Source organism: Staurois parvus, unplaced genomic scaffold, assembly GCF_062004578.1.
Source record: "Staurois parvus isolate SC_StPar_1 unplaced genomic scaffold, SC_StPar_1.0 ptg000064l, whole genome shotgun sequence".
Taxonomy (NCBI): domain Eukaryota; kingdom Metazoa; phylum Chordata; class Amphibia; order Anura; family Ranidae; genus Staurois; species Staurois parvus.
In genome coordinates this window covers 3313146-3385234 of record NW_028317860.1, presented here as the reverse complement: position 1 = coordinate 3385234, position 72089 = coordinate 3313146, and positions in this window count along the sequence as shown.

Sequence of the window (72089 nt, the reverse complement as noted above, 5' to 3'; positions counted from 1 at the left end):
AGACCATACGTCTCTGTTTCTTTGTCTGTTACAAAACGAAGAGAGATACACGTGTTTTCAGATGCATCCACCGTGGCTATAGCAGCTGTAGCCAACCTTAGAGTCATAGACACTCAGGGACAAAGCCATGCAGGATTCATCTTGGGAAAGTCCAAACTGGCTCCAAGACCTGCTCACACAGTCCCACGCTTAGAACTTTGTGCTGCTGTCCTAGCTGTGGAGATAGCAGACTTACTCATTGCAGAACTGGACATCGAAATCCATGCAGTGAACTTCTACACAGACAGCAAGATTGTTTTAGGTTATATCCATAACGCTTCAAGAAGATTCTACACATACGTGTCAAACAGAGTGACACGTATCAGAAAGTGTACAAGTCCAGAACAGTGGCATCACATCAGTACAGACAAGAACCCTGCTGATCATGGGACTAGACTGGTACCAGCTGCTGTCCTCAAACAGACTAACTGGTTCACAGGTCCATCCTTCTTGACTGGACCAGAAACTGAAGAGACTGATCAGAAAGGAACTTTTCAGCTTGTAGAACCAGACCAAGACAAAGAGGTAAGACCTCTAGTTGCAGTTTACAAGACTCTAACCACCAGAGAAGGTCTTGGCTCATGTAGGTTCGAAAGGTTTTCCAGCTGGAAGTCACTCATCCGTGCCATAGGGAAACTCATCTGCTTGGCCAGATCCTTCAGCAAAACAGCCAGTGTTGACCAGGGTAACAATGACTATCTTGAGCGAGCCAATGTCACCATTATCAGATGTGTTCAGCAGGAAGCCTTTAAGGAAGAAATTCAATGTCTTCTCAAGAAAGAAGAACTTTCTAAACACAGCCCGCTCAGAAAGTTGAACCCTGTCCTTGATGAAGATGGAGTGATGAGACTTGGAGGTCGTCTACCCGCAGCTGATACGACTATTCTAGAAAAACATCCTATTGTCATACCCAAGAATCATCATGTTGCCGTTCTTCTGACAAGACATCACCATGAGCAAGTTGCACATCAAGGTCGCCACCTCACTGAAGGAGCAGTCCGCTCAGCTGGATTGTGGATCCTAGGAGGTAAAAGACTAGTCTCCAGCGTGATTAACAAATGTGTAACTTGCAAGAAAATCAGAGGAAAACTTGAAGTCCAGAAGATGTCAGACTTACCTCCAGACAGACTGGCTTCAGATCCTCCATTCACAAATGTAGGCCTGGACGTTTTTGGTCCTTGGAACATTTCTTCTCGCAAGACCAGAGGAGGCAGTGCAGAGAGCAAACGCTGGGCTGTTCTTTTCTCGTGTATGAGTACCAGAGCAGTTCACATTGAGGTAATTGAGTCTCTATCTACCTCAAGCTTCATCAATGCCTTGAGAAGATTTTTCTCCATTCGAGGACCAGCAAAACAGATTCGTTCTGATTGTGGCACAAACTTTATTGGAGCCTGCAAGGAATTGAAGATCGTTGCAACAGACTCAGAGACAAGTAACTATCTTCAAAATCAAAGATGCACTTGGATCTTCAATCCTCCTCATGCCTCACATATGGGAGGAGCTTGGGAGAGGATGATTGGAGTAGCTCGCCGCATTCTAGATGCAATGCTTCTAAAGATTGGATCTACTCGTCTCACACACGAAGTCTTAACCACGCTGATGGCTGAAGTCATGGCTATCATGAACGCCAGACCTTTGGTCCCAGTGTCTACTGACCCAGAGATGCCAATCGTCTTGACACCGGCAACGTTGCTGACCCAGAAGATGGAGATGGTGACAGCTCCCAACGGGGACTTTGATCTTAAAGACTTGTACACCAAGCAATGGAAACAAGTTCAAAGCCTTGCCAATATCTTCTGGAAGAGATGGAGACAGGAGTACCTGACGACCCTCCAACCACGCAACAAATGGCAAGCCGACAAGCCCAACTTACAAGTTGGAGATGTTGTTCTACTAAAAGACTCTCAGGCCCACAGGAACGAGTGGCCAATTGGACTCATTGTGGGGACTGATGCTAGTAGTGATAGCAGAGTCAGGAAAGTAGAGGTCAGAGTAGTAAAACAGGGCACCCCTAAGGTGTACCTTAGACCCATCACGGAAGTCGTTTTACTCCTTCCAGGAGTTTAATAGTGGCATATCATTTTTATGCCAGGTGGGGAGTGTGCTGCCTTGTATTACACAAGGCATTCTTTAGCATTCAGCAGTGTCTGTCCCCTTAAGGCCTGAGACTTCCTGTCTGCTAACTTGGGAGGAAGTGACCTCATCTCTTCAGACTGAAGAAATTCTACAATGCAAGTACATGTGGGATGCTGTTCTCTCTTCATATATGGGCTTGATTAGACCCCCAAAGTCTGTAAGTACCCCTCCTATATACTGAAGAATGTTATGTATATAGCTAGGTAGTTAGATATGTACTCATGTCTGTTTTATTATGTTTGTATTTCAGTTTTACCACATTCGCGCATTTATTCACGCGCATTCTCATTATGATCACATGTTATCAGTAAAAGATCATCGGTTATCAATCATCGACTCTTTACTGTGTGGACATCAAAGGTTATACTGCCTGTAATCCTCTGTAACCCTTTCATAACTGCAGAGAAGGCAGGACAAGCATCTTCTCAATGCCTGTATTTCTTTTTTTTATCTGTTTGCATATTATTATTATCATTAATAGTTGTCTCACTTGCCATTTTAATATATCCTGTGCTTTGATACATAAGAAAGGGGTTGTTAGGTGTGTTAGATGCTGGATAAGGCCTAGAATCAATTTTCATATGTAAGCATGTGGCAGCTGGCCTACATGTGCAACCTTGTAAGGCACAACCCAGAACTGTTATTTTGATCCATCCTATGAGCCTACCAAAAGCAAAGCTTGCCCATTCAGCTGCCTGTTGGTCTGCCAAGTTTATCATGTAGATAGTCCAACAGCCAACTGAAGGAGCTTGCATGGCAGACTGACAACGCTGCTTTTAATTTTGAGGCAGTGGCTAAGGGTTTTAATGTCTGCTTTGCTTAAAAAACTGTATACAGTGAGGCATCATGCCACACCAAAAATAGATTTTATATTCATGTACATTTTTGAAAAAATAATTTTTGGGTTTATTTTTGAGCAGATAAAACTGGGATTTTTCCTGTAAATTCAAGTTTTGTAACTCAATCTTTAACAACTTACCCTCAAGAGGATTTACCCCCCTTCCTGACCAGGCCATTTTTTGTGATACGTTATTTTAACTGACAATTGCACGGTCATGCAACACTGTACATAAATTAAATTTGTGTCATTTTTTCCCACAAATAGAGCTTTCTTTTGATGGTATTTGATCACCTGTTTGGTTTTTATTTTTGTGCACTATAAACAAAAAAAGACTGATAATTTTGAAAACATTTTTTACTTTTTGCTATAAAACATATCCAGTAAAATTTAAAAAAAAATCAAATGTCTTCAAAAATTTAGGCCAAAATGTATTGTACTACATGTCTTTGCTAACCCCCCCCCCCCCCACTAAGTGTATAATAATTGGTTTACATGAAAGTTATAGCATCTACATATGGCGTAATATATACTGGAATTTAAATTTTGATTCTTTTTGTATTAGTAATGGCAGAGATCAGTGACTTATAGCAGGACTGTGGGACTGCGGGGGGGCATTCTGATACTATGTGGGTACTGACTAACTTCCACTGACATCCCCAGTGACACTAATACAGTGATCAGTGCTAATAAAAAGCACTGACACTGTACTGATGACACTGGGCAGGAAGGGGTTAACATCTGGAGCAATCAAAGAGTTGCAGAGCAATACAAAGCAGCATGTCCTTGCTGACAGGAGAGAGACCTGTATTGTTTACACACAGGTCTCTCCCCTGTCAGCTCTGCTGACGATCACCGAGTCCTGACCGGGACCTGGTGATTGAAATGTCCAGCAGCCCATAGCGGCGTGGGTAGGGCGGAAATGCAAATCATATATATATACGTGGCTTTACGCAGCCCTGCCACCCTGTAGCAGTACTTCTCCTATAGGGTGGCAGGAAAGTGGCTAAAGTTTTTCTAAAGGTTTAGGTTTTTTCATCTTTAAGCATTCTCTGCATTAAGGTTAAGAAAAAAAAACCTTCTGTGATCAAGATTCTCCCCAATCTCCCTGCTTATATTTACCCAACCCCAACCAAACATCATCCAGTGCTGTGCCCAAGCACATTCTCTCTGCTCTCTCTCCTCTATGCATGCAGCATAGCTTGGGATCAAGCCCGTACAAGTGGCCCCACAGCAAACTGATCTGTGCAAACCATTGCACAAAGTAGGTAAGATTAACATGTTTATTATTTTAAAAAGGCTTAGAATCACTTTAAATCCCATCCATTATTCATTGATCTGCTTAATATTAATCCTATAAACATATAAATGATTACACAAAAAGTGTGGATACATATATTTACATTGTAAGGAACTGTGAGGAAAGTCATGGCTGATGAACCTAAAGTTGAATACAGATTACAGTTCAAGTATTAGTTCAGTCATACACAAAAATACCTTAGAGGCCTTTCAGGCAGCTCAGTGACCTTTTGTGCAAGATGCAACAATCTAGATAGACTGTTTCACACTTCAGAGGATTTAGGCACTGATCCTGAAACTCATTTTCATAATGTAAAATAAAATAGCTGCTTATCTTTATCAATTTAGTGGAATGACTTATGTTACATTAATATTGTTGATAAATCTTTCATGCGAATACATAGAATCACTGTGTGAATAGTTTCCTGCTTTTTATCCAAAATGAGTGTACGTTTATGTAATGCCTGGTGATCCATTAAAATCAATCAATCATCAATTACATGACAAATGAGAGCAACATAATGAATTTGACAGCATATCAGGAATTATTGTCTGTCTGGTCAATTCTCCTGCCTTCTCTTTGGCATTTTATATACAATAATAGAGCTGTAGCTTTGGGAATGTTAATCATTCAATTACAATCTGATAATTGGAGCGTCAGAATATATTATGCTGTTTTTCTATTAAAAACATGAATTATAAAGAAAAAAATATATATTTCAGACTAATAAATGTGTATAAGTAATACATACTAAAACTCATGCATGAAAATAAAAAGAAAATAGACAATTAAAGTGATGGTTAAGACATTTCAGAAACTGTCACAAATAATTACTCATTGTTAATTTAAAGTGTTTGGAGGCAGCTTTCCTAGATGATATTTATACAAAAAAATGCTGACCTTTTTAACAAATAAGTCTGGTTCAGTTTCTTTCTCATATAATGTTCATATGCTGTTAATTTCCAATATACATATTATAACTAGAATATTATCTATTTTCAATCATTTCTTTGGAAAAAAAAAGTAAAAAAAATAATTATTTACGTCATATAAATTTTCTGAAAATGTTAAGAAAATCACATATTTTACTATATTTTATAACACAAAAAATTACTAGCCTTACTACATAATCTATAAAAATATCTTAATCTTAAAATAATGATAACTTATGTAGAAGGTTTTGAGCAAACACATCAAATTCTATGTTGCTAACATGCAATCTAAATTTGGGAAAACAATAATTTGCATTTGAAATGTAAGAGACCGGATCCTAAAGTATTTGCACTTTCAGAGATCCTTTTTTTTAAATTTTATATTAGAAAAAACACCAATGTACTAGCAAAATGGCTATAGTATGTGCACCAAAAAATCCTGCCCTCTCCATGACAGCACATACATTAAAAAGGACAGAATTGTATTTAAAGGTATTCATTCTTCTAGTGCCTATAAAGTCTATACATATGGCTCTTACCATACAAGTTACTAGACTAAGTCATCACCTCTCAGTAAATGCAAAAGAAACTTCCATATCAATACTACTGCCATGTTGGTGGAGCTCCACATCCTTGTACAATCACACACTTATTGAGCATATGTGAATAAGGTGAAAATATTTATATAGTACATACTTTAATGAATCCTACACTGATTAGAATTTACAAAAATAAAAAAAATGCAATAAAGGCATAGGTCAATAACTTTTTAAGACATTTTCGTTAAATCAGCCCTATTTGTCCAACCTTCCAAGACAGTTTCTAACAGTCTCCATTAACTTCCTGGGAGGAAATGTAGTACACCCATTTACTTTTATAATACTCAATGGTTTTATTGTTAAATGTATCTTTTCCACATCATTCTTTTCAACAGTAATAGAGAACTTTTCAGAGATGTATTAAAAACTGTAGCTGAAATATACTGTATTACCAGAAATATTAAATTATACATGAACAGCATAGAAAGGTATATTGGAGCAGGACAAAAGATATCAATGTGTATGTGTGGGAAAAATCTAAAACAGCACTCAGCACAGCTTTCTAATACATGTACATGTCTCCATGTTTTGTCTCTGCATGGCCTGTTTGGTGAGGAACCCGCCTGGAGCAGACACTTGGATATTTTCAATTGCAGAGACGTAGGGCAGACACTATCAATGTTGAGAGGGCTTCCTGGCACTGCCGATCAACATGGGGAAAAAAAAGTGACTGAGTGACAGCGCAAATTAACAGACTTTTTCACTGCAGTGGGCATCTCTCCTCTCCAAGATGGTGCCACCACTCACAGGTCCCTAAATTCTTGCAGCAGTGAGTCCCTGCAGCATTCCTCATAGACTGCTGTGCTTCTTATCCAACACATCCTAGAGGGAATCACCATTTCAGAGCCCACAGAAATATAAACCTCATCAATCTTTGAACTATCAGTCAGGTGAGCAACACATTGAGGATAAAACCCTGGATGATACAAGGGAGTTTTTTTGATACCATTGATACTTACCCTACTACTGAACAATCAATACCCAATACCACCCTTAAGGATATGTTAGTGACTCTGAGGGGCACACTGCACAGGGACATGTTGTCCTTTATCATCAAAGTTCAATCAAATGTGTCTGCAATGGGAGACAGAGTAAGCCACATGGAGAACAAAATGGGGAGTTCACTACTGCACACAAAGAACTTGTTGAGCTTGCCCATAATGATACAGAGGAGGAATTAAAAAGTCTCAAGCTCAAACTTGCAGATCTAGACGAGAGATCCCACAGGAATATTATCAAATTGAGAGGAGTCTCTAAAACTGTCCCATTATGAGATCTGAGAAACTATATACAGCAACTAATTGGCACTCTCCTCCCTTCTACACCTGAAAGAGAATTGGTGGGGGATCGTGCCCATAGGTTGACAAATCCTACACACTTACTGGGTCAAATCTCAAGGGATGTCCTCGCCAAAATCCATTTTTACCACATGCACCTTATGCAATTACCAAACCTTATGCAATTCACCCGATTACATACATACATTACATACGATACATCCCCATTGCCTGAGCTGTATACAGGAATCTGTAAGTGGATTTTTCACAACACATGATTTCTGGCGGTAAGCAGTTGGTTTCCCTCACCAAACTGTTATACAACCATAAAGTACCATATAAGTGGGGAAACCTGACTAAGATGTTGATCATTAAGGATAATTCCAGCAGGGCTGTGTCATCTGTAGAATATAGTATGTGTCTGTTTAAGAAATGGGGCCTACAGCTCCATGCATTTCACTTTTTCTGAATCTCATCCAGTTTGAAGTCCTCCAGTATGACTGGAAATTCTGGGTTGATATGTAGCCACAAAATTTCTATTTTTACAAGACCTTATCTGTCACCTTATTATATCTGTATGCCTCCAAGTGTATGACCTCTTTGGACATCTAAACCCCTAAAAGTTATTGTGGCACTTGCCACTCAATATGTTTTTAATATTGTTTCATGACGGACATAAGTTTAACAGTTCTGTAATTTTGCTTTTACTACTGTTTTGTGTACCACGGTACAATCTTTGGCCCATGTGCCTTACTGTTTTCATCAAGGACTACATTACCATTCAAAGTACAGCTTGTTATCTTGTGAGCTCATATGGACTTTTCAGTTCTCTGGTGATGGTCCGTATATATTCCAAAGTGTTCTCTTTAGTATTCTATGCAATTCATTGCTGTGCACTATTGCATTTTACTAATGTTTTTAAAATAGTGTCTTTAAATGTCCATGGGCTCAACAACCCTCTTATGTAGAAAGCAATGTGGTGGGAGGCTAAGAAACTACATGGAATGTAGTATGTGCTCAAGAGGTGCATTTCCTTGCCCTCAATCTACCTTGCTGCACCAACAGAATGTATCCACATACTTTTTTGCAAGTGCAGAGGAGAAGGGAGTTCTTATTGCCATCAATGGCTTGACTTCTTTTACAGCAGTTTCAGACCCGCAACAGAGATTCTTGATCCTGGTGGCAGACTTGAACAACACCACTGATACAATTGTAAATTTATATGTACCCAATGTTGGCCAACAAGTCTTTTTGCATTGTCTTTTGCATACAGTTAAGCAGATTCAAAAAGCTTTTGTATTTGTTTACAAACCCTGCAGATAAACTATGGGTTAGGGAGGCACAGTGGCTTAGTGGTTAGCACGTCTGTCTTGCAGTAATGGGTCATGGGTTTGATTCCCAACCATGGTGCCTCCTGCATGGAGTTTGCATGTTCTCCCTGTGCTTGTGTGGGTTTCCTCCAGGTGCTCAGGTTTCCTCCCACACTCCAAAGACATGATGGTAGGTTAATTGGATCCTGTCTAAATTGGCCCTAATATGTGTATGTATGAATGTGAGTTAGGGAACTTAGATTGTACACCCCTTGAGGGTTAGGGACTGCTGTGCATGTTCAATACATATATATGTGTAAAGCGCTGTGTAAATTAACAGCGCTATACAAGTACCTGAAATAAATAACTCAGAAAGAGCAGCAGTTTTGGGTGTAATTTACCATTATTGTGTTACAGCCACTGCTCAACCTCTTGACATTCTTAACTTTCCCTCAATCCAAGCATCTTTACTGGCCTAGGAATCATTTATATCTCTGCCTATTCCATTGATGTCCTATATCTTATACCATCATTTGACGTATGTAAATGGACACAAAGAAGCATTTGAATGGTAGTAAACCTTACCGCACATGACATCCTTTTGCAAATCCAACACTTTTATCTCACCTACCCTAGTAGTTGTGGAGGTGACTTCCTGAGTAATGCCTTTAAAAGATGTTTATGTTCTCAGCTCCCAGAGCTGACTGCTATAAATACCTATGCATCACATGGTGAGTGATTATCTGGTGACAAGAGTGGTTGTAGAGACCCTCCAAACTGAAGACACCCTTAATTATTGGGTCAATTGGATGGACCATGGGCCAGAGCTTGCCCAGTTGCCCTGCAGCCATCATGCCCTCGGAACATGCATTTCATGCTGTGGAGGACCTTGAAACAGACAAAAGAGTGCATCTGTCCATGAACACTTGACCAGCTGACATTTGTGAAAATGAAGTCTTGAATAAGCAGCTGCTATCAAGTCCCTGCTAGAGATGCTGCTGATGAAATATTTGGAGGATCTTGCCACCCTCCATTTTTTTGAAGAATGCAAAGCTTCTCCCAAAATCGCTACAGGCCACAAAAAATATCTCACATGTTGCCACTATTAATGAAGCATATGAAATTAAAATTAATCTGCTTTCTGGCTAGCTCCCCCCACACACATCCACACAGTGCCTTTTCAGCAATCCAAAATAATATAGATTTAATACTTCCAACAACAATATATTAGTTACAGTGACAAAGCATAATCCTAAACAAATCCCTTTAATGCCTAATAACTAACTTTGCAGTTTTTTTTTCCAAATCTTTTCAAACCATTGCCTTCAGTCTTTGGCAGAAAGTGGGTAATTGATTGGGTGTAAAACCAGTCAACTTTTTCTGATTTTCATATTTTTTTGTCCACACCGTATGCCATATTTGGCATTGCTATAACAACCAGAAGAAACCTTTCCAAATCTTACAGCACCCTTACATTTTTCCTCAGCAGGATTTTTCCTAGGACCCCAGGCAGAGGATTCTGCGATGAAGGATATTGCAGTGTCCTTCAATAGGCAATCTGGCAGATGCCCCAATTAACAGTTAATTACAAGATTTAAGCCAATCTCCGGAAAAAAATAACCCTCCTCCCACCCTGATCCATACAGCCCCTTTAACTTATGGCTATAGTAAAAAAAATATCTAAATTCCGTTTTTGCTTACCTAAAGCAGAGGACGTGATGCTTCAGTTAGGAGTCTTCTCTTCTGTATATTGTCGGTGGGGTCCTTCATATGTCCACGTCACTGCCTGTGTATGCCACAGGACACTTTTTATTGGCTGACCAGCAGTGGGATCCTCTCAGGATTCAGAAGAGGAATGGGTACATAGTGGAAATATCAGGTATTAGCAACAGAGGGAACCTCTGCAGCACTAGATTAGTGGTTTTCTGCATCCAGCCTTGGCAACGAGGAACATGGAAGGGTTTAGGATTGGTTATAGGGAGGTGGGAAGAACAATTAAAACTGTACTTATATATATTTTTTAAATAGAGGTGCACTAGTCCACCTCCCTAGACCCCTAATCTAAGCAAAATTACAATCCCTCCAATCACCTCCTTATGGTAGTATTACATGATAGTTACTGACTGCTCTGCTATTTAGTCCTTATCCTTAAGCCTAGTACACATGAACAGAATATCATTAAAAAAATTCTGCTTTTAAATGGATCATACAATAGTCTGATCATTAGTACACAGCTTTTGTCTGAAATTTTTTGAAGGGCCAAGCACAAAAATTTGTCTCGTACGATACCAGATCATATGATTTTCATTTGATCAGTACAATTTTCATCTGAAAATACAATACAAACACAGTACATCACTTCCAAATCTTTTTGCTGTCGTACAAGAATTTTTGTATCTTTAATAACCACTTCACAATCAATATAAGCCTAGCATGCAAAAAAAACAGGACGATCATTCGTCCAATATTCTCATTGTGTGCACGGGGCTTTAATGTTGGCTATTACTGTGCAGTAAGTGAATGGGGCTCTACATTTCTTCATTTAATGTTTTCTAAACATTAAAAGTGCACAAAGCACCTTCAGCATCATAGACAATGCAGAACAAACTACTTCTTAAAGTGGTAGTAAAGTCTTTTGTTTAAGTTGTACCTACAAGTAAGCCTTACCCGTAGGTACTGTGACTATCTCCTAAACTTGCACTGTTTAGGAGATATTCACACAGCATAAAGATTGTGATGTCACCGGTGCATGTGCTCTGAAGGAATGGCATAGCCATGCCAGACCTTCACAACCTGTGCCGCAGTTGAGGGCTCCCGCCCACATGCGCAGGAGTTGCATCATTGCAGCTCCGGCCATTCATACAGTTGGTGCCTACAAACCCAGAAGCAAGATCAGGTGAAAATGGCAGTGCTGGGGAGCCATGACAGCACTGTGCTGGAGGGCTCAGCGTAAAGGTAAGTCTGTCATAATGTACTAGTATGCAGTGTATACTAGTACATTATGACCTAAACCTGCAGGGGCCCTTTTTTTTTTCTAGTGGTTTACTACCGCTTTAACATTTACTGGTGCCTGCTTAAAATGGATTCTAAATTTTAACTGTAGTATTACTTACATTGACATACAAGCAATAGAATGCATGTGAAGGATGAGCTATGAGAAAATTAAGATGCATGTTGGATGGAACAATTAAACTTAACAGTGTAATTTAAACTGAAATTTAAAAATGGAATATAAAAGTCTTAAAATCAATGAGGCTTCCAGAGTTAAAATCTTCTTTGCAACTATTCCGAAATTCAACTGTACAGAATTAAAGCGTATGTATACTCAAAACTTTAAGCTTTGGATAGAATGAGGAAAGGTTAGAACCCCTGTCAGGTTTTACTGCCATCCAGGGATCTGTTAGAGAGATTTCTCCTCACTATTGTTCAATTTTTACCTGTCAGGAAATAAGGGAACGTCTGCAACAGAGAAACAGACAACAATAAAGCTGACAGTGGTTTTAACATTCCCCAACGTAACTTAAAAAAAAAAACATTTTACTTCTATCTGTGTTGCTGTTACAAGGATTTCTTTTCACTTCCTGTCCTGAAGATAATTTTTTACCAGACAAGAAATGATGGAATTATGCAGCCGGGTTTGCTGGCGAAACTGACCTGGCGGCCATGATATGTACACAAGTCACAGCTCTGGACTCAGCTTTAAGCTACCATGGGAAACAGCTCAGGACCATTGCATATACATAGATATTGTAGGCACCTTATTAATTCCCATTCAAGGAGTTATATGCACTTGTCTTTTAATGGTTTTGCTTTAACTATGCACTAATTATACTGCCTATGAGTATTTGAGGGGATGTTGGTCTATAAATATTGCATGGTTTCTGAATGTGCACCCATTGTGGGACTAAATGTGAGCTTTTATGGATCTTCTAGGGAGCTTTTATGTTCCATCAATAGACAATTCATAAGATAGTGTCACTTGGACAGCATTGACTTTGACTCAGGTTGTGCATGGTTTGCTCCTTGTTGTACCGTGACACTATTATATATATAATCCTACTGCCTATGAGTATTTGAGGAGATGTTGGTCTATAAACATTGCATGGTTTCTGAATGTGCACCCATTGTGGGACTGAATGTGCACTTGGTGGGACTTTCTCCTGCTGTGGTCTATTTAATGGTCCCTGTCTGGGATGTTTGCTAGTAACAACCAATATGTGAGGGAGGTTGTACACTATATTTCCAAAAGTATTGGGACACCCCACCAAATCATTGGATTCAGGTGTTCCAATCACCTCCATGGCCACAGTTGTAAAAAATCAAGCACCTAGGCATGCAGACTGCTTCTACAAACATTTGTGAAAGAATGAGTCACTCTCAGGAGCTCAGTGAATTCAAGCTTGGTACCGTGATAGGTTGCCACCTGTGAAATAAGTCCATCCATGAAATTTCCTTGCTACTAAATATTCCACGGTTATGGTGTTAGTGGTATTATAACAAAGTGGAAGCAAATAGGAACAACAGCAACTCAGCCACGAAGTAGTAGGCCACATTAAATGACAGAACGGGGCCAGTGCATGATGAAGCTCACAGTGTGCAGAAGTCGCCAACTGTCTGCACAGTGAATAGCTAAAGACCTCCAAACTTCATGTGGCCTTCAGATTAGCACAACAACAGTGCATAGAAAGCTTCATGAAATGTGTTTCCATGGCTGAGCAGCTGCATTCAAGCATTACATTGCTAAGTGCAATGCAAAGCGTCAGATGCAGTGGCGTAAAGCACCCCACCACTAGACTATAGAGCGGTGGAGACATGTTCTCTGGAGTAATGAATCATGCTTCTCTGTCTGGCAAGCTGATTAATGTGTCTGGGTTTGGTGGTTGCCAGGAGAACGGTACTTGCCAGACTGCATTGTTCCAAGTGTAAAGTTTGGTAGAGGGGGGATTATGGTGTGGGTTTGTTTTTTAGGGGTTGGGCTTGGCCCCTTAGTTCCAGTAAAGGAAACAATTAAGAAGTCAACATACCAAGGAATTTTGGACAATTTCAGGCTCCCAATTTTGTGGGAACAGTTTGGGGATGGCCCCTTCCTGTTCCAAAATGACTGCGCACCAGTGCACAAAGCAAGGTCAATAAAGACATGGATGAGTAAGCTTGGGGTGGAGGAACTTGACTGGCCCGCACAGAGACCTGACCTCAACCCGATAGAACAGGGAGAGCCAGGCCTTCTCTTCTGACATCAGTGCCTGACCTCACAAATAAGTTTCTGGAAGAATGGTCAAACATTCCCATAGACAGACTCCTAAACATTTTGGACAGCCTTCCCAGAAGAGATGAAGCTGTTATAGCTGCACAGGGTGGGCCAACTCAATACTGAACCCTACAGACTAAGACTGGGATGTCAATAAATTTGCTAAGCGTGCAAAGGCAGGAGTCCCTCCCTGTTACTTTTGGCAGTATAGTGTATATGTACACTATATGGACTTGCACCTGTGTACTTACACTATACGGAGAAATCTGATGCTTTGGGAGCATCTTATGGGATGCATCTAAGTATTAGACCACTGGATCTTCTAGGGAGCTTTTATGTTCCATCAATATACAATTCATAACATAGTGTCACTTGGATAGCATTGATTTTGAGTCAGGTTGTGCATGGTTTGCTCCTTGTTGTACCGTGACACTATTATATATATAATCCTACTGCCTATGAGTATTTGAGGGGATGTTGATCTATAAACATTGCATGGTTTCTGAATGTGCACCCATTATTTATATAGGCATATGTATTTACATTTGCAGTTACTTATAGTATAATGAGCTGGAATGGGCAGTGTTATTTTGTTTTTAATGTTTTTATATTTATGTTTATGTGTATTTTGATTATAATGCAATAAAGTTGCTTTGTATGATGTGGAGGCTGACTATACATTAGGGGACCCGAGTCTTGTGCGGGGAGGTTTTGTTAAGTTTTATTTTTCGTTCTTTAAATCTGTTGAACAGAACCTCTGAAAACAGTAAAACCTGACAGGAAATTTAATTTTACATCACTCTATCCACAGCTAAAAAAATTTTTAGTTGTACAGTATACACTCTTTAGGTTCTGTGTCACCCCAGCATGGGTAAAATTGATAGATACACATACTGTATATCAGTGTTTCTCAACCTTTTTTCAGTCGGGGTACCCTTTAAAATTCTGTACAGTCTCGAGGCACTCCATTCTAAAATGTAAAAAACTAAACTAATAGTTTTTCAGAAGGCAGCAACATCCACACATGTAGGACACCCAATGTTAGGGGTGACTGGTTCTTCCAAAGCAAATACACCTTTGCAGACTGATGCTGACTAGTATTTCAATTTTTCTTTCCCTCACTTACTCCAAATGTGACCCCAGTGCTAGTGGAGAGGGGTAGAGAAGAGGCAAACAAGGATGCTGTGCAGGCATCTGCCATTCTCCTTATCAACCAATGACATAATTTATTGTAAGGACACCTGTGACTAGAAAGTTGTAATGGTGCACCATGAAAACCTGTGACTTTGCGTAACTAATAAGCAGGCTTGTTCCGCCCACTGCCTTGTATACAATTTTTTGGCAATTTTTAGGCATTTTGCCAAGGTGGCCCTGAAAAAACTTGAAGGCACCCCAGGGCGCCTGGGCACCCTGGTTGAAAAAGGCTGCTCTATATCATGAACACGCAAAATATTTTATTTTGAACTATTTGATGAGAGACATTCGTATGCAGTATATGTCAACAATATCCATCCCCAAATTAAGGATAGTAACATTTAATCCACTACAAACACACAAAAAACATAGCTGCCACTTATTCTTATAAAAATAAGTAAAGAGAATCCATCCTTTTTTTTAACTTTGTAGCTACAGAACTCATTGAGTCTCTTTCTCAGATAAAATAGCCATTCCCAAACATATGCATGATGCATATTTGTTCTGGCACCAGTTCTGACTCCCATTTTGTTTAATATTTGCATACTGGACATATGGCTTCTTATTTATCACATTGTTTTTCTTGAAACTATAAGTAATCCAGCACTTTCAAAAAGTCACACTCCCAACAAAACATGTGCTGTGTGCAAAAAAATGCAATGTAACTGCTCAAATTCAATAAAAGTCCAATATCTAAATCTTCTCTTATGTGATAAATTATGTGATAAATTATTCCCTCTCCCCTTATAAAAACATTAAACTCTCATCAGGAATTTTGGGATTTACATTATATTTTTTGCACAAAGCACATGTTTTTGGGGGTGTGTTACTTTTTGAAAGCACTGGATTACTTATAATTTCATGGCTTCTGTCCAGGGGGACAAGAATTACCAGCAGCTGGGGGATTGGAAATAAAGATGGTTCTACCAGAGTGCTGAGAAATCTATACTATTGTTTTCCTTTCTAGTCCATCTGAGGGTCACCTTACAAGCTAACATCTGACCATAAAGTCTTTGTACAACAATTTACCAAACTGTGTAATATGAGCACCTAACTAATCTAACCAATCAATTTGTATCCAGTCAGGCAGGCCCTTGCATACATCATTTTTGGCTTTTAAAAGAGATAACAGGTGTACTATGTAAATTATGCTAGATATTGTTATATGAAGTGTTGTAATAACCTCTATCTATATCTACACTTTGTCAGTTGCTTTTGTGAAACAGATTCATATATTTCTTTTGGTTATCTTGACATGGCAGTGGGTAACAGGCCAACAGCCTAATGATTACAGTAGTATGGCTAAACATAATTTTCTTCCTTTTTGTGTGCCTGTTAATATATTTTGAGATTTAAATCAAATGGCGGAGATCTTAGCTTTGCAGCCCAAAAAAATTTGAAAACAGTAACAGATAAGGGTATATTAAATGACAAAGATAAAAAATCCAGCTCTCTCTCAGTCTATCAGGTTAAAGCATATATAAACTCACATTTTGTAAAACAGCCAATTCAGTTTAAAATGGAATTGAAAAGCAATACATTTGTGTGTTATAATTATATAAAAAAACATTATAAATACCACTTTCCCTTTTTTTATAAGTGATGACATACCCTCTGTTCTCAGCTGGATAAGGAGCTAGTGAAAGAGAAACAGCATTGCCCTGATCTTCCCAGTGAATGATTGTGTGGTGGGCATGTAAACAAGCCTGATCTTTGGATTAGCACCTACCACGGCCACCCTTTGCTCTCCTGCCTAGTGTGGTCAGTTTTTACAGGATATTTTACAGCAAACAGCCTGCACATATTGGGAATATGAAATGTTGGGTAGACATATTCTTTAAGCATTCAAGTAATTTCTACTGGATATTTTTATACTAAATATATTATGATCTGTAACAGGCCAAAAGTCTATCAGCTGCAGTAATGTTAAGCAACAAACAACTTTTTCCCTATCTGTGCAATGATGTACAGAATATATATGTACACATGCATTTATGCATTTTTTTCTCTTCTGTTAAAGTGGGCTCTAATGCAGTTATCCTTAAGATATACAGCAACTGCACAAGTTAGGAAATGGAAGATAAAACACTTGCATGCATACATGAGGACAGGATAGAAGGTTTTTTCTATATGACATTTATTGCTGTTTTTATGATATAGTCTGGTGTTTTGGCTAGTGAGGCACAGAATAGACACAAGATGTTGCAGACAGTAAGCTCTTTACTACAGAACATGCGTTATAATCCATGGTCATATTTCTTGTCAATTTGGCTGAGACTGGCAGTGTTCTTTCCTGGCAATCTGGTTATTGTAATAACATCTTGATCTAGTCTGACAGTGTTGGATACAGAATATCAGTATTGGAATAAAACAAGTGTCAGTATACATGATGCAAGCATGCATATATGATGGCTTATCAGCCTGCGCTGCAATTTGACAAGTGGACTGACACTAGATTATAAAATCTGGGGAAAAAAAAAAAAAAAAAAAATATATATATATATATATATATATATATATATATTCAAAACTAGTTTAAAGGCACTCTATTTTTTATATTGTTGATTTTCCTCCTCTGCAAGACCCATGAGTGCCTCTAAACTAGTTTTGGATTTATATGGATTTCTTTGTGGGTGAGCACCTGGGCATTTGTCTCAAACATTGAATGCTGTGGCTACCTTTGGAACTATATATATTTATTGTACAGGGCACCAGGGTTGGGCCCTGGATGGAAACAGTATGTGTTTCTATTTTTTGGGTCGTGGTTCCTTTAACCACTGCAAGTCTGGACATTTTTGTCCCCTTCCTGCCCAATTGCATGGTCATGCAATACTGTACCCATATGAATTTTTTAGCATTTTTTGAGATAAATAAAACTTTATTTTGGTGGCATTTATTCACCACTGGGATTTTTATTTGCTATATAAATGAAAAAGTCCAAACATTTTGAAAAAAAAAGTGATTTTCTTATAAAATTTTGCAAATAAATAATCTTTCTTCATAAATCTTTGCCAAAACGTATTCATCTATCTTTTTAGGAAAAAAAATAACCCAAATTAGTTTATAACCAAAATCTATTAATAATTTTTCAAACTTTTTTTGACATTTTTATTTTAGTTTTTTATATTATTATTTATGTTTTTTTTTTTTAACATACTGTCACTCTAGCAGTACAGTGTCACCATAGTGACACTGTACTACTTGTGGGGTGAAGATTTTTTAATTTTTTTTTACACTGATAGCTTTTACAGCCATTTCTCCTGCTCTCTAGCTGCATTCTTGCAGCCATTGAGAAATACTGTGCAAGCTGTGATTGGTCACAGCTTGTCACATGGTACAAGGCTGTTGTAAATAGCCTTGTACCATGTGACCTCTGTGATCATTCACAGCTTTCACTAGTAGTAAGCAATGATGTCAGAAGTGACATCTTGCTTACTAATATTCATGTGATCACTGATTGGCCAACCAGTGATCACATGATCGGGACCTCACACAGAGGTCCCAAACAGCGATTGGTGTCATGCTGTGTCCTCTAGACACAGCGGGCACCGGATTGTGGTGCCGCGCACTCCAAGGGAGTGCGCACAGGCAGGAAAGCGGGCAGGGCGTTTATAAACAGCCACCCACTCCTGAAATGCTTCCATCTGGCCGTTTATATACATGGGCCGGACGTGAAGTGGTAAAGAGGGAAAACATTTTGTAGAGTACTTAGGGATTCTCACCTTTACACGGTGAAGGATTCCTGGGTTCTTCATTGAGAAATGGGAAGACTGATTTGCAGTCTTCCCTGGATTATTAAGTGCTGTGTGGATCCCGAAATTCGTAGGCTCTGAGAGATCTAGGTACTTTGGGTCTGAAAGAGTTAACTCACATGTGAGAGAAGACTGAAAAGGGCAGGAAGCAGCCAGAAGGTGTCCACGAGGTGTTGAGTGGAAAATGAGAAGGCTGTGAGCTGTCTTGCTACTGGGACTCCGCTGGGTTCTTGTGACTTTTCTGGACCACTGGAGCTGGCAGGGACTTGAAACTCTGTTGTGGGACAAATGTATTCTGGAGATGAGACAAAGTTTTGTTTCTGTGTACCAGAGTAATTGACTATTTTATTTATTTCATGCTGCAAAGAAGCTGGTTTTGCTTTTTTATTTAAAATAAAGACTATTTGTTTTGCCCATACACAGCTGACTATTGATTCAGACCCTTGAATATCACAATTTATACAGTGCCTTGAAAAAGTATTCATAACCCTTGAAATTTTCCACATTTTGTCATGTTACAACCAAAAACGTAAATGTATTTTATTGGGATTTTATGCGATAGACCAACACAAAGTGGCACATAATTTTGAAGGAAAATGATAAATGGTTTTCAAAATTTTTTACAAATAAATATCTGAAAAGTGTGGCGTGCAGTTGTATTCAGCCCCCTTTACTCTGATACTACTAACTAAAATCTAGTGGAACCAATTATCTTCAGAAGTTCCCTCGTTAGTAAATAGAGTCCACCTGTGTGTAATATAATCTCAATATAAATACAGCTGTTCTGTGAAGTCCTCAGATGTTTGTTAGAGAACATTAGTGAACAAACAGCATCACGAAGGCCAGTAAACATACCAAACAGGTCAGGGATAAAGTTGTGGAGAGGTTTGAAGCAGGGTTAGGTTATAAAAAAAATACCAAGCTTTGAACATCTTATGGAGCACTGTTCAATCCATCATCTGAAAATGGAACGAGTATGGCACAACTGCAAACCTACCAAGACATGTCTGTCCACCTAAACTGACAGGACGAGCAAGCATTAATCAGAGAAGCAGCCAAGAGGCTCATTGTAACTCTGAAGGAGCTGCAGAGATCCACAGTTCAGGTGGGAGAATCTGTCCATAGTACGACTATTAGTCGTGCACTCCACAAATCTGGCCTTTATGGAAGAGTGGCAAGAAGAAAGCCATTATTGAAAGAAAGCCATAAGAAGTCCTGTTTGCAGTTTTGTGAGAAGTCATGTGGGGGACACAACAAACATGTGGAAGAAGGTGCTCTGGTCAGATGAGACCAAAATTTAAGTTTTTGGCCTAAAAGCAAAATGCTATGTGTGGCGGAAAACTAACACTGCTCATCACCCTGAACACACCATCCCCACCATGAAACAGGGAAGCTGCTCAGAGTTGATGGGAAGACGGATATACAGGACAATCTTAGGAGAAAACCTGTTAGAGTCTGCAAAAGACTTGAGACGGGTGGAGGTTTACCTTTAAGCAGGACAAGGACTCTAAACATACAGCCAGAGCTACAATGGAATAATTTAGATCAAATGTGTTAGAATGACTCAGTCAAAGTCCAGACCTAAATCCAATTAAGAATCTGTGGCAAGACTTGAAAATTGCTGTTCCCAGACGCTCTCCATCCAATCTGACAGAGCTTGAGCTATTTTGCAAAGAAGAATGGGAAAAAAATTCACACTCTAGATGTGCAAAGCTGGTAGAGACATACCCAAAAAAGACTTGTAATTGCAGCAAAAGGTGGTTCTACAAAGTATTGACTCAGGGGGACTGAATACATTTGCACTCCACCATTTATCATTTTCTTTCCACTTCACAATTATGTGCCACTTTGTGTTGGTCTATGACATAAAATCCCAATAAAATACATTTATGTTTTTGGTTGTAACATGAGAAAATGTGGAAAATGTCAAGGGGTATGAATACTACAGTATTTCAAGGCACTGAATGTACATACTGTATACACTGCATAACAATTGAGTGGCTTGTGTTGCAGTCCACCGCAAGGTAGATTGATGCATTGCCATGCAATATAACGTGCTGTGTTACAAAAAAGAATACATGTACTTTTAGTGTGTTTTGGTTTGTTAGGCAGCCAATTTAAGTTTAATGGAAAACAGGTTAATTCACTGCATAAAGCACATTACTGAGCATGCGCTAATGAAGCACAACTGTGTTAACAGGTCCCTTAACCACTTCAGTACTGCACTATAGCTGAAAGATGGCTACAGTACAGTTGCCTAGCTCTGGGATAGCGTCCATGATCGTCCTTCCAGAACCCCACCCCTGAGCAACCCCAAAGCATGCATCAGGCACACTCTGTCACTGCTGTGTCCTTGGGACACAGCCGATCACAGATCGATGTAAAGGACCAATCACAGTGGCCCTTTACCATGTGATCAGCTGTGTACAATGACAGCTGATTACATGTAAACAGGCTTGTTAGTAATCGGCAGTCCTTTCCTCACACGTTGTCTCTGTGTGAGGAAAGGAGAGCTGATAACTGGCAAGGCTGCCAGTACATGGTTTACACTGATAATCAGGGCACTGATCATCAGTGCCCTGATTACCAGTACAGCCAAATCAGTGCCAATCAGTGCCGCCTCATAAGTTCCCATCATTGCCGCCTCATCAGTACAGCCTCATCAGTGCCTATCAGTGTAGCCTCCACAGTGTAGCCTCCACAGTGCAGCATCATCCGTGCCCATCAGTGCCACCTCATCAGTGCCCATCATTGTTGCTTCATAGTTACATAGTTAGTATGGCTTAAAAAAGGCAAAAGTCCATCCAATTCAACCATTTAAAAAAAAAAGTTATAATCCTATACCCACAGTTGATCCAGAGGAAGGCAAAAAAAAAACCCCAGCAAAGCATGATCCAATTTGCTTCTACAGGGGAAAAAAATTCCTTCCTGACCCCCCAAGAGGCAATCGGATAATACCTGGATCAACTTTACCTATAAATGTTAGTATCCAGTTATAATCTGTGTATCCAAGAAAGAATCTAGGCCTTTATTAAAGCAATCCACTGAGCTGGCCAGAACCAACTCTTGAGGGAGTCTATTCCACATTTTCACAGCTCTCACTTTGAAGAAACTTTCTGTGTTTGGAGATTAAATTTCTGCGCTCCTAACTAAGTCCCTATACACTAATCAAGGAGGTACAGCTTCCAACATCCAATCATATACCAAATGATACACAAGAAAAAAAACCCAGAATAATGATGTAGCGCTAATACTATTAAAATCCCACCAAATAATACAGTGACAATAGTGATAATACTGACGTGAATTAGATCAACATATGCATGAAATATAAATTTGCACAGAAATAAAAGCATATAGGTGAAAATGCAAAAAATGTGTCTAAAATCACTCACACCTAGTGATGAAACGACAATGCACAAAAAGTCCAAACTGGGACTAAACACAAAAGTGCTCCAACCCCCCGACAGAAAACAATAGTGCTCTATGCACAAATCCCAAATACCACATAAATGACAACCGTTGTGTCACTAATAAACACGATGCATCCAACCGTGCATAAATAATACAATGAAAAAATGTGCTCAAAACATATAAACATAAAACATGAGATCCAAAAAAAAAAATATATATAGCATTTCAGCCATTTTGGATATTTTCGTACACCTGTCATCACCTTTTGGGTTAACCTTCACAAGGAATACAATACTTGATTTATTTAGGTGTTTATTCACCTCACGGGACTCATTTTGTGTTTAAAAATTATATATATATTTTTTTTGTTGTTTCATCACTATTAGATCCGATTTAGGATCATTTGGGGCACTATTGTTATTTGTTGGTCCCTATTTGGACCTGTTATGTGACACTTTGTTACACGTGTACTGTGTGATTTTAGACACATTTTTTGCATTTTCACCTATACTTTCTTTTATTTATTTGCAGATCTTTTAGCCAGTTATCTATCCATTTACATACAGATTTTTCAAAGCCTGTAGACTTTACCTTACACTTTAGCCATGTATGGGGAACTGTGTCAAACGCTTTTGCAAAATCCAAGAATATCACGTCCACAACCACCCCCCTGTCCAAGGTTTTGATCACCTCCTCATAAAAAGGAATCAGATTTGTTTGACAACTTCTGTCTTTCATGAATCCATGCTGTCCGATACTTAGCATTTTTTTTCCAGCAAGAACTCATCTGTGTGGTCTTTTATTAAACTCTCCAGTATCTTCCCAACTATACAGTAGAAGTTAAACTAACAGGTCTATAACTACTTGATAAAGATTTTTACCTCTTTTTACATATTGCCACCACATTGGCCTTACATCAATCCAGTAGTACTATGCCAGTCATTAAAGAGTCCCTAAACATTAGAAACAATGGCTTTGAAAAAGACAGAGCTCAATTCTTTAAGGACCCATGGGTGTATGCCATCCGGGGGTCCTTTATTCACCTTTATTCTGTCATTCATTTGTGGCTTGAGAAAATGGAGAATGAATGCAACCATTCATGTCTACTGCAACAAATTACCAACAATGTCCTTTCTTGCCTCTGAACAGTGGTCAGGATGTATAGAAGGGCTAATCAAGGAGGCTTTCTTATGAGCCAGATCTCTCCCTGTAAAAGGCAGGGTTCCCAGCATCTGTTTGTCAGTGTGTGTTGGAGAAGACAGGTAGTAGGGAAAGATTAGAGAGTGTTTATGTATTTGGTATTAGTAGGTCCAACACAAAAGGTTGGCTGCTATATGCCCTTGAAGAGGAGAAGGAGCATTAGCTCTAACAGAGAGTGACTGCTATGCACCCTTAAAGAGAACTAAATGCTTTTTGCTGCTGACTTTTCTCACTGAGGTGCTGCTCCCACCAAGCTGTTTGCTGCAGAGTTATGTGTTTCTTCAATGAGGTGGTAACCAGGGGCGGACTGACAACTCATGGGGCCCCTGGGCAATAGGGGATCATGGGGCCTCTGTGTCCTTGCCCAAACTCAAAAACACCTATGAAAAAGGTACCAGGGGCATCTCATGGGGCCCCCTACTGACCCCGGGCCCTTGGGTTTCCAAATGGTCAGTCCACCCCTGGTGGCAACCATGTGGCTAGTAAATACACCACAGCTGATATGCAGCTGGCAGAGGCTGCATACCAGAGTGTGATACTGCAAAAAAAGAAACTCACAAACTATACTATTAAATTATTTTGCCACTGCCCAATTGTTATGAAGCTGAGAGGTGCAGCTTTATTTTTTAATATTGGGCAACACAGTGGCTCAGTGGTTAGAACTTTCTCCTAACAGCACTAGGATCATCGGTTTGATTCCTAACCATGGCACTTCCTACAGGAAATGTTCTTTTGTACCTGTGTGGGCTTCATCCCACACTCCAAAGACATGCTGGCAGGTAAATTGGCCCTAATATGTGTGTGCATGAATGTGCGTTAGGGACCTTAGATGGCAAGCTCCTCAAAGGCAGGGACTGATGTGAATGCACAATATATATGTAAAGCGTTGCATAAATTGACGGTCCTACATAAGTACCTGAAATAATAGTACACTTTTCTTATAGGTTTTAGATCTATGGCTGCTAATAGCAGCTTTCAATTCAGGACTATAATCGCTGGATGGAAAATCAGATATTACTGCTAAAACTTTAAAAACAGCTTTTATTTCAAGCCTAAATGAATCAGATTGGGTGCTGATGCTTTATTTAAGCAGTTCATAAAAATCATACTGTTCTGTAGCACCACATACAGCTTATAGGCATCACCCATTTATGTCAGAAAGGAATGCTTTTTTTCCCTTAGGGTTAGTTCACATTAGAGGCAGTCCAGTGAGGTTTTTTCTGCATAAAAAATGCATGCACAGTGTTTTCCATGCATTTCAATGGCCCTAGTTCACACCAGTGCAGTCAGTTCCAGTCAGTTTTCAGTGCAGAAAAGTAGAACATGCTGCATTTTTTCTGTACACAACTGTACTGGAACAAAGCAAACTGCATCAAAACTGCACCAGAACGTAGTGTGGTGTGAACTGTAAGCAAAAACATATCCGGAATGCATTCAGAGTGTGTTTTTGTCGTGTGAACTGGTCCTAAATGTCACATAAAAAGGAGGGACCTCTTTTTTGCATTGGCACATGTTTCCCATGGCAATGTCTACCTCTTCATGCCAACTATTTGAAAATCTCCTTTTTACTAGTCATGGAAATTACCATAATTGATTTACAACATTTGATTCCCCTAGGCTTCAGGGTTCAGATTAAACATTGCAATTTTCTGACTTTGAGATGAGTTCAATGAAGTACCCCCAGACCGAAATCAAGAGCATTTGTTCATCCCTAGTTGACAGTCTGCTCTACTAACAATTTGTAAAGTGGAATGGCAGCTTGGTCGTAGAGTATCAAATTTGCAGAAGTCCACAAAATGTTTTTATAACGTTTTATTACAATTCAACCTCTTCGTGCTGAGCGAACACAAATGTGTGGCCTCACGGTGTCTGGGCCTAGGCGCCGAGTGGCCACACATTTGCGTTCTATTAAAAAAAACATATGTACTGAGAGCGCACACCCTGTGCGCTACCAGCACACATATCCGGTACTCATGGAAAGGTCCCGAACTCCTCTTTTGATCAGGACCTTTCCAGATCATGTGACCGCTGTGATGGTGTGTCACAGCGGTCACAGGATCCTAAACCCCGCCCTGTCTCCCAGCTTCTGAAACCATTAAAGGGCCGGGAGGCACCGGCGCCAAGGGGTTAAAAAACAAAAAGTCACTGGTAGCATAGTGGCTAGTGTGAGTCTCACATGCCGAGTTCTGTTGGTGTTTTTATTCTCAGAATAACAAAAATCAACAGTTTATCCTGAGTGAGCCTTTTCTGCCATTGTAAAATGTACAACCTGGCAGTCTGCTCTGGTAGCAGTTGGCAAATGATCTTTATATTATTATCAATCTATTAAAGCGGAGCCTTAGTCAGAAAATTAAATCCTGCTAGTTCACAACAGGCTAGCCCTTTTGCAGGTATAACTATGTAAAACATTAAAAATCAGTGCCTATACTGTTTAAAATCCAGTAATATACTGTCTCTCTGCACATGCTCAGTTGCTCTCTATTTTTCAGCACCGTGCTGAAAATGTAGAGGCCGATCTGCTGAGAGCCTAAAGATTTATTGCTGCTAAGGGACTCTGAGCTTCAGCAAAATGGCAGCCTCCAGCAAGAAGAAACAGGAACAATGCAATTTACAGCACACATTAATTTTGCAAGCACAGTTATTAATGTGGAATGTATGTTTCTTGCTAAATAACATTCTTTTTTATCAAGTTGTTATGGGTAAAGTTCTGCTTTAAAGATAGAAATTGAAGAGTATGAACTGGAGGGAGCTCTCAAATATTCTTTCTTTCTCTTAACAACTGTTAATAAAAGATATAAGCCACACGATAAGTGTATTGTTCTCATGGAGTAACTTCAGTAGCAAAAGTTTTGACAATACTACTGCCAAATCAAAAGTGTCATTGCTGTTATGTAAAACATGCTCTGGTCCATAGGGAGTACACTGGTGTAGAAGCTCAACTAATTTATAAGTCATGAAACGTCTCCCTGTTTAAAACCACTTGCCTACCGGGCACTTATACCTCCTTCCTGCCCAGGCCAATTTTCAGCTTTCAGTGCTGTCACACTTTGAATGACAATGGTGCTGTTATGAAATTTTTATTTTTTTTTTCACACAAATAGAGCTTTCTTTTGGTAGTATTTAATCACCGCTGGGTGTTTTATTTTTTTCTTTGTTTCTATTATGAAATTTTGCAAACAGGTAATTTTTCTCCTTCACTGATGTGCAGCACTGATGGGCATTGTTAGGCTGCACTGATGGGCGGCACTGATGAGGTAGCACAAATATGCAGCACTTATAGGCAGCACTAATGAGATGGCACTGATGATGCTGCACTGATAAGCAACAATGATGGGCACTGATAGGTGGCACTTATGGGCTCTGATAGCTGGCACTGATGGGCAGCACTGGATGGCACTGATGTTGGGCATTGACTGATGGCACTGCTGGGCACTGATTGGCAGCACTGCTGGGCACTGATGGGTGGCACTGCTGGGCAGCTCTGATGGGTGACACTGATGGCAGGCACTGCTGGGCACAGGTGGGTGGCACTGCTGGGCACAGGTGGGTGGCACTGCTAGGTGCTGATGGGCAGAGGTGGGTGGCACTGCTTGGCACTGATGGGCACAGGTGGGTGGCACTGTTTGGCACTTTTGGGTGGCACTGCAGGACACAGGTGGGTGGCACTGGTGGGCACCAATCATCAGGGCGCTGATCATCAGTGCCCTGATGATCAGTGCCGATCTGTTTTCTGAGAATTGCCAGTTCTTGGCAGTACTTTCCTCACGCTGTGACAACTGAATTTACCCGGTTTCATTAGACACAGCTGATCACGTGGTAAAAGGCCGCTGTGATTGGCCTTTTACCACATCACACGATCAGCTGTGTCCGTAGGACACAGCGATCATGGAGATCGCTGGGTGTGCACCGCTGGGGGATCGCAGAAGGGCGTGTTCTGGGAGGACATCATATGATGCCCTTCCAAAACTGGACAACCGTGCTGCAGCCGTCATTCGGCTATAGCATGGTTGGCAAGTGGTTAATAGTATTACCAATATTGTCATCAGTAACAAATATAGCTCTTTGGCACAAAGATTTCATAACTTCAAGTCACGCAAAACCAGGCCTCACCTGTCACAACCCTGGCAAACAGATGACACCAGAAGTCTCAAGAGACACAGCCGTGCTCTTGAGTGAGCATGGCGTAAATCTAAATCCCTGCAAGACTTTACCCTCTACAAATCCACCCTTCTCAAATACAACTCCAGCCTCCAAGCTCCTAAAGAAACCTACTTCAACACTCTCATCAAAACCCTCTCATCCAATCCTCATCAACTCTTTTCTACCCTTAATTCCTTACTCCACCCCCCACTGCCTTTACCCACCAATTTACTGCACAGGAGATTGCCAGTCATTTCAAGAACAAGACCGACTCAATTTGTGATGAAATATCCATTGTTAAGCTGCCTCCTCCAACCAACATAGCAGGCCCAACACCACACTCAACACTCCCCTCCTTTGACCCTGTTACCACCGAGGAAGTTTACTGAACTCCTTTCCAAGGCTAACTTCACCACCTGTCCCCTGGACCCTGTCCCCTCATGATTATTGCAGCCTCCTTCCTACTCTATCCTAAACTAACCCACATTTTCAACCTCTCACTCTCCATGGTCACCTTTCCCTCCCCGCTCAAACATGCACTGGTTACCCCCATACTTAAAAAACCCTCACCGGACCCCACCTGTTTGAATAACTTAAGACCCATCTCTCTGCTCCCGTTTGCCTCCAAGCTTCTCGAGAGCCTTGTTCACAACCACATGAACTGCTACCTCACCGACAACAACCTTTTTGATCCCCTACAGTCTGGCTTCTACCCACAATATTCTACTAAAACTCACCAATGACCTACTAACTGGTAAAACCAATGGCCATTACTCCATACTCCTAGACCTTTCTGCTGCCTTTGACACAGTCGGCCACCTAATCCTCCTCGGTAAAATCCACTCCATTGGTCTCCTTGACACTGCTCTCTCCTGGTTCTCCTCTCACCTTTCTTGGCACACTTTCAGTGTCACATAAAACAACACCTCCTCTGCTCCTCTCCCTCTTTCAGTTGGGGTACCCCAAGACTCTGTCCTTGGGCCCCTCCTTTTCTCTGTCTACACCTCCTCCCTGGGGCAATTGATAACCTCCCATGATTCCAATGCCACCTCTATGCTGATGACACCCAGATCTATCTCTCCGCTCCCCAGGTCCCCCCCTCAATCTCCTCACGTATCACAAATCTACTAAGCAACATATCAGCATAGATGTCACACCACTACTTTAAACTCAATCTTTCCCAAACCGAGCTTGTAATATTTCCTCCTCCCCTATCCCCCACTCATGACTTTATCATTAAGACCATTAATCCTTCCCTTCATGCCAGGGTGCTAGATGTAATCCTGGACTCTGCCCTCTCCTTTGGGCCCCACATTCAATCACTGGCTAAATCCTGCCGCCTCAACCTCTGGAAAATTTCCAAAATCTGCCCCTTTCTGACCAATGACACCACAAAACAACTTATCTACGCCTTGGTTTTATCCTGCCTTGATTACTGCAACGCCCTTCTCACTGATCTACCGTTACACAGGTTATCCCCCGCAGCTATCACCTTTTGTATCACCTCCCCCTTCCTTTAGATTGTAAGCTCCACAAGCAGGGCCCTCACATTCCTTCTGTACTGAAATGTATTGTAATTGTACTGTCTCCCTTACATTGTAAAGCGCTGCGCAAACTGTTGGCGCTATATAAATCCTGTATAATAATAAGAATCCCCCCTTCAGTCTATTATGAATGCTGCCGCTAGACTCATACACCTTACCAACCGATTAGTGACTGCTGCCCCTCTCTGCCAATCCCTCCATTGGCTTCCACTAACCCAGTGTTTCTCAACTCCAGTCCTCATGGACCCCCAACAGGTCATGTTTTCAGGATTTCCATTATTTTGCACAGGTGATTTGATCAGTTTCACTGCCTTAGTAATTACCACAGATGTTTCATCTGAGGGAAATCCTGAAAACATGACCTGTTGGGGGTCCATGAGGACTGGAGTTGAGAAACACTGCACTAACCCAATGTATAAAATTAAAAATACTAACCACAGCTTACAAAGCCATCCACAACACTGCCCCTAGTTACATCACCAACCTCATCCACAGATATTGTCCAAATCGCCCGCTCCACTCCTCCCAAGACATCTTGCTCTATAGCTTCCTAATCACCTCCTCCCATGCTCACCTCCAGGACTTCTCCAGAGGCTCTCCCATCCTCTGGAACTCCAACCACAGTATGACCGGGCAGCCCAAACCTGATCTCCCTTTTGGAAATCTTTGAAAACTCACTTATTCAGGGAAGCCTACCCCACCTCCACCTAAGAACTATACTTGAGCCACCTCCATCAGAACATCTCCTAAAGCTATCACCTTTTGTACCAACTCCCCCTTCCTTTAGATAGTAAGCTCCACGAACAGGGTCCTCATATTCCTTCTGTACTGAAATGTATTGTAATCGTACTGTCTCCCTTATATTGTAAAGTGCTGCGCAAGCTGTTGGCGCTATATAAATCCTGTATAATAATAATAATTACTTAATCTGATGAATTAGGCAAGTATAAATATACTGCTGCCTTGTCATTGTATTTGTTGCTGGAAACATTTTCCAATTTACTGATAAATATACTATGCATGCAGTAACTGTATTCCAACATAGACTTATAGAAGCCTGCAATTCTCTTTCTCTAGTTACCAAAAAATTGAGAAAAGCTGAGAAAACCTAAAGTAGGCAAGCAAATGGAATAATTGGATTACTCTGGGATAGGAAAGTTTCCTACTATTAGAAAAAAGGACTACATTTTGCAAATGATTCCAGAAGCACTCCTGTATAGCCAGTTGATACCCCCTAGCCTTGAACAGACAGGATTTAGAATTATATATAGACCTTTGTCTAGTTTACCCCTTATAAGTAGAAACCACTAGATTAGTGTATGGGAAAAATTTTTTTGCTATTACCCTAAATTACATGTATTTTATTAAACCTAATGGGTTAGAATGAGGTGTTTGTGTGGTAAATTAGCAACTTCTAACATAATATCACAGATCCTTTCACCTTCTTATGCATTAATTTTGACAAACAATATGAATGAGCAAGTTGACCTTTTGTTAATAAGAATCTTTATTTGTTCCTAATTTTAATTTACCAGATGCTCTTTGATTAAGGACAAGGTGCGAGTTGATGAGTGATGTTTGATTGTCAGAATATCCCGTGAATATTATATTATTCTGATCTTTTGAGGATTCAACTTTCATGAGTACATTTGGCTTGTAGAACTTGTCAGCCATGTACCTCCTGCTGACTTTATGACAGCCTTTATTCACCTTGCCTTAACTCATGCATGTACAAAGGAGATGAAGGAACTGATTTAAATATCAAAAGGCTCAGTGCTTTCAAGGCTAGCAATTAGGGAGTAATCAAATATTATTTGATACTACTGACCATAGATTACATCTGTTGGAACTTTCCAAGACCATAGATAATACTTTGGTTAACATGAAAATGTTTGCTCTATTTTTTTTTTTAATAAACAATAATGTTAAATGTTCTGATGATATATTTAAAAAATATTGTTAAATAATTTTTAAGGCTATGAAGAACTCATAGAGTATGTTAATATTTTAAAGCACAGATTTATTTTGCTGCATAAACTTTTCAGCATCGTAGTTTTAATGGCATTTGTAATACTGTTATTTATCATTATTTAATTACAATAGTGGCATAGATTTATAGTATAATGTTAAAATTTAAGCAAACATGTCAGGTTTAAAGAGGCCCTGATGCAATTTTTTAAGTGTTTTACCTAGAAAAGAAGGTGAATAAACACTCACCTTTCTCAGAGTCCATGCCTCCAAACACCGCTCTGGACTGCTAGACTGGTCTTTCAAAATTTACTGGGAAAACAAAATGGTATTTGGCAGACCAAAATTTTCAACACACTCTTCACTGCTATAGCCCACCAAAGGCACCCCCCCCCCCCGTCTGTCCCTATCATATATTCTACTGTCCAATCTATGGACCCTGTACTCTCGTGGTGGGTTTTGGCAGTGGGAACACAGAGGGAGAGCAGCAAACATCCATTTCCTAGTTTCCCCACCAGCATGGAAGCAACAAGTATTGTCCAGATTCATCTGTCACTTTCCCTGGCTGCTTTAGCTGGAATGGGGCACAATTAGCTTTACTGGAGGGCAGAGAAGAACCTGAATTATGGTATGTTATGAACTAGGGGTTAAAATAATAAAGTAACATATAAAAAAGTTTAAAAATACAAAAAATATTTAAAGTCCACCATCCCTCGGTATACACATATACGAACATAAACACATATGGCTCTTACTCCTACATTTGAAAAAAAAAAAAAAAAGTTCTATAAATGTTGCCTCTAACTTGGTAAGGCATGCTGGGTATCAATCTACTTCATTGTTTATATTTTCCAAAATAACTGGGTAATATATTGTGTTTGTGTGCACTAAAATGAACATTAGTGTATTTTTTACTGAAAATATTTTTGAAAATTTGCTAATATCATGTGGCATAAAAATTGAAACTGCCACATATTTATTTTCCAGGGCCTTTGCTCTCAGAAAATATATACTGTTTGAAGGGTTTAACTTACCCTCAAGCCTAAAATGGGAATGTGTGCATAAAAACAGAAAGATGGGATTTTTTTTCTGAAAATGTTTGGAACAAAAAAATATTAGTATGGAAAGAATCCTTGAATTATGACTTAATTCCTTGGGAGTAAGTGATTGTTTTTACATTATATTCCATAGTAAGGATATTTTTCCATGAGCATAAGGTACTCCTATTATCCTGTACACTGACACATAATCTAGTTTAAAAGCAACAGTATTTTTTCTTTTTACCTTAGATTATGAGTGAGCACAGACTTTGCTCAGTTGACCAACAGAGAATTAGATAGCCCATAAATGGTGATACTTTAATACCATTCGCAATAAATATGCAGAGAACCAGTTAGCTGTGGGATGGCAGTAAGCATGAGAAATTTTTGTTTTTGCTCAGACAGATTTTTCAATATGGGGTGGTGTAGGGTAGGGCCATGGAGGCTCCCATGGTTTTTCCCCAAATAGGCCACTAAATGTCACCATAGTTAGAGTTAGGAACACTGTAGTTAAGTGTCTGCAGTGTAGGTGCCTAAGTAGCCTGAGTAGGTAGCCACAAGAGGTCCTAAGAGTAGTGACTAGGATGTGCTGTATTACACAGAGTAAGATAGTGCCAGCCCTACCTCTGCAATTGTGAGGCATCTTGGTTAAGTGGAGTCTGTATAACTGCAGCCAACTGACCCAGACAATAGTCTGCTTGGGTCAGTTGGTCATGTGCAAGAGCTGAGGCAGCAAACATCTAATGTTTAAGGATGTAGCTTCTGAAAGCTTCTCTGTATGGGGGAAGGTATAAAGGTATGGATTGCTCATTGACTTGCTGTTATCTGTATGCAACTGAAGAGATGTGCCATCATTGTTGGGATGACTGAAGGTGTGTAAATATGTATATCAACTGTATTCCAATAAAAGTGTCATTGTGTGCACTCTTCCTTCTACTAACCTTAAAATGTAAACCTCTCCTGGCAAAAAACTTGTGCTGGGTGAGGTTGCTATTGGTGTCCATTGCTGTTAGTCCTGAGGAATGTATCGGGAAAGATACTGCTGGTGCTGAGTAGGCCAGGCCAGAGGGTTTCCTGGTGAATGTCTCTGTTATAGCAGCTATTGAAGGAACCTGTGCCCATAGGACCATAGGATACACCAGAGCTGCTGATTAGGGGTCAGCACTGGCCCGCCTGTATGGGCCCCAGACCACATCAGTTCAGTGTGGAGGGAGGGGGGGGGGCTGGACATCTGACAAGTAAAGAGAAGGGGGTCATGGACGGGAGGAAGTGATTGGAGCAGTGGGGGGCAATCCCAGAAACTGATCCCTTGTGTGTGTCCCCCAAAGCACTGCTGGCTTCTTCTCCTCTCCCTCCTGTCGACTGTCAGCTGCTGTGCACACATAAGTAGATCATTTTAGAATGGAGAGGGGAAGACTAGTAAACATATAATGTTTATAGGAAACAGGGACAGAACGCTATCACCCTACAACATTAAGTGCCTTAACAAGGACAATCATGGCAGAATCCCCAGCTAATATCCTAATGAAGGCTGAAGATTGTACTTCTGAAATTACATTATTACTGTATGTTACAGCTTATATGAGACTTCAGTGATTGGATTGGGTGTTTACTCAGGAATGTTTCCTGGAGAAAAAAAGTCTCTTATTGAATATTGAACTAGTGTTAAAGTGCTAAAAGGTAATGTTTTTTCTGCATTTTCTTGGACTTTATTAGCAAGCTTATTTGTTCAAATCTCTATGAAGGCCCAATGTTAGCTGCAATGGTTGGTGGTTCAATCTAATTTCATTAGATTTTGTAAAAGAAAAGTTTACGATAAAGACAGTTAATAATTAATTCTGTGTGATTAATTTTCAGATTTTATTAGAGTATTATTTCATATCATGACAATACCTTAAAACAAAGAATGACTTGTAAATACAAACACAGTATTGTTGATAAGTACATGATATTAGATAAAGGAAAGGGATAAAGTGTCTTTCCAATACTATTAATATAACTGCTAGAGAAGAGGGGTGGTAGGTGTAATGCTATTGGCACAGTGATAAAGTTTTAATAGGGGCAGGGGGAAGACATAAGACAGGAAAAAAAGGGGGAGGGGAAATAGAGGGGATGTGTAAGGGGGTGTAGTGTTTCCTACCCACCTTTGTCATGGAAAATATTTTTCTGAACTCTTGAGACTGTCAGAATACTGTCCAAAATGTCCAAGTGAAAGTATATTAGTCCTTTTGATCATATTCTGCAGCAACCAGGTATTCAAAGTACATGATGGAGTCCAATTCCACAACCTATATTGCTAGAGAAGAGATTGATGTAGAGGAAATGGTACAGACCCAGGCAGCGAACAGTTGTATTATATGGGATGTAAGAGAGGATATCTCTTTCAGTGAATTAGGATCTCCCCATGGTAGGGCTTGTAGATCAGTAGGGTTGAGACTTTGTTCAATGGCCACCAAAAGTTTATCCTTCTGATGGTGCATCCAGTTTTTTATTCTAAGTACTAATTCCTAGAAATAAAAAATTATATTGGGGCACCAGCCCCTCCTCAGATTTTGGGGAGAGAGAGTATTTTATAGCCTAGGGCGATCAAACCCTTAAATGAGTTTCATATAGGTTTGTTAATTTTTGAAGGAACATATATGGAACAGTAAAGGGGAGAGTTTGAAATGGGTACATGGGCGATGTCTTTATGAAAATCTGTTATGGTTCTCTGGGGTAAAGGTTGGTATTCTGGGAGAATAGCTGAAATAGATCAGGGGGTTATATGGCTCCTGAAGTATTTTAACTATGGAGGACACACTTTAAAAGGTAAGTTCAACTTAAGTAGTTGAGTAGGGAGGGACATTCTTAGGATTTCTAATTCTGAGTAAATAACTTTGAAACTACTTGGGTCACTAAAGCGTTTAAATTCACTAGCTATAGAGGGCATTAAAATATGAGCATTAGATATAGTAGAAGGTCATCTGCAAATACTGGCATTTTCAAGGCTGTAGGACTTATCTGTAGACTAAAAATGTCAAGAATTTGACATAGTGCTTTTGTGAGATGTTCCATAGTTTACACATACAAAAGGGAAGATGGGCTAGCCCTGTCTAGTCCCATTGTAGACATTGAACCTGGAGGGTAAGACCTTTTCTGCACCCACAAAGTCAAGGCACACAGGGAATCTGTCAGTTTAGGCCTGATGCATCAATAAAAGAGTTTTAAATGTATTATTTCTTGCTTCCTAACCCTGGATGAAACTTACTTTGTCCATATGAATCAGCCAGGGAAGAAAAGGTTGGATCCAATTCACAATCATTGTTGAATACAGTCTGAAGTTAAGTCCTATTAATGATATGGATTGGTAGTGATAACAGAGCATGTGGCCTTTGTCTGGTTTAAGGATAAGGTGTATATGTGCCTTCAGAGAATGCATAAGAAAGGGCCCTGCCTACCTGTACAGCAGAACAACACAACATTAGGAGTAACAGCCATAACAGTTTACCAATTCTTATGTGTGGTGGCTGCATTCGGGTTTTTTTTAGGCTTTCTTTTCTTTATTTTCATCTGGTGATCATGGCAGTGAGTCTGTTGTCTTTGAACAGAACATGTTGTCCTGCAGATTTAGCAGTTAGAGAGCCGAGACAAACCATTTAACACTGACGGGTTCCAATTCAAGTGCAGAGCTACAAATCAAAATCTTAAAATAAATACCAAACACAAACCAATAAATGTCATCCAATTGTGCTAAATTAATAGCACAATGTATTGTGCGAATTTCTATATTCTCAAATGTCCATACACTTTTGTGCTCCTTTTGAAAACCTATAAATAACATGCAATAGAAAAAAATGTCCTTTGTGCAGGAAATTAAATATTCTTCCATGATGATATATATTATGCACCACAAATCACTAAATCCTCCACCTTATGGTCTCGCAAAAGGTGAAGTGCTTTGTGCTCCTTTTGAAAAGGTATAAATAATATCAAGCATACTAATAATAATAATGATAATATATATAATGCACCATAAATCACTGTCCTGCACCATGTAGTCACTCTCAACCCAGTTGTGCTCTCACCTTGATATGTTGGCCTGTATATCATAGAGGTCAAACCAAGCCTTTCTTCATTATGAGCTGAATTTTGTCCTCCCCCTCTCCTCTTCTGTATTGCCTCTCCAGATTGTGTCACTCAAGGAAAGGCATAAATAACACTGATAGCGCTTTCCATACAAAACTGATAATATTTGTCAAAAGTTTAAAAGATCACACTCATATGTTAGTGTGCACCAAACCCCAATGCACACTTTTGAAAACTGAGCATCAATCCATTGAGTAAAAGCATTAAAACTAACACAACCGATTTCTGCTGGTGTTACTTCCTGGTGCAACTTGATGACTGACTGGGGTGCTAACTATGATATGCTTTTATTTAGGTATGTGTTTAGCACTACTCCCAAAAAAGTCACAAGATTACTGTCCAGGTCTTCCCCACAAGCTTTGCCCCACAACCAAGCACACAGGCTCATTCACATGTTTCTTCATTGACCAGTCTAGGGGTGTTGTTTTCATTTTTGGAGCTACAATATGTACAACTTAAGGACTTAGGTATTATTCAGAACAAGCTATATTAACATCTGTGCTTGTAAAAAAAACTTCAGCTTATAGGTAGTTGTAGTAGTTAACTGTAAATCTCTTTTGTAAAGCCACAAGAGCAGAGTCCCTTAAAGTAGAAAATTAGATAGACAAAGCTCTTCAGGACACCAGCTGGTGTCCCCTTTAACTAGACCCACAGCTGACTTTCTAAGACCAGATGGGTAGTAGCAGCACAAAAGTCTCTAAGATCCTTCAGGAGTGTCTGTACTCACAAGGCCCAAGGACAGATGGTTGTCTTCTTCTGTGATACCAGACCAGAGCTTCAGTAGACAGACCCCCACTCAGATTTTCCTTGGTCTCAGCATTCAGGCCCTAAGGTTACCCACCCGAGGCCTCACAACAGCAGGTATGTGGCAGCGTTGCCTGGGAGGGCAGTGTGCCCCTCTCCAGGCTGGACTAATCCTATCCAGGAAAATATCCAGAACTCAGTGTGCTCATTGAATAAATACAGTCCCCCAGCATGCCATCAGAGCAAGGGCGGACTGACAACTCATGGGGCCCCCGGGCAATAGGGGATCATGGGGCCCCTGTGTCCTTGCCCAAACTCAAAAAAGCTTATGAAAAAGGTACCAGGGGCATCAGCATGCCATCAGAGCAAGGGCGGACTGACAACTCATGGGGCCCCCGGGCAATAGGGGATCATGGGGCCCCTGTGTCCTTGCCCAAACTCAAAAAAGCCTATGAAAAAGGTACCAGGGGCATCTCATGGGGCTCCCTACTGACCCTGGGCCCTCGGGCAGTGCCCGAGTTTCCAAATGGTCAGTCCACCCCTGCATCAGAGCCTGCCTCACTGGGATAGGCCAGAGATGTATCAATATTCATGCTGTCATACGTATTGCTCCACACCTAGCATCCAGAAACTTCTCACGCTCTCTAGATGAGTAAGGAGCTATCAGACTGGCAGCAGCTGAACACAGTGATCAGACCTGATCAGAAGAATGCAGTTTCACTGAGCAACATGTGAATATATATATAAAAAAAAAATGTGCGCGATCATAAAAATATGAAAAACCCCCTATTTGAGCTGCTGCAATGACACTTATAAGTGATCCCACACTCAAATCATATAAATAAATAAAACAACAGTGTTGCGATAACTCATAAATATAATAACATATATATTAAACATATATAATATAATAAATAGCCAAAAAAGGCCTCACTTAGTGTAACGTCTGTGCCTGTACACAGGAGTTACATCATCCCTATCTGACGTAGGGGATAAACCAGGGTGTGCACTGCTCTGTGCATGCACACAAATTCTCTTCTGCTACAAGCTATATTTTCTAGCAATTAAAAAAAAACAAAAACTGAGTTTCTTATTATCTCTTATCATATATGACAGCAGCAGTTAGTGCCTACATACAGTATATACATACATAGGATTTTCCAAAGTGTTAATATAAATAATTCCAATTTTTGCGACTGTGACAATTATTAGATCTTTTTTTATTATGTTGCTGAAGGATATAGCAGGAGACAAAACATTTTTTTCATCTGTCTCCAACAGAAAAAGAAAGAAAAGTTGAAAAAAAAGCATGGCTGTCTTTTATTGGTTAAAAGTAAAACGTTTGATTCGAATTAGACTTTCTAAGCATCCTTTTCTAATTTACACGTTATAATTTGTTTGCAACTATTTACGGTTTTAAAATGCTGGTTGGGAGAGTAGGAATATTTCACAGATTTTTAAGGGCTTACAAAATTGAAGTGCAATGTCAAAGCACAATCCCTTAATCAAATGGAAATTGCCACAAGGCCTGTTACAGGGTCAAAATAAAATCCCATTTATTTTTGCCTTATGTAAAATAATAGAAATTACATTTGCTGTTGTACAACAACTTGCTATCTTTTTCTTTTCCATTGTAATAACATTTATTGGAAGGTGTGCATTGAATCAACAGCACATTTTCGTATGCCTTTACCTTCATCGTTATCTTCTTTGGGTCTTTCTGTTTTAACCTCATGAGTTTCAGACTTTGTATAAAATAATAACAAATAAGATTATAAAGGGAGGCAGGAAGAAGCTACAGCATTCATCAAATGCCATTAACAGAAAATATTTTTGTTTGCCTGACATTCAGGCATTTTCCTAACTTAGATGCATGAACACATTTCAGTGAGGACCAATTACACACTACACTATTTTTGACACTGATACCTGCAATTCATTATTTATGGTGAGTAAAACTGCATGGATTTTAGAGGTGGGAGCTGAAGAACAAAACCTTTACAAGCTGGTGAAAGTATTTTATAAAAAAAAAAGGAATCAATTTTATAGCTGTTAATGCTCTCACACTTTCCATATTAAGAATGCATTTTTCAGTTTGTCATTCCTTCATCTGCATGATGCGGTGGGAAATTTAGAACCATTACAGTGAGTAGCTGTCAAGCACACTAACCAGGAGTGGAGCTTACATGCATTCATGGGTTGTCCTAAGTGTTTTACTAAATTATTTTATTTTATTTTAACAAAGTGAATGCATAGAAGTAAAATAACATTTTCTACAGAACTGTCCATTGCTTTTTTGCCTCTTCTTGCATGTCTTGAAATAAAGGTAAGCATCAGTGAAGACAAATGGGGTTGATTTACTAAGGCAAATAGACTGTGCATTTTGCCAGTGCAGTTGCACTCATTTTCCCCTGAGCTTAGTATTTGCCTATAATAAATTTACCCCAATGAATCAGTAAATCTCAATAATTTGAGGTTCTGTCCTCTTTGTATTACTGTTGTTATCACAGCCATGATATAGAAGTTTAAATTCCCAGCTTCCCCAGTTGCATTTGTTATTCTAATGAATAACAATGATGGATTCACATGAGTTGGTCTACTTTTGGCTGACTTTACATAGTCTATGTTTGCTAGCATCATTATTAACATACACTAAACCTTTTTTGTTTCAAGCAGATGTTTGGAGATCTAAGCCAAAATCTGAGAAATTATTTACCTCGTCTGCCAAACAATATAGAAACATAGAAAATTGATGGTAGAAAAAAGATCAAGTGGTCCATCGAGTCTGCCTTTTTAATTTTTTTTATACATTTATTATTATTTTTTATACACTTTTTATATTTTTTTCTTTTGTCGGAGTATAGATCTATGTTTGTCCTAAGCATGTTTAAAACCACTTACTGTTGACTGACTCACTACCCTTGCTAGACGTCTAACCCTTTCAGTAAAATAGTACTTTCTAAGATTAATTTTGAACTTTCCTCAAGTTAGCTTGAGGTCATGTCCCTATGTTCTTGGTTTTGGTTTCATATTGAAAATACAACCCTCTTGACCCTCAATCATGTCTCCCTTTTTCCTATTTTTCTCCAGACTGTCCATATTAAGTTCCTGAAGTTGCTCTTGATATGTTTTATCCCTCAGACCTTTCACCATTTTTGTTGCCCTTCTCTGGACTCGTTCTATCTTATCAATATATTTTTATAAGTGAGGTCTCCAGAACTGGACACTGTATTCTAAATGAGGTCTAACTAAAGATATATATAGCAGAATCAGGACCTCCTACTGGTGACCCCTCTAGCGATGGATGCATCCTAGAACTCTATTCACTTTTCCCACACTGTTTGCACATTTTGCAATCATCTGAAATAAGTACCTCCAAATCTTTTTCCTCTGCAATGCTGTCCAACACTGTACCCCCAACAAATAGTACAAAAACAACATCCACAAGCAGAAAAGTAGATATTTTTTAATATAATGCCATTACCCACTCTGACATTGTAATAATAGATATAACAAACCAGTGGAGTACAGGTAACATAATACTTAAATTGCTTCAAAAACAAGTTAGTTAAATGCTTGAGGCACAAATGAAGGAGGATTTGGTTCCCACAAGGAAGTTGTGTGCAAAGGAAAAATCAGTGATTTATATTGTTGGGTGTAGTGCCTGTCATGTTCAATACATGGGATGCACTACGTGTTAGAATATCAGAGCACTACAATGATACCAATAACTTACATGCCAAAAATATTTCAAATGTTTCGAAGCATTTCAGGGAGGCACGTCAAAGTAATCTTGATTCTTTTTTTCTTTTTTGGTCTTGAACAGATTACAAAGCCAGAAAGAGGGGGTGATACTCAATGTGTTTAACTCTAGCTTGGGGTATGGTGGATCCATACACTTAACACTAGGGTTCCCTTTGATTTAAATAACAGGATGGGCGTTAATTTTTTTCTGAAATGAATATCATGTATATTTTGAGATGAATTATGTGCCTTCTTAATAATTGAGCTTCTTATATTTTCCTTTTTTGATAGTGGTAGGTGTAAGGAAGTATCAGTTGTTCTAATTTAAAATATCTGCCTACACTTTAACTTTGAATATTTGCTTCCTGTATTAGTAAGATCGATTCCTATTCCTGTTTGGTTTTCTTTGGTTCCATTTCCATCTGGTACTAATTAAACAGTGAATGTTTGTCATTAAGATGATATCGCCCCCTATATTGGACTTTGGACTTGGACTTTATTTGTTTCATGTATGCTTTGAGAAAGGCTTTGGCTGAAATGCGTCAGTTTTATGGATCATATTATGTCCGTGATGTACTAATAAAGACTGTTTATGAAGAAGTGATCATGTTGCCAGTGATGTCTTTATAAAACAACAAACAACTGTATGCTGTGGCCAAACTGTAAAGAACCTTGCAGGTGAAAGCTAAAAGTTTGAACCTAGTTTGCTCAGTAATTGACAGCAAGTGAAAGGATTAATAAAGAGAAGTAGTATTTGAGGAGCTAGAAGAGAGTTGGAGGAAACAAGCAACAGAGCTAAAAGTATAACTAAAGACAACACATTTTTTTTTGATAGAATGAAGAGGGTTTGAAACACTTACCAGCTTTTTATTGCTGTCTATGATCCTGTTAAGGAGATTCACCCCTCTATTTGTCCTGTTTACTGTTTTCACTAAGAGTGAAAGTTAAAGAACATCCCAGATTTTTGGTTGTCACCAGAGCAGGGATACAGGAGAAATCTTCTAGTGGGAACACTAGTTCTGGTGACCCTTGTGACACACCAGGATTCCATCATTTTGGAGGGATTTCCTCTCACATTTTGTTTTGACTAGGAATTGAAGGAAGATCCTCTCGTATATTATACAGATGGCAAAAAATTGGATTATAACCCTGTTTTACTTTATTCAGAATTAAAGAAAATGCCTTTAGTTCTACTAAGGATGAACTGAAATAAAACCAGAAAAAACAAAAAAGGCCCCATCACTTCTGCAAAATAATGGCACACACAGTGGGCTGAACGAAAAAACACTGAAGAGCTCGAGAGGAGTAACTAGTTAGCACAGAGATCACCTGCTGAGCTATTGTGTTCTGAGAGGGGGATTGCCCTCCCTCCTGAACACACTGGTCAGTGCTCGCAGCCATTGGCTGCCAGCACTAATTGGGTGTCATTTGGATGCTGGTTTTCCAGCATGCCCATTTGATAGAAACCAGCCATTTGGCCGGCTTCTGTCGAACAGGCTGGTGTACTCATGGGCCAAATGTTTTAAAATATAGATCCATTTATCCAACCTGTTTAGAAATTGAACCTGTGTAATAATACAACAACATGAATAAACTGGGTTGCCTGAGGAAATCTTACAAATATCATATCATTTCTGATAAATGAAGATGAAGCGTTTTTCAAAATGTGAATTTAATTTACAAGAATAGTCAATAGATCTCCTTCTATGTTATGACATCAAAAATTGCTGTAAAATTTAACTGGGTATGACAAATGTAAATGAACATCCTTTATGTACATGAATATCAAATTCCAGGATTTCAGCCTATATTGGGTGAGATTAGTGTTTACAAATGTGCTGATCGAAAAAAAAAATGAATGGATTCCCCAATCCACACAGGCAAGGTAGATGGAGGAGGCCTCCCTACTGTGCTATTGTATTCTGAGAGGGAGGACTCCTCCTCTGTCAGAATACACAGATCAAATTAGTATTTTCCAAGATTGCCATATGGGAATAGCCATGGATGAATTGAAATTCAGCTGATTGAATTTTGATCCTTCTATAGCCAGTAGAGATGAGCGAATCAAACTTGGCGAAGTGGAATTCGTTTTGAATATTAGGAAAAATTCGATTCGCACCGAATCCGAATATTAGCAAACTTCGGATGCGCGAATCGAATTTTTCCCGATCGGCCGATTTTCATCCCTTCTACAGCCGGCAAAAATTGTCCCTGCAGAGAGCTCCGCTATTTCTGACAGTTCTCTGACAGTTCCTTCACATTTACAGCGGTTGAAACATTGTATCTATTTGTTTCCATTTAGGATACAGATGTTTTTATTCGGAAACAAATAGATACAATGTTTCAACCGCTGTAAATGTGAAGGAACTGTCAGAGAACTGTCAGAAATAGCGGAGCTCTCTGCAGATACACTTTTTGCTGTACTGGAATTCTTCTTCTTTTCATTCTTCTTCTTCTTCTTTTCATTCTTCTTCTTCTTCTTTTCATTCTTCTTTTCATTCTTCTTCTTCTTCTTTTCATTCTTCTTCTTCTTCTTTTCATTCTTCTTCTTTTCATTCTTCTTTTCATTCTTCTTCTTCTTCTTTTCATTCTTCTTCTTCTTCTTTTCATTCTTCTTCTCATTCTTCTTTTCATTCTTCTTTTCATTCTTCTTCTTCTTCTTTTCATTCTTCTTTTCATTCTTCTTCTTCTCATTCTTCTTTTCATTCTTCTTCTCATTCTTCTTCTCCTTCTTCTTCTTCTTGCCCCGTGACTGCCCAAATGAGTGAAGTGTGCGGTGATTCTAAGATCAACGGCACTCATCTGCATGTCATACTGACTGACAGTATTATTTCTCTTCCCCAGCAGACTCCAAGGGCATTTAAATTAAAGGTACAGTGTTCTGCACTAATATAAAGGCTCTCTGAAGCCTAGAAACCCTTTTAATAAGTTAAATTCGCAGCGAATAAATTCGCATCGAATCGAATTTCTTCCGCAAATTCGGCGAATCAGCCGAATCGAATTTTTGAATAATTCGCTCATCTCTAATAGCCAGCTTAAAGAGGTCATAAAGGCTTTTTTTTTCTAAAATAGCAAACTTGTTATACTTACTTGCTTCAGGCAATGGTTTTATGTAGAGCAGTCCCAAACCTCCTCTTCTGGAGTCCCTAGTCAGTGCTCTTAGCTTGTCCTCTTCTTTGTGTGCCCCATAGTAAGCCACTTTTTATAGGGGCAAATATGTCGGGTTGTGGTGCAGTGTGGCGCAGCTCTGTTCCCAACTCTCTGCTCATAGGATTTGATTGACAGTAGCAGGAGCCAATAGCTCCCACTGCTGCCACTATGAGCAGAGAGAGGAGAAAGCCTCTGCAGACGGGCATAGTGCTGGATTGAGACCAGAATCAGGTAAATATACAGTTGATTGAGGGGGCGATGCACATACAGGGACATTTTTTACCTTAACCCTTTGAGGACCGTAAGATTTTGGAACACCAAAAGAATCAATTTTTTTGTTTTTAAAGTTCGTACACTTCAGTTGCTGTAACTAAGCCATTTCATGAAATAATTGGCAAAAAGCTAGATCCATTTGTTGTTTGTTGATAAGAACTAATATTTTGACTCAAACCAAAAAAAGTTCTTAATCAGATGATACATGCAATTAAAAACATGGGACAAATACGTCCCTTGGTCCTCAAAGGGAATGTGGAGGAGTGGCTGACCAGAACCGAGATGGCAGCACTTTAAAAGAGCTCTGCATCCCCTGCACAGTTTAGCAGTGGCCATAGGGGCACAGCATCCCTGCAAATGAAAACTCTCAGCCATGGGATAAAAAGCTGATCATGCCCAAGCAATAAAACCCATCTTCTGGTCCTCCAAAACTCACTGATTTGTTCGACTCTCAACAGAGCAAGACCAGCAGCAGCAACATGGTGACAGCTCATCTGTTTCTGTTTCCCAACACACAGTTCCCGCTGACGATTTGAGCTTGGATTCTTTATGCATTAAGGTGAAAAATGTCTAGCAGTTAGAACCACTTTAAGGATGGGTGCATGGTGGGCACATACTTGATGCAAAATTAAACGGCACTTGAGGTTGGCTCAAACTGAATCATGATATATATAGTACATTTATCATATTAAATAAGTCATATAACAAGTTTATGATGCTGTTATTTTTTCTGGGGACAATTAGTCCAAAATTTTTCAATGTCTACATTTTATAAATGCACATAACTTATAGGAAGCACCAGAAGTAACATTTCCTTTGACAGTTCAATAGAACCATTTATACAAAATACTGGAAAAGTTATAGAAGGACACTATAGAAAATGTAAATAACTAGTTTTACTGACACATTTCTTTTAATTGCTAGTCAGTAGCTTAACCAAAACGTAATTAAACAATTTTCTCTTTATACATAATATCATTAGCTCCATAAGCTGTAGAACTATAAGCAAAACTTTTTTTTCAATTGCGGATAGAGCAAGGGAGGGTTACAACTAGAGATGAGCGAATTATTCAAAAATTCGATTCGGCTGATTCGCCGAATTTGCGGGAGAAATTCTATTCAATGCAAATTTATTCGCCGCGAATTTAACTTATTAAAAGGGTTTCTAGGCTTCAGAGAGCCTTTATATTAGTGCAGAACACTGTACCTTTAATTTAAATGCCCTTGGAGTCTGCTGGGGAAGAGAAATAATACTGTCAGTCAGTATGACATGCAGATGAGTGCCGTCGATCTTAGAATCACCGCACACTTCACTCATTTGGGCAGTCACGGGGCACGACGAAGAAGAAGAAGAATGAAAAGAAGAAGAAGAAGAATGAAAAGAAGAAGAAAAAGAATGAAAAGAAGAATGAAAAGAAGAAGAAGAAGAATGAAAAGAAGAAGAAGAAGAATGAAAAGAAGAATGAAAAGAAGAATGAGAAGAATGAAAAGAAGAATGAAAAGAAGAAGAAGAAGAAGAATGAAAAGAAGAAGAATGAAAAGAAGAAGAAGAAGAATAAAAAGAAGAATGAGAAGAAGAATGAAAAGAAGAATGAAAAGAAGAATGAGAAGAAGAATGAAAAGAAGAATGAGAAGAAGAATGAGAAGAATGAAAAGAAGAATGAAAAGAAGAAGAAGAAGAATGAAAAGAAGAAGAAGAAGAATGAAAAGAAGAAGAAGAAGAAGAAGAAGAAGAAGAATGAAAAGAAGAAGAATGAAAAGAAGAAGAAGAAGAAGAAGAAGAAGAAGAATGAAAAGAAGAATGAAAAGAAGAAGAAGAAGAAGAATGAAAAGAAGAATGAAAAGAAGAGGAAGAAGAAGAATGAAAAGAAGAATGAAAAGAAGAAGAAGAAGAATGAAAAGAAGAAGAAGAATGAAAAGAAGAAGAAGAAGAATGAAAAGAAGAAGAAGAAGAATGAAAAGAAGAAGAAGAATGAAAAGAAGAATGAAAAGAAGAAGAAGAATGAAAAGAAGAAGAAGAATGAAAAGAAGAAGAAGAATGAAAAGAAGAATGAAAAGAAGAAGAAGCAGAATGAAAAGAAGAATGAAAAGAAGAAGAAGAATGAAAAGAAGAAGAATGAAAAGAAGAAGAATGAAAAGAAGAAGAATGAAAAGAAGAAGAATGAAAAGAAGAAGAAGAAGAATGAAAAGAAGAAGAAGAAGAATGAAAAGAAGAATGAGAAGAAGAATGAAAAGAAGAATGAAAAGAAGAAGAAGAAGAATGAAAAGAAGAAGAATGAAAAGAAGAAGAATGAAAAGAAGAAGAAGAAGAATGAAAAGAAGAAGAAGAAGAATGAAAAGAAGAAGAAGAAGAAGAATGAAAAGAAGAATGAAAAGAAGAAGAAGAAGAATGAAAAGAAGAAGAAGAAGAATGAAAAGAAGAATGAAAAGAAGAAGAAGAATGAAAAGAAGAATGAAAAGAAGAAGAAGAAGAATGAAAAGAAGAAGAAGAATAATGAAAAGAAGAATGAAAAGAAGAAGAAGAAGAAGAATGAAAAGAAGAATGAAAAGAAGAAGAAGAAGAATGAAAAGAAGAAGAATGAAAAGAAGAAGAAGAAGAATGAAAAGAAGAAGAAGAAGAATGAAAGAAGAAGAAGAATGAAAAGAAGAATGAAAAGAAGAAGAAGAAGAATGAAAAGAAGAAGAAGAATGAAAAGAAGAATGAAAAGAAGAAGAAGAAGAATGAAAAGAAGAAGAAGAATGAAAAGAAGAAGAATTAAAGTACAGCAAAAAGTGTATCTGCAGAGAGCTCCGCTATTTCTGACAGTTCTCTGACAGTTCCTTCACATTTACAGCGGTTGAAACATTGTATCTATTTATTTCCGTATAAAAACATCTGTATCCTAAATGGAAACAAATAGATACAATGTTTCAACCGCTGTAAATGAACTGTCAGAACTGTCAGAAATAGCGGAGCTCTCTGCAGTGACACTTTTGCCGGCTGATCGGGAAAAATTCGATTCGTGCACCCGAAGTTTGCTAAAATTCGGATTCGATGCGAATCAAATTTTTCCTGATATTCGAAACGAATTCCACTTCGCCAGGTTCGATTCGCTCATCTCTAGTTACAACCCCTGATAGATTTTTTTTTTCTCCATCTGTGTGCCATTGTAGAGATTTCCCTTCACTTCCTATTCCATAGTCAAACATGAAGTGAGAGGAAATCTCTGCATATTGGGAAGATTCCTCAGGGACCCCCAGATCACCAAAACTAGTGAACTCATCAAAAGATTTCCCCTCTATTACTTTTCTGGGGACAACCCAAAGTTATATATTTATATTGTAAATTGCAAACTGTTGGCGCTATATAAATCTTGTATGATAGTAATAATTAGGGATTTTTTTTAACTTTCACTTTCAATGATAACGGTAAACAGGACAAATAGAGAGGGTGAATTCCTTTCACAGGGGACACAGGCAGCAATAAAACCTGACAGGTGTTCTAATCCCTCTGCACTCTATCCAAAATGAAAAAAAGTCTTTACTTATACTTTAATGGGCAACTGTGCCTATTTATTAACTATTTCTATATACATCCTCATCCTCATACAGCTGTTTACTTACTGTGGCCCTTTGAAGTTTTTTCAGTTTGTCCATCAAAGATCTCTGACTATTCTGGTCCACTGGGTCCCTATTTCTTGGATTCTAGCCTCATTAAATGGCCCCTTTTAACAGAGATGCAGAGCACAGATGAGGCCAACACTGAAAAGATTCACATTGGACAGACTGGAAACACCTGAGGAGCCCACAGTGCTTTAACCAAGGTAAGGGGGAAGGTTAGTACAGTTTAGCTTATGAGTATAGTGGTGGTTATATTTTAAGGTACTCTGGTTCCTTAAGAAGTACTTCAATACTATCACTGCATCTCCACATGCACCCATATGCAATAAAGCTAACCCTCTATGACTACGTGCCTCTGCTCGAAACACGTCAGGGAGAGGCTACAGCGGTGTGACGTCACGCCGACCAGCGCCACGAGGGCCCCGGCAGCCATTTGCATACTCATATGGGTCAGTATTTTTCATTGCTCCTGCCTGTATCTATTTGGAATAAACACTCCTTGTCATAAGGATATCACACTATCTGGCCTCCTTTGTTCTTTGAGCTCCGGTGGGAGCCATTTACACCTACAGAGCGGCTATTTCCAAATGTGGCAGCACTACCAAGCAGTGAGGGGTATTTGACCAGATCTGACCAGACCCACATAAGGATCCTTGATGTTCTGAGGTTATCTACTCTAAATGTGCATTGTGATTGCGTATCTGGTGAGTGCGCAATCTTTACACATCTATCACCTCACCCATGGATCCAGCTATTGGATTTTTGAAGATCATCTGGGATCTTTTTGTACACACGCTATAGACTGTATTTGGTTTAGTGCCCAAACACCTACTAGTCACCAATTGGTGACATTTCTATTTGCACCTTGTTATTGATCTTTCATTTTATTGTATTTTTATTGTTTTTATATGAGGATGTTTGAATACAATATGTTCATACGATTTAACGGATCATTGTAGCGCTGCACCTTGCTTTATTCTGACTATTTTGGAGGTTCATATGGTGCCTTTTTTGTATTCAGCTGCTGTTTTCTTCCTTTAAATCATTTATAATTTACTCTAGCGCTCACTCATCCTGTGATTTACTATATTGATATATACTTTAATTGTACTGACATTAAAATAAAAATTGTTTCCCTAAGTCTAATTAAGGTATAAGGTAAGTGTAATGCACATCATTGCTTGCACTTTGCCAAGTTTCTAGGATTTAGTCTTCCCACCGTATTACTGGAGTTCTATTGTAAAAATGAAGTGTCACAGGGCAAATCACCGATATCAAAAGACTGACAGAAAAAAGCATTCATGAACTTATGGACCACATTCTAGTTCTGGGGCAGTGACTTTGCTCAGTCCGAATCTTAATGGGTTCAGCATGACTGCTCTGCAACAAGTAGACTCGATGGACCACTCAGTCTTTTTCTGCCGTCACTTTACTATTAGTATATAGCTTTGAAATGGGGAATAACTACTTCCACCAGAGATTCCAACACAGGTTTAAGATCACACAATTATTCAATCTTAATTTACCCATCAATTAAATTGTAATTATTTAATTCCATCATGGACAATGTTAAATTAGTTGTCTTTGTGGTGTATTTTTACTGATGGACTTTTAGGTCATTAGAATATTGCCTGTCAGTTGTGCTATAACAGCTTTCTGCGGTACAGCTTCCTAACATACTGTATATCAAAGCACAGCATTTGTGTAAAGAAGCAAAGCTATCTGTGACTGACTTGGTGCGATGCTTACACTAACCTATTTCTTTTGCCAGGATCTATAATTGTTATAGTGGCAGGGACAGAAGTACTTTGTAGTGTGACTACACAGACAGTCACTTAATTAAGATAAGTTTATGAATCCTTGACCTCCAATGTATTTCTGTGCTGTTGTGTCTCCAGAATTTATAACAGTTACCTCCGTACTTATGACTTCTCAATTTCCATCCCTTTTTAAACTGATTGCTTGCTACATTGTGATATCACTTTCTACCTAACCATTTCATTTATGTAGTGTTACAGAAAGGGAACAAATAATAATACTGTTCCTGTCCCAGCTTAATGAGTTTTCTTTAAAATAACTCAGGCAGTTCACTGGGGTTCGTTCTTCCATGGGATTGCAAAAACTATAAAATTCCCCAGTGGTTTTGAGTCATAACTCGTCTCTGGAGGCACATAATTCTTCATGATCTCTTTCATTGTTAGGAAATTCCCTTTGTAAAATTCTGTAAAGCATGTTCTATATCCTTGTCTTATGCATTATGTATTCTAACATCAGTAAGAAGATTGTTCCGCTGTACTAGTAATTCATATATTTTAGTATTATTTTAACGCAAAACTAATGCCACCAACTCATGTGTGCTGAGAAGGGAGATTTAGTTAGTGCCTGGAAAGCCCAAAGGAATACAGTAACTGTTTATTCCAGATTGACATACCACATCTTGCTGTAATTTGCATTAAATGATTAAATCTGACTCCTTTCACCTTCACCTGCCTTCATCACTTAGTATGCATTTCTTACTGAATTTATAAGACTAATTTGTCAAGAGTAATTTTAATATAATGATATCCTTAAACTTTATAACTCAGAATACATTGAAATTAGGATGGATGACAGATGGGAAGAAGAACACACCTATATGTGCAATTTGAAGTGAAGAACAAAAGGGAATAATGAAGAAAACAATTCTCAGGCTTACAATGAATAATGATTGTCTCATTAAGAAAAATGTGCTAAATTGATGTTGGCAATACAGACACAGAGGCACACATCTGATCATTTTGCAATTAGAAAATTGTCGCTTTTAAAAGTGCTAACAAGCTCACGTGTGTAGTCATGAATAGTTTACCATCATTTATTTCTCATGGCAATGGCAAATTGGCATAAGATGTGAATTACTTAATAATACTCGTCCTTTAGTTTTATATTAAAGTCCTTGAGACAGTGTGCTATAAATACAATTGTCTTTAAAGTGAGCCATGCTTGAACGCAGGGACTCCTGCCCACACAATGTAATTAGACACAGATTTCTTTCTTTCTGTCATAATAGTTACTGCATCTCCAGCACAAGTATGGAAGTTGGTGTCATGAAATACTCCTATGGAAAATATAATCTTTGCTGCACCCATGTGACATGTTACAACATTGATGTATTTAAATATTCATACTGTAATATTGTTTTACGTTTCTAATTTAGGATTAATACTGGCATATGATAAGACGTTTGGTCATGAGGTTCTGTTTCCATAGGCTTTGAGCTTGTATATGCCAAAGATAATCAGAATAGCTTGTTTGAAGAGCAGTATCTCCAGGGTTAATAGAAAACGCTTGCCCTACATAGATTTCTTTTTCCTGGTAAAGACACTAGCCAAGAGAGTCCTATTTTGAGCAAGTGGTCTTTAGGTTAAAAGAATAAATCATGCCAAAACTGGGTTACAACCTCTTTCAGTTTATATTGCTATCTGTAACCCTGCTGGGGAGCTCTACCCTCACCATATATCCAGAGGACGATTGTCATAAAAAAAGAAAATACGATAATCAAAAAAGTTATGGTTGATACTGAAATAGGGGGAGAGGGTAAGTCCTCTAGTAGGGATACTTGTTTTGTTGCCAACTGCCTGACGTGGGATTTTCTTAAGATTTTGGAGATATTTCACTTACTTACTTTTGTTTCTCAGAGGACAGGAAGCACAGTTGTGAAATCTCACCAGTGAGGACCTAGTCAGCAATAAAAAGGGTTCTAACTCTTCCACACTCTATTCAAAACTAAAAAGAATGTGTAGCACTCACCTCCGAAGGAGCCACTGGAATTAATGGGCACTTCTTTCCTTACTTCAGTGATGAACCATATATACAGTCATGGCCGAAATTGTTGGCACCCTTGATATTTCTCCAGGAAATCATGTATTTCTCACGAAACGTATTGCATTAACACATGTTTTGCTATACACATGTTTATTCCCTTTGTGTGTATTGGGACAAAACAAAAAAAGGGAGGAAAGAAAGCAAATTCGACATAATGTCACACAAACCTCCAAAAATGGGCTGGACAAAAGTATTGGCACCCTTTCACAACTGCGGATAAATAAGAATGTTACAAGCATGTGATGCTCCTGTAAACTCACCTGGGGCAAGTAACAGGTGTGGGCAATATAGAAATCACACCTGAAAGCAGATAAAAAGGAGAGACGTTCACTTAACCTTTGCATTGTGTGTCTGTCTGTGCCACACTAAGCATGGACAACAGAAAGAGGAGACGAGAACTGTCTGAGGACCTGAGAACCAAAATTGTGGCAAAATATCAACAATCTCAAGGTTACAAGTCCATCTCCAGAGAACTAGATTTGCCTTTGTCCACAGTGCGCAACATTATCAAGAAGTTTGCAACCCATGGCACTGTAGCTAATCTCCCTGGTCGTGGACGGATGAGGAAAATTGATGAAAGATTGCAACGCAGAATAGTCCGGATGGTGGATAAGCAGCCCCAAACATGTTCCAAAGACATTCAAGCTGTCCTGCAGGCTCAGGGAGCATCAGTGTCAGCGCGAACTATCCGTCGACATTTAAATGAAATGAAACGCTATGGCAGGAGACCCAGGAGGACCCCACTGCTGACACAGAGACATAAAAAAGCAAGACTACAGTTTGCCAAAATGTACTTGAGTAAGCCAAAAGCCTTCTGGGAAAACGTCTTGTGGACAGATGAGACCAAGATAGAGCTTTTCGGTAAAGCACATCATTCTACTGTTTACCGAAAACGGAATGAGGCCTACAAAGAACAAAACACAGTACCTACGGTAAAATATGGTGGAGGTTCAATGATGTTTTGGGGTTGTTTTGCTGCCTCTGGCACTGGGTGCCTTGACTGTGTGCAAGGCATCATGAAATCTGAGGATTACCAAAGGATTTTGGGTCGCACTGTAGGGCCCAGTGTCAGAAAGCTGGGTTTGCGTCCAAGATCCTGGGTCTTCCAGCAGGACAATGACCCCAAACATACGTCAAAAAGCACTCAGAAATGGATGGCAAAGAAGCGCTGGAGAGTTCTGAAGTGGCCAGCAATGAGCCCAGATCTAAATCCCATTGAACACCTGTGGAGAGATCTTAAAATTGCTGTTGGGAAAAGGTGTCCTTCCAATAAGAGAGACCTGGAGCTGTTTGCAAAGGAAGAGTGGTCCAAAATTCCGGGTGAGAGGTGTCAGAAGCTTATTGATGGTTATAGGAAGCGACTGATTTCAGTTATGTTTTCCAAAGGGTGTGCAACCAAATATTAAGTTAAGGGTGCCAATACTTTTGTCCAGCCCATTTTTGGGGTTTTGTGTGACATTATGTCATATTTGCTTTTCTGCCTCTGTTTTATATTTGTTCCAATACATACAAAGGGAATAAACATGTGTATAGCAAAACATGTGTTAATGCAATACCTTTTTTGTGTGAAATACTTGATTTTCAGGAAAAATATCAAGGGTGCCAACAATTTCGGCCATGACTGTATATTGGATCCACAGCACACCAGTACACCTTGTGGGAAGTTTTATAACAGATTTAATAAGACAGGTAAAACGCTGCAAATAGACTGCAAATTAACTTGGAAAATAGCTGTTAAATGCACTGAATACACAAACCTTCTAGAATTGGCACAATGACATCAATAAACACAATATTCATGTATATACCGATATAGCTATAGATCAGTATTAACCCCCTGTACTACAGCAGTAGTATGTCCCCAGCTAAACTGACATCTCTTTAGGCTCAGTTCCAAATTCACTTGTATACTGTAGGACAGTAACACTGTGTGAGTCTATGTGTTGCACAGGCCTGTGTTAGTGAATCGGTGGAACGCTCTTAAGGGCGGACATGTCACTTGTTATCAGTTGCTCACCACATCCAAGAAGAACAGTCTCCAGGGATTAACTCCTTGAAGGCCTGATGAATGGGGCTTCTCTCTCTCTCTGACTAGTGTTTCCTGTTGTCAGGTGCCTCACCGGGGATGGTCACACACCTCCTCTGCGATTTCCAACACTCTAACCTCTCTCTGCGGTGGGAGATGTCCTTGCGGTTGGTAACTGCCATCGCTGGTGACTGGTACAAATGATCACAGTTGCCACTGATTTCAGCTGCTGTAGATAACCGTTGTTCTTAGCAACTGCTGCTGATCTGGAAACAGTGTCAGTGTACTTCAACAGAAGGGGCTGCAGACCAGCTCCCACATGTCCTCTGCCAAGGCACATGTCCCTCACCCACCCCCTTCCTCCTTGCAAAGCATCCTGGTCCTGTAGTCCTGTGCAGTATAAAGTTACATTGTCTGACTCTGTGATGAAACTGCAATTCCCACAAACACTCCAGTACTGCTGAGAGCTGAGCCAATCAAACCCTTTCTGACAACATGAAGTCTTAAAAGGGAAACAGTTCTTTAAAAGGGAAACAGCAACAGCCCCGCTACAAATGTTTTAGATGTAACAAATGTGAGCACAGAGTTCTCCTCACATAGTGAGCTATATTGCTATATTGGTATCTGTTAGCAAGTGTCTCAGTGAGACAGAGTGACCTGAAAATAGGTAAGTACATACATCTTTCTTTCCAAGTTAGTTAGAATAGGTTTTAGGAGGGTCAATTTTAAGGCAATGGTGTATAGGTAGAATTCCACTTTAAAGTGATTGTAAAAGTTCTTCTTTTTTTTTTAAATTATACTTACCTGCTCTGTGCCTCTGTGCAATGGTATTGCACAAACCAACCCCAGTCCTTCTCTTCTGGGGTCCCCTGCCATTGCTCTGAGCTCCTCCTCTTCTTCTTGTGCAACCAAAGGAATCCATTTCCTATGGTTGCAAAAACTCTGACTTACTCCTGAGCCATGATGTGTGTATCTCTTGACAAATACAGTAAGGCTAAGCCCACCCCTTGCTCCCTCCTCACTGAATTTGATTGAAAGTAAGGCAGAGAATGCATTAAGGTAAAAAAAACTACTTTACAACTACTTTAACATGACCAGAACTTCTTTCTACCAATGCTATGTGGTACAAAGTAGAGCCACAAATTGAAGACTTTGAGAGTGGGGCTTAAGGTATTTAGGCAGGTGGCTATCACTCAAGAGGAATGGAACTAAAACTAAAGTATGATTGCCCCTAGTTGTTAACCCCTTTCCAGCTAATGTCATTAGTACAGTGACAGTATATAGTATCAGCATTGATCACTATATTAAAGTCACTGGAGATGTCAGTTTCATCTCACCCAGTGTCAATTAATGCCAGATTGCCCATTGCACGATCACAGTCCCACTATAAGTCGCTGATCACCCCCATTCCTAGTATAAAAAAATATAAATGACAGTATATATACCATTGTTTGTAAATGCTATAATTTTCACACAAACCAATTAAAGTGGTAGTAGTAATAAAGGTGAAAAAATAATCAAAAAAAAAAAGTCCTGCAAGGTAAAGGCATTATGTGCTAGTGTGCTTATGAAAGACTTACCTTGAAATGAAGCCATCCAGTGGTGTGCTGTCACCACTGCAGAGGCTTCCATCTTCACCTGGTCTTCCTTCTGGGTTTGTGGGCTGCGGCCGCTTGAATGGCCAAGCCGTGATGATGTTACTCCTGCGCATGTGCGCAGGAGCCGTGGTAGTGGCACAGAGCTCTCAAGGAATGGCACGGGTATGCCTTTCCTTCAGAGCACATGCGCCAGTGACGTCACTGACTGTTGCTCCATTGATATCTCCTAAATGGTGCATGTTTAGGAGATATTCATTTAACCTACAGGTAAGCTTTAATACCAAATACATGTAGCAGAATACATTTTGGCCTAAATTTATGAAAAAATTAGATTTTTTTATCAGATGTTTTTAATTGAAAATATGTTTATTTTTCATTGATATAATATAAAATAAAAATTCCAGTAGTGATCAAAAACCACCAAAAGAAATCTCTATTTGTGTGAAAAAATTATATAAATTTCATGTGATTGCATGATGTGGTACAGTGTTGCATGACCACGCAAATTCCAGTTAAAGTGCAGAGTTGATTAGCAAAAAAGGCCCTGGTCATGAAGGGGGTAATATCTTCCAGAGCTGAAGTAGATATGATAGCATACTTTTTAGATTGCTCTTAACCCTTATGCTATTAAAAAACATTTTTAACTAGTAGCCGACCGCAGATAGCCGGCTGCACTGCGGCCGGCCAGTTCTGGGTGGACGTCATATGACGTCCCCCCAGAACGCGCTCTCCTGCGTGCCCCAGGGGGCGCGCACCCAGCGATCTCCTACGGACACAGCTGATCACGTGATGTGGTAAAAGGCCAATCACAGCGGCCTTTTACCACCTGATCAGCGGTGTCCAATGACACGCTGATCAGAGGAAAATGCAAGTGCCGGTTCTCGGTTGCACTTTCCTCACGCTGTCAGATCTTGAGGAAAGCACTGCCGAGAACCGGCAGTTGTCAGAGCGGGGATCGGCACCGATCATCAGGGCACTGATGATCAGTGCCCTGATGATCGGTGCCCAGCAGTGCCACCCGCAACGCAAGTTCCGCCCACCTGTGCCCAGCAGTGCGCCCACTAACTCCGCCCACCTGTGCCCAGCAAATCACCCACCTGTGCCCAGCAGTGCACCCACCTGTGCCCAGCAGTGCATCCACCTGTGCCACTCTGCAGTGTCACACACCTGTGCCCAGAAGTGCCACCTACCTGTGCCCAGCAGTGCCACCCACCTGTGCCCACCCACCAGTGCCACTAACCTGTGCCCACCAGTGCCACCCACCTGTGCCCACCCACCAGTGCTGCCCACCAGTGCCACCCACCAGTGCAGCCTAGCAGTGCTGCCAGTCAGTGCCACCAGTCAGTGCCCAGCGGTTTTGCCAGTCAGTGCCGCCAGTCAGTGCCCAGTAGTGATGCCAGTCAGTGCCATCTATCAGTACCCATAATCAGTGTCACCTATCAGTGCCACCTATCAGTGCTGCATATTAGTGCCGCCTATCCGTGACACCTCATTAGTGCTGTCTATCAGTGCCGCCTATCCGTGCCACCTCATTAGTACTGCCTATCAGTGCCCTTTAGTGCTGCCTATCAGTGCCCATCAGTGCCGCCTATCAGTGCCCATCAGTGCTGCCTCATCAACGCACATCAGTGAAGGCGAAAAATTACCTGTTTGAAAAATTTTATAATAGAAACAAAGAAACTTTTTTTTTTTCAAATTTTTTGCACCTTTTTTATTTATAGCGCAAAAAGTAAAGCGCCCAGTGGCGATTAAATACCATCAAAAGAAAGCTCTATTTGTGAGAAAAAAATTATCAAAATTTCATATGGGTACAATGTTGCATGACCGTGCAATTGTCAATCAAAGTGCGGCAGCGCTGAAAGCTGAAAATTGGCCTGGTAAATAAGGGGGTATAAGTGCCTGGTAGGCAAGTGGTTAATGTAAGTTTGGGGCATAATTTACTGTTGTCTTAACCGGAATTTATATAAATCAGAAGCTGCTTTCTTTTATAATGCACGACTTATATTTTCTGTTTCTTACACTATACAAGCTCTATGTTTTGTGTCTCTTTGTGTCTTGGCTCTACAGCTGTATATTTTTTCTGAGCTAACACTCTGCATGCCAATGTCACTAGTGGAATTTTCAGGGAGTGTATTACAATCTGCTGAATAAAGTATTGCTACCAAATGACATGAAGAAGCATACATTAAAGTTCCATACAGCATGTGCAAGTGGTGTATTGGTATTGCGTAACTGCAATTTGTTTGAATTATTATGCTTTTTGTGGATGGTTCAAGAGTACATTTTGATATCCTTTTGTGTCAGTTTTATGGTTGACATTTCTCAGTTATTCCTACCAACACTTTCTAGGCTGCATCATTACTGCCTGTCTATATTATGAGAACTTTGGATGTTTAAAGTGATCTTCTGACAGTGCATATAACATTTTATTTCTAAAAAGAGCAGAAAAAAGATGAAAAAAACAATCCTCAAAGACATGCAATGAAAAAGCTGAAACATATTCCACAATATGTAGAATAACATGTTTTCTATTCAATATACTGTATATATATATAAAAATATTTGATTGGATTATATTAAGTGTATGACAAACTATATTTTCAGTAGCAAGAGCAGATTTTTGAGTTTCAATATTACATTTTGTTAAACAGAATGTTTTCTTGTTTCTTTCTGCAGTATACAGATGTACACAGATGTTGTACATATTTTTGCATCTATTAGGGAGCACTAGTGGGTAAACTAATGCATCTCACCAGATAAAAAGTTGTATCAGCGCCAAATAGATGGACAGAGCGAACACTCATGCTGTTCACAGTCCATGACAGAATATTAACGAACATTGTACGTCTGTAAGTCAAATACCAAAATAAATAAAAAATAAATATGTAGTTTTGTGCTCTAAAAAATAAGTTGTTTCTCCCTGTAGTACAGAAATATACAAAATGTTGTGGGAATTTTATATATTTAAAATGACAGTAATATGCAATTCCTACTTTGATTTCAGACAAAGGATATACTGGGCAAAAAGCCCAGTAGTGGGTCCAAGTACATGACAAGTGTAGGAATAAGACATTTTAATTTTCAGCAGCATTAACATACTACATTGCTTGAAGCATTATCCATACTGCATGCAGCATATCAAAAAAGCATTTACTGAAGACATATATGTCATGGTATATGGGTTTCTCAAGTAGAGCTAAATATGTATTCATACTTTGTCTGTTTGTTTTAATTTCTAACTACATCATTACAGCAAGCAGAACAGACAATTGAAACATAAAAAATCTAAATGTATTAGCAGAATTGCTCCTTCTTTGCTGTATTGTGCAAAGGTAGGAGGAAGTTAAAAAAAAATTATATATACACTACACAAGAGGACTTTGGACCACTGAGCAACAGACCAGGTCTGTTTTTTTTAGCCAAGGTAAGACACTTCTGATGTTGTTTGTTGTTCAGGAGTGGCTTGACAAGAGGAATACGACATTTGAAGCCCATGTCCAGTATCCGTTCGTGTGTGGTGACTCTTGATGCACTGACTCCAGCCTCATTCCACTGCTTGTGAAAGTCCCCAACACTTTTGAATGGCCTTTTCCTGACAATCCTCTCCAGGCTGCGGTCATCCCTGCTGCTTGTTCACCTTTTTCTTCCACACTTTTCCCTTCCACATAACTTTCTATTATTGTGCTTTGATACAGCACTTTGGGAACATCCAACTTCTTTTGCAATTACCTTTTGAGGCTTTCCCTCCTTATGGAGGGTGTCAATGATGGTTTTCTGCACAACTGTCAGGTCAGCAGTCTTTCCCATGATTGTGATTCCTACTGAACCAGACTGAGAGACCATTTAAAGGCTCAGGAACCCTTTGCAGGTGTTAAGGCCTAATTAGCTGATTAGAGTGGGACACTTTGAGCCGAGAATATTGCACCTTTTCACAATATTCAAATTTTCTGAGATTGTGGATTTGGGGTTTTCATGAGCTGTAAGCCATAATCATCACAATTATGACAAATCATGGCTTGAAGTATCTTGCTTTGCATGTAATGAGTCTATCTGTAAGGGACCGCCTGGCGGTGCCACTAGCACTCCACTGAATAGGCGTCCCCAGCGCACGGAATCTAAGTCCCAGTGTGCTTGTTCACCAGGGCCCCTGATGGTGGGGATGGACTTGGAGCCCCCCGAGACCAGGTCGTGGCTACTGGGTGCGTCTGTCAGTGGTAGTGGTATGCGCCAAGGGCTCCCACGGGGAAGAGTCTGATATGAGGAGGTCAGAAGACCCCACTGCAAGGGATGGATGGATGAGCAAGGTCAGACGGGCCGGGTCGGTAACAGAGAGGACGGCAAGGTACAAGGCAGCAGGCATAGAATGGTCGGGTCACACGCCAGGTCAGCAACAGCAGGTCAAATCCAATAAGGGGCATTCAGGAGAGAGGTCAGGCAAAGCAAGGGTCAGAATAGGAGAAAGCAGCAAGGTCAGGTACAATCCGGGTCAAAAACTTACAGGGTACAGGCTCACAGGATACAGGATGCAGGGAAGACCAGAAGGCACTGAATGACAGTTCAGGGCCATTTAAATATCCCGCCCTGCGCTGCCATTGGTGCCCAGCGGGCGGCCGCGGCTTCTACTGCGCATGCGCGAACTCGAACACCGCTGCCGGCCCGGACCTAGTGCCCGTGTCCCTGCACAGGGCGGTGCACTGCGCCTGCGCCGGGACCATCGCGGCGGGGATCGAGGAGATCCCTGACATTGCCCCCCCCCCTACGGGCAACCTCCGGATGCCCACCCGATCTCTCCACCACGGGTGATCGCGAAAAAACCTCCGGACAAGTCTGGGTGCATGGACATTATGGGCTGGCTCCCAAGAATTGTCCTCAGGGCCATAGCCCTTCCATTTGATAAGGAATTGGGTCTGGCCTCCCCTCCTTCGACACTTCAGGATTGTTTCTACCTCAAATTCTTCTTCTCCCTCGACCGTTATGGCTTCCGGGGGTCTAGATTCCTGGTCAGGGAAGGCATCTGGGACTACTGGCTTCAGCAGGGACACATGGAAGACTGGGTGGATCTTGAGCGTGTCAGGAAGGACAAGTTCGTAGGCCACTTCGTTAACCATCCGTTTAATGCAGAAGGGGCCTATAAATTTGGGTCCCAATTTCTTCGACGGGCAAAGCATCTTTAAATTGGACGTCGCTAGCCAAACCTTCTCCCCAGGCCGTAACACCAGATCTCCCCTCCGTTTCCTGTTGAACGCCTTCCTGTAGTCTTCCTGGGCTCGACTGATGGCCTCTTGAAGCTTCTTATTGTTTGCGGAGAAAAACGTTACCACATCTTGCGTTGCTGGTACTGGGCATTCCGAGACCAAATCCGGGAGGAAGACTGGGTGAAAGCCATAGTTGGCAAAGAACAGGGACTGTCCCGTCGCTGAGTGGCGGGCGTTGTTGTACGCAAATTCCGCTAGGGGTAGAAGTGACATCCAGTCATCTTGAGTAAACGAAGTGTAGCATCTTAAGTATTGCTCTAGGGTCTGATTGGTCCTTTCGGTTTGACCGTTAGTTTGAGGGTGGAACGCAGAGGAGAGGGACAATTTGATGTCCAGGGCTTTGCACAGTGCTCTCCAAAATCTTGACGTGAACTGGACCCCCCCGGTCCAAGACAATGTCTTCGGGGACCCCATGCAGCCTTACTACCTCACGAATGAAGACTCGCGCAGTCTCGGCCGTCGAGGGGGTTTTCTTCAACGGGATGAAGTGGGCCATCTTGGACAAGCGGTCCACGACCACCAGGATTGCCGTGTGGTCTAGTGATGGCGGAAGCTCGACTATAAAGTCTAACGAGATCTTTTGCCAAGGCCGTTCAGGAATTGGTAAGGGTCGCAGCAGACCCCAAACTTTGTTTCTTGCTGGATTGTTCTTCTGGCAGGTGATACAGGACCTTACATAGCCCTTACAATCTTTAGCCATGTCCGGCCACCAGAAGGAGCGTCGGAGAAGTTCCAGGGTCTTTTCTGGGCCAAAGTGCCCCGCCATCAGGTGGTCATGGCAATGCCCCAAGACCAGGGTTCGGGCTTCCTCCGGCACCACAATTCGATCTTCCCTCCATAGGAGTCCCCCCTTGTTCTGGAGCGGCCCTCCGCCTGGGGTAGAGATGGTTGTGGATGCCTCCATTAGCTTGGAACCAAGGTCCGACTGAAGGGCCAAGAAGTTACCCGAGGACAGGATGGTGTCTGGTACTGGGATCTCCTTGGCATCCTCGTACATACGTGATAACGCATCTGGCTTAGTGTTCTTTGATCCAGGCCGGTACGTAATGTGGAAGTTGAATCTTGAAAAGAATAGTGCCCATCTTGCCTGTCGCGGGCGTAGACGCTTGGCGGTTCTCAGATATTCCAAGTTTTTGTGGTCAGTAAATATTAAGATGGGGTGCACCGCACCTTCCAGCAGGTACCTCCATTCCTCTAACGCCGTTTTGATCGCCAGTAGCTCTCGATCACCGATATCATAATTCTTCTCCGCTGGGGTAAGCTTCCGTGAGAAGAATGCTACAGGATGGAGCAGTTCCTTGGTACCTTTCCGCTGGGAGAGGATGGAACCTACCGCATTCTCCGATGCATCCACTTCCAAGATATAGGGCAGGGCGGCGTCTGGGTGACCCAAAATGGGTGCCGAGGTGAACAGCTTCTTCAAGGCTTCAAAAGCTTCCTGCGCCTCTGGTGTCCATCTGAACCGGGTTCCCAGCTTGGTTAGCTGAGTAATGGGGGAGACCAGACCCGAGAAGTTCTTGATGAACTTCCGGTAAAAATTTGCAAAACCGATAAATCGTTGGACGCCTTTCCTGTCCGTGGGTTCAGTCCAATCCAGTATTGCAGTGACTTTCTGGGGATCCATCGCGACCCCCGCGGTGGAGATAATCAGGCCCAAGAAGGCAATGCTGGATTGTTCAAAACAACATTTCTCTGCCTTGGCGTACAACCCATGCTGCCGCAATCGCCCCAATACCCTTGCTACATGTATTCTGTGTTCCCCCAAAGAAGGGGAGAAAATCAGAATGTCGTCTAAATAAACGATAACAAAGACATCCAGAAAGTCCCTAAAAATATCATTCACAAAGTGTTGAAACGTGGCCGGAGCATTACACAACCCGAACGGCATGACCAAATATTCAAAATGGCCGAAGCGGGTGCGGAAGGCCGTCTTCCACTCGTCCCCCTCCCTTATGCGAATCAAGTTGTACGCCCCCCTCAAATCCAGCTTTATAAAAACCACTGCTGTTTTTAAACTTTGGAACAACTCCGGTACTAACGGCAGTGGGTAACGGTTCTTTATCGTGACCCTGTTCAATTCCCTGTAATCGATACACGGCCTTAAGGTTTTGTCTTTCTTTTCAACAAAGAAAATTCCCGCCCCCGCCGGTGAAGTGGAGGGGCGGATGAACCCCTTCTGGAGGCTGTCCTCGATATATTCCTTTAGGTCCCCCAATTCGAGCTCTGAAAGGGGGAAGATTCGCCCAAAAGGAATTTCTGAACCGGGTAACAGGTCAACGGGACAGTCATAAGGGCGGTGGGGAGTAGAGTATCGGCTCCCCGTTTGCTGAACACATCTAGAAACTCATGGTAGGCTGCAGGGATTACTTGTTTTAATTCAGCTTCCCCCTCAGAGCACAGGAGGATTTGGGGGACCCCCGGGCCCGAAGTGCGGCAGCATACCCGACAGTATGGGGAAGGGAACGTGATTACTCCGTTCTCCCAGTCAATCTGGGGGTTATGGGCCCGTAACCATGGGAGCCCCAGAATGACTGGGAAGAGGGGTGAAGCTATAGCATCCAGGCGGAGGAGTTCCTGGTGCTGGCCGGCAATGACAGTGGCGATGGAGGGGGTTTCCTGGTTCACTACCCCCGATTTTATTCGGGAACCGTCGGCCAAATAAATATTGAACCCCTTCTGTTTAAATTGGAGAGGACTACCCTGCTGGTGAGCAAAATTAATGTCCAAGAAGCAGCTGCATGCCCCCGAATCAACTATGGCCGATACTTCCACGGTCCTTTCTGGAAGCTGAAAGGAAAGGGGCACCACTAAGTATTGGGATGGACCAACATTGCCAATGGATAAGGAAGAAGAGGTGCACTTACTCAGTTTCTGCGGGCAGGATCGTACCATATGACCAGCTTCACCACAGTAGAGGCACAGGTTCTGGGATCGTCTGCGCTGATGTTCCTCTGGAGATAGTTTAGGCCGTGCCAGGCCGAGTTGCATGGGTTCAGGGATATCTCCGGGTGGCCGGTTCTGGATGTTTGGCCTAGGTGCTTGACTGGGACCTTGAAATTACCCCCAGGGATTTCCATGACCCTGGCCGGACCTCTCAAACCTGCGTTCCCGCAGTCTACGGTCAATTTTAATGGTCAGTGTTATTAAGTCCTCTAAAGTCTCAGGCACCTCCACCCGGGCGAGCTCATCTTTCAGGCCTTCTGATAGGCCTATACGGAACTGATGCAGGAGCGCGAACTCGTTCCAGCGTGTGTCCCCCATCCAGCGCCTAAACTCAGACGCGTACTCCTCTACCGCTCGGCGGCCTTGCCGGAGCGTGTACAAAGTAGCTTCAGCAGAAGCTGCCCGCTGTGGGTCATCATAAAGGATGGCCATTGTGTCAAAAAAATTGTCAACCGAACTAAGGTGAGGGTCATTTTTTCCCCGTAATCGGTGGGCCCAGTCTTGGGGTTCACCCTGCAGGAGGGAGATGACGAACCCCACCTTCACGGATTCAGTCACGAAGGTCCGGGGTTGTAACTCAAAATAGAGAAGACAGGACTCACGGAATGACCTGAAGCGTGTGCGGTCCCCGTGAAAACGTTCCGGTAAGGGTACTCGGGGTTCGGCTGCCGGGAGTGGTGCGGATGCCCCAGAAACCGGCACAGGGGCTGCTACGGCTGGGGGTGCGGGAACCGCGGCCTGTGGGGCAGGAACGGAATCTAAGTCCCAGGGTGCTTGTTCACCAGGTCCCCTGATGGTGGGGATGGACTTGAAGCCCCCCGAGACCAGGTCGTGGCTACTGGGTGCGTCTGTCAGTGGTAGTGGTATGCGCCAAGGGCTCCCACGGGGAAGAGTCTGATATGAGGAGGTCAGAAGACCCCACTGCAAGGGATGGATGGATGAGCAAGGTCAGACGGGCCGGGTCGGTAACAGAGAGGACGGCAAGGTACAAGGCAGCGGGCATAGAATGGTCGGGTCACACGCCAGATCAGCAACAGCAGGTCAAATCCAATAAGGGGCATTCAGGAGAGAGGTCAGGCAAAGCAAGGGTCAGAATAGGAGAAAGCAGCAAGGTCAGGTACAATCCGGGTCAAAAACTTACAGGGTACAGGCTCACAGGATACAGGATGCAGGGAAGACCAGAAGGCACTGAATTACAGTTCAGGGCCATTTAAATATCCCGCCCTGCGCTGCCATTGGTGCCCAGCGGGCGGCCGCGGCTTCTACTGCGCATGCGCGAACTCGAACGCCGCGGCCGGCCCGGACCTAGTGCCCGTGTCCCTGCACAGGGCGGTGCACTGCGCCGGGACCATCGCGGCGGGGATCGAGGAGATCCCTGACACTATCTCATATATTAGTTTCACCTTTTAAGTTGCATTACTGAAATAAATGAACTTTTGCACGATGTTCTAATTTTTCGAGTTTCACCTGTATATATATATCCCTGGCTCATCAGAGCCATGTACCTGGAAATCTAGAAATCTAGTATCATTACCCCTCATGTCCAACTTAGCATAATAGTGCCGTTAGTAATAGCACACCTCCCTCACCCTGGATCCAGCAGCACAATGAATGTAAGCATATGTTTCTCTCCCATCCTTAACACTGTGGATTAGAGTCTGTGAAAATAACAATTTCTTCCAGTTCTGAAGCCTGAGGGGGGGGGGTGTAAAGGGGGCTTGACCACAGGGTATGGATCAATGTGCTCCCTTTGCCAGCACCAATGAGATATGTAGGACTGGAGGCACTGAGAGATACTTCACCGCAGAAACCAGTCAGGAAGGTACTCATACTTAGTGATCTTAGCCCCTGGCAAAGGGGAGTCTTCCAGCACTGACTTCCTTTGGGACTCTGAGATATTGTGTGACCAAACACTGAGAGTCACAATGGGAAAAAAGTTCCCAAAGGAAACTTAGAAACATAGAAAAGGCTATGATCACAATGAAAATAGTGCAGGTAGCTTGTAACAAAGGAACAAAGGAAGCTGTTGTTGAAAGTTGTGAAAAGATGTGTCACAAACAGGGTCACCAAACTATCACCATGTCCACCAATCAGTGAGCACCATGGCACACTTTACATTTTACACTTTACACTTACTACAAATACCACCTGCCTGCCCTGTTTACATCTCAACAGCAAAATATCACTAGTGATAAGGGGCATATCATGAAATCAGTGTGCCAGTGTGTAAGAGCAAAAGTGAGCCACTGAAAAATGTGGTGTGCGAAGCACGCCGAGGTGAAAAGTGGGCATTAGAGTGAGAAGGAGAGAGAAAAATAGAACAAGAGAGAGAGAGAGAAAGAGAGAGGGAGAAAGACAGAGAGAGATAAAGAAAAAGAGAGTGAAAGAAAGAGAGAATGAAAGAGAGAGAAAAAGAGAAAGAAGAAGAGAAAGAGAGAGAGAAAGGGAGAGAAGGAGAGAGAAAGTGAAAGAAGTGATGAGTCTGTAGCAGGGAGCAGAGGCAGGAGCACCATGCATGCAGTAATGCAGACATTAATGGACTTGACTACAGAAATCCTCAACAACCTGCCTAGGTCAACTGAAGCAGGGTGTGTCTGTGTCAGTGCCACACACACTCACACACTCGGCAGGAGGTTTCTCTTCTGCTACTTGACTTCAGAATGAGACTCCATCCAGCCACTTTCTCTGTTCCTCGGTGCCTCTTTCCCGCTCCGCACAGCCCCACCCTCCGAGTTTACAGGCACAGCACTGCAAGAAGTCCCAAAGCTGCTTGCCTGTAGCGCCATTTGGAAGTCAGGACCTTGAAAATGTATTTTAATGTTTTCTTATTCCATGTGTGCAGAGTGTAACAGGGCACAATGGGCCCCTTAGCCCTTGGGGCCCATGTGCAACAAACAGCCTGCACACATGGATGATACACCACTGCTAGTGTTATTATTGCATTTGGATCTGCTTTTTGCTAAACAACAGAATCAACCAGAAAAATTATTCAATAAGGCAGTGCAGAGAAATTATGTGAAAAGCATAGTAACCAAGAACCTTTCTTAGCTACCTGTGTCTCCAGCTCCATACAAAGCGCCACTGGGATAGTGGCAATTTGTCTCAGTGCCATGTGACAGCCGGTATCTAGCGCTATGCCAAGGAACTGATCCAATTTGCTCCTGCAAGGGAAAAAATGCCTTCCTGATCCCCTGAGAAGCAATTGGATATTCCTTGGATCAACTCTACCTATAAATGTTAGTGTCCAGTTATATTCTGTGTCTAAAAGAAATAATCCAGGCTTTTTTTTAAAGAAATCCACTGAGCTGGCCAGAACCAACTCTTGAGGGAGTCTATTCCACACTTTCACAGCTCTCACTGTGAAGAAACCTTTCCGTATTTGGAGATTAAATCTCTTTTCCTCAAGATGTAAAGAGTGCTCCCTTGTCCTCTGTGACGACCTCAGGGTGAATAACTCTACACTGAGTTCACTATATGAACCACTGATGTATTTATACATGTTGATCATATCCCCCCTTAATTTCCTCTTCTCAAGAGACAATAAATTAATTTCCTCTAATCTTTCCTCATAGCTGAGCTCCTCCATTCCTGTTATCAGTTTGGTTGCCTTTCTCTGTACTTTCTCCAGTTCACCAATATTCTTTTTTGTGGATTGGTGCCCAAAACTGAACTGCATATTCCAGATGAGGTATTACTAATGATTTGTACAGGTGTAATATGATATCTCTCTCTCTGGAGTCTATACCTCTTTTAATACAAGAGAAGATTTTGCTCGCTTTAGAAACCGCAGCTTGGCATTGCATGCCATTATTAAGCTTGTGATCTACCAGAACCCCCAGATCCTTCTCCACCATTGATTCCCCCAGTTGTACCCTCCTAGTATGTATGATGCATGCATATTCTTAGCCCCCAAGTGCATAACCTTACATTTATCAACATCATTTGCCACATAGTTGCCCAATTAAACAGTGCATTGAGGTCGGCTTGTAAATTGGAGACATCGAGGGCGCATGCACGGCCGGCCAGCGGATGACAGCTCACTGAGCAGAGCTCCGTCCGCCCACCAGTGAAAACAGCAGCACACAGTGAGCCCGAACCCAGCAACGATAGCAGGGACACAGCTAAGGGTCACAGAACCCTCGATCGACATGACCCAACGGCGGAAAAACACCGGGGCAGCCGAGGAAACTCAGCAATTTCTTTCCAGCCCTCGGACAAGATGGCGCCGGCTGCGTGACAGGCAGCCTCTCTCTCCCTTACCGTACAAAAACAAGAAAAGCGTATCCACCATATTGAAGACAAATTAGGAGACATGTGTGCCGCGCATAATGACCTCATAGAAGCACATGCAGATCATACAACAGAGATTGATCAAATAAACCTCAAATTAGAAGATCTGGAAGATTGCTCCAGGAGAAACAACATAAAATTCCGTGGTATTCCTGAGTCCCGAGTCCATTACAGCGGAAACCATAGTCCCATTCATTCAACAACTCATGAAGCATATCGTTCCTACACTCACTGATGTGGAACTAACCATAGACCGGGCGCACCGCATTCCCAAACCATCATTTCTTCCGTCCGCAATACCCAGGGACACATTGGCGTGCTTACACTTCTATCATGTGAAAGAGAAGATAATGATAGCTGCCAGAAACCCCAACTCAATACCATCAACACATGCAAATATCAAATTATTTGCCGACCTATCCAAAACAACACTTCTCAACCGTAAGAAACTCGTCACCATAACGAAAGCTTTACGGAACCACGGAATAGGATACCAATTGGGTTTCCCTACGAAACTAACCGTTAAACATCAAGGTAGGATCTACGCTATCAAATCCTTAGCAACAGGTATAGAACTCCTGAAAACGTGGAATATCATTCCGGAGGACTCTCATCAACCTGCTTCCAACCGTCTGCAGCAAATGGACGCAGAATGGTCAAAATTCCAAAACAACCTGCACTGCTCAACACACTGCAAAATGGGTATTGTTCTATGACCAAATATAACTGGCAAACAGCCCAGTATGGACTTTCTCACACTTCAAAATTCCTTTCAGCATGATTCCTATAGTGAACCATGCTTGCTCAAGCCTTCATGTTACGAAGTAGCATATGATGCTACCCATCTCACTTGTATTTTTTGCAAGTTCTTTTTATTCCTCCTCTTCACCCACGGTACCAGTCAACCCGAACGAATCTACCTTCCCCACAGTTCTCCAATACAAGATGAAAACCTTCTTCCACAGAAACGATTGACGCAAGCTCATAACAGCTCCTCACTGGATGATCACCACCCACGCCATGAAACACCTCATTCTTCTCCACTTTTATGGAAAAAACACCAATACCTTAGACAAACCATCAACATAAGGAAAAATGATTAATATATCTTCGCTGAATGTCAGAGGCCTCAACTTGCCTTATAAGAGATCCTTACTTTCGAAAGAAGCTCGATCTTTACAAGCAGATGTATTATTCCTACAGGAGACCCACTTCGCCTCTACTAAAATCCCCAAGTTCAAGATCCACCACTACACATCAACTTACATGTCAACAAATCCCAGGAAAAAAAATGGGACTATCACACTATCACGGCCATTAAAGACTCCCTCCAATACCAATTCATCTCCGAAATAGTGAACCCACAAGGTCACTGCCACATTTTGATCTGTAAAATCACGGACATCCCATATACTTTAGTCAATGTCTACGGCCCAAATACTAACCATCTTCAATTTTTCAACAAACTCAATACGATCATCTCTCAACATAGAAAAGGCAAACTAATTGTTGGCGGTGATTTCAACATCATTGGTAACCCGCTCCTAGACTCCTCCTCCAATAGACGTGCCCCTAAACAGACCTTTAACCGCTTTCTACATTCTAACGATTTATATGATGTCTGGCGATGCCAACACAGCACGGAAAGAGACTATACCTACTATTCTCCATCTCATCTATCCTGCTCTCGCATAGACTTCTTCATCACCGACAAGTGGACTTTGCAACATATGACTTCCTCCAAGATTGGCACCATCACATGGTCTGACCATGCCCTGATTACTATCTCTCTTGGCCACAATCAATGCCCACAGATCCCGCAGCTATGGCGACTGAACTCATCCCTACTGAAAAACCCAGTCCTCAAGAAACGCATATTGGATGCACATCGCACATTTTTTGAACTTAATGACACAGATGATACATCTATCTCCACATTGTGGGCTACTTACAAGGCATACATGAGAGGTATTCTCATACAACTTAATTCCCACATCATGAAACAAAGAAACCAACAAATAAACTCCTCTCCTCCATTTAATCAAAAGAACAAATCAACAAAACATCCCCAGATCCATTAATCTCTTCCTCTCTTAATACAGAGAGAAACAAACTACGATCCCTTTTATTATATAAATACGATCTTAATCTCCAAAAGATGAAATCAAGATATTACTCACTAGGTAACAAAGCCAATTCAGTAATATCCAAAATCATTAAACAAAAACGACTAAAATCTAAAATTACATCAATTAAACACCGAACTACCCATACCCTATATACCAATCCACAAGACATAGCTAAAGCATTCGCAAAATACTCTCAGAATCTATACAACCTTAAAAATGACCCCAACACCACACAACCTACATCTACATCCATACAAACATTCTTACATACAACAAACCTCCCCCAACTTTCGCCATTACAACTTACTGACATCTCAATCCCAATTTCTTTCAAGGAGATAGAAGTGACTATCAAAACACTACCATTACACAAATCTATTTGCCCCAGAACTATCACCATACTTAACCAGACTTTTTAATAACGCAGCTGAAAATGGCACATTCTCTAGAGACATGCTACAATCTATTATCACAACTATACCAAAACCCGGAAAAGACCCACAACTTGTCCAAAACTATAGGCCGATATCATTACTTAATACCGATATAAAACTCTACGCAAAAAACATTTCATGCAGACTTCTCCCTTATCTCCCAACCCTAATCCATCCGGACCAAGTAGGTTTCATTCCGGGCCGCCAAGCACCAGATGCTACAAGAAGAATAATATCACTCCTCTACAATCTACAGCTTTCCAAATACCCCTCTTTACTTCTATCCCTAGATGCAGAAAAGGCATTTGACCGCATACACTGAAAATTTATGCAACTCACACTCCAGAAATTTGGAATCACGGGTTGGATGTTGACAGCCATAGTATCCTTGTACTCATAACCCTCGGCTAGAGTACTAACAGATGGAACACTATCTGATTCTTTTGATATCACAAACGGCACTAGACAAGGTTGCCCTCTTTCCCCGATACTATTTGCTACTCCTCATCGAACCCTTAGCTGCCAAACTCAGAGACGACCCCACATTCACTGGTATCAAACATTTCAACACAGAACATAAAATCAGTCTATTTGCAGATGACATCATTTTGATGGTGACTAATCCCAACAAATCCCTCACAACAATTCGCAACCATCTCCATACATACTCGACAGTCTCCTACTATAAACTAAATGAACCCAAATCCTCAATCCTAAATCTTCATATATCACCCCAAGACCAAAAACTATTGACTACACAATTTCTATTTTCCTGGGAAACCTATAGTATCCCATATCTAGGAATCAGACTAACGGCAACTACAGATCAACTATACCTTGCAAATCATAAGAAATTACTTGAAACTATCCTCCACGAAATTACTACTCTCCGCACTTCAGAACTCTCCAAACTAGGTTGAGTAGTGACTCTGAAAATGTACATACTACACAAAATACTGTACATATTTCGCACGCTTCCAATACCAGTTCCTAATATGTTATTTTCCAGACTGCAAAAAATAATTCACAAAATTCCTATGGAACTCCAAAAAACCCAGATGCACTACTAATCTTCTCATATGCACCACAACCAGAGGTGGAGCAGGTCTCCCCCATTTGAAATCCTATTACAATGCCACTATACTTGACCAAATATACTTTTGGTGGAACCCTTCAAAAGAAAAAATATGGTCCACCATGGAAACTATCCCATTTCATCCTCTTGATCCCCAAAATCTACTTATAACACCACATACAGCCCAATTCGAAAATCGATGGAAACACCCCTGCATCAAAGCCACCCTACAAGCTTGGCAAGATCTCCTTACCACCAAATTTACCAACATCAAACACCTTCCTACTCCACTCAATTTACTACACGTCCTTACACCTTCCTTAAATTTAACCCAGTGGACAAAACAGGGCATATTATACATTACTGACCTCTACAACGACCAAGTCCCACACTCGTTCCAGAATATCCAAATCAAATATAAGCTACCTTCTACTGAATACTTCACCTACTTAAGAATTATACATTGCTTACACACAACTAAAATACCCTACTCTACAAAGATCCCTATTACCGTATACCACTTCCTCACCAAAAAACGATATCTCGGTAAGGGCATCTCAACTTTTTACACTCTCCTCACTAACCTACAATTTGCCATGCTTCCCTAACAAACTGGGAAAAAATACTCTCGAAACAAATTACAACTCAATCATGGGAAAAAGCGTTCACTATCACACACAAAGCCACCCGATGTACCTCCCACTGGGAGTCGTACTTAAAAACCCTCCACCAATGGTACCTAACTCCCGTTAAACTCTCTACCTACTATTCGACCCACCCCTCATTTTGCTGGAGACATTGTGGTGACATCAGTTCGACAATGCACATCCTCTGGTCATGCAAAACAATTAGATCCTATTGGAACAGCGTCTTCAATCTAATCTCAGAAATATCTGGAACCCTGACCATCC